A 71092-nucleotide genomic window follows, 5' to 3' on the forward strand; every position below is an offset into this window, starting at 1 on the left:
GGCTTTCTGCTAACACATTCTTGTGGAAAAAGCATTTACTGCATCCAAGATGTGTTGGGAACCAGAATAGGAGAATGTTAGAAAATCCACCTCCATAGGCTTAGGGGGAAAGTTGAGGAAATGACACTCAATGACAGAAAAGGACCAAAGGAGCTGCCCAGAATCCACTCAGCCTCTGGCAGGATGGAGAGAAAGCTTTACCCATGTAATGTAAAGCAGGCTTGGGGGACAAGTGCTACCCACCCCTTCTCAGAGCAGAATCTGAGGCTTAAGATTCAGCAAAGGTTTTTCTATGTGTAAGGAATCCTGTCTGCAACAGTCTTGGGGACAGCAGATCTCACCCTCTATCACACCCTTCCCAATCTTCCCTCTTGATTCATCTGCTACAAAGACGTTGCTTTGTCCATGAGTTCAGTGTGGTGATTGCATCGTCTGTTGTTAAGTTTATGAGTCCCTTTATCTTTTTTATTTTATATATATATATTTTTTCAGACAAGGTTTCTCTGTGTAGCCCTGGCTGTCCTGGAATTTGCTCAGTAGACTGGGAAGGACTTGAACGTGGAGATCCTGCTGCCTCTTTTCTGCAGTGCTGGGATTAAAGTTGTGTGTTTCCACTGCCAGAATCTCTCCTCTCTGCTTTGAGGTCTGTTTTTTCTTTAATGGTAAAGAAGCCACGCTGTGATTAAAAAGAATAATAGATATGAAACTATATTTGCTTTTATTATGAAAACTGACAAGAAAATAGGAAGCAATGCCTGAGTACTTCAGCATCTCAGCTGTTGATGCCATGCAAAGTTACAACTGATGGGAAAGCATGGTGTGTGTGTGTGTGTGTGTGTGTGTGTGTGTGTGTGTGTGTGTGTGCACGTGTGGTGTGTGTGAGGCATGGCTGAGGAGTGTGTGCTGTTAATGTTCAGAAAAGAGAGCATACTTGTTTTTCAAATACCATTAAATACCCATTACTGCAACTGTAGGTTAAAATATTGATATATTGATACTGATAATCTCTGCATTTTATTTTCAAAGTCACAAGGAGTACATACAAACTTTATGGTGCCAGGGAGTGTCTGCAGCAGGAAGGAAAAACCATGAGTACTCACACTGCCACCTAACGGAAGTCATGCATGTGCACCTATAGCATGGGAAAACTTATGTTCACTCTGCAAGACAGTAGAACAGGTTGTCATCTACAACCTTCATGAAATAGAGCCACACAGTAAAGTTACAAAAGGAACTCAAATACAAACACACACACATGTCTCATAATGTTTTCACTGACCTTATGATTTTAAGTTGGCTATATTTATAGCAAATCTGGGCCATAGGCAACCACAGGACACCTGAACTAATCTACAAATGTTGAGTGACTTCTGTCATTTGCTTCTTTTTTTGTGTGTGTGTTTCTTTTTTTTTTTATTAATTAATTCTTGTTACATCTCAATGTTTATCCCATCCCTTGTATCCTCCCATTTCTCCCCCCCCCCCCATTTTCCCATTATTCCCCTCCCCTATGACTGTTCCTGAGGGGGATTACGTCCCCCTATATATTCTCATAGGGTATCAAGTCTCTTCTTGGCTACTTGCTGTCCTTCCTCTGAGTGCCACCAGGTCTCCCCATCCAGGGGACATGGTCAAATGTGAGGCACCAGAGTACGTGAGAAAGTCGTATCACACTCTCCACTCAACTGTGGAGAATATTCTGACCATTGGCTAGATCAGGGAAGGGGTTTAAAGTTTACCTCCTGTATTGTCCTTGGCTGGTGCCTTAGTTTGAGCAGGACCCCTGGGCCCAAATCTGCCTATCATATTGTTCTACTTGTAGATTTCTAGGACCCTCTGGATCCTTTTATTTTGCTGTTCTCCCATGCGTCTCTCATTTAGAGTCCCCATAGGATGCCTTCCCCTCTGTCCCAGTTCTCTGGTAAGTGAAGGCTTTTGTGGGACATGCCCCTTGGGCTAGTATGCAGATATAAGTGAGTATATACCATTTGAGTCTTTCTGCTTCTGGGTTAACTCACTCATTATGATCATTTCTAGCTCAATCCATTTATCCACAAATTTCGGGAATTCCTTGTTTTTAATAGCTGAGTAGTATTCCATAGTGTATATGTACCACAGTTTCTTTATCCACTCTTCTACTGAGGGACACTTAGGCTGTTTCCATGTTCTGGCTATTATGAATAAGGCTGCTATGAACATGGTTGAGCAAATTTTCTTGTTGTGTGCTGGAGCATCTTCTGGGTATATTCCAAGGAGTGGGATAGCTGGGTCTTGAGGAAGCCCTATTCCCATTTTTCTGAGATAGCACCAGATAGATTTCCAAAGTGGCTGTACTAGTTTGCATTCCCACCAGCAATGAAGGAGTGTTCCTCTCTCCCCACATCCTCGCCAGCATGTGGTGTCGCTTGAATTTTTGATCTTAGCCATTCTGATGGGTGTAAGATGGAATCTCAGAGTTGTTTTGATTTGCATTTCCCTGATGACTAAGGAGATTGAGCATTTCTTTAAGTGTTTCTCAGCCATTTGATACTCCTCTGTTGAGAATTCTCTGTTTAGTTCCAAGCCCCATTTCTCTCTTTTTTTTTCCTTTTTTTTAATAATTAATTCTTGTTACATCTCAATGTTTATCCCATCCCTTGTATCCTCCCATTCCTCCCCCCCCCCATTTTCCCATTATTCCCCTCCCCTATGACTGTTCCTGAGGGGGATTACGTCCCCCTATATATTCTCATAGGGTATCAAGTCTCTTCTTGGCTACTTGCTGTCCTTCCTCTGAGTGCCACCAGGTCTCCCCCTCCAGGGGACATGGTCAAATGTGAGGCACCAGAGTACGTGAGAAAGTCGTATCACACTCTCCACTCAACTGTGGAGAATATTCTAACCATTGGCTAGATCTGGGAAGGGGTTTAAAGTTTACCTCCTGTATTGTCCTTGGCTGGTGCCTTAGTTTGAGCGGGACCTCTGGGCCCAAATCTGCCTATCATATTGTTCTACTTGTAGATTTCTAGGATCCTCTGGATCCTTTTATTTTGCTGTTCTCCCATGCGTCTCTCATTTAGAGTCCCAATAGGATGCCTTCCCCTCTGTCCCAGTTTCCTGGTAAGTGAAGGCTTTTGTGGGACATGCCCCTTGGGCTAGTATGCAGATATAAGTGAGTATATACCATTTGATTCTTTCTGCTTCTGGGTTAACTCACTCATTATGATCATTTCTAGCTCAATCCATTTATCCACAAATTTCGGGAATTCCTTGTTTTTAATAGCTGAGTAGTATTCCATAGTGTATATGTACCACAGTTTCTTTATCCACTCTTCTACTGAGGGACACTTAGGCTGTTTCCATGTTCTGGCTATTATGAATAAGGCTGCTATGAACATGGTTGAGCAAATTTTCTTGTTGTGTGCTGGAGCATCTTCTGGGTATATTCCAAGGAGTGGAATAGCTGGGTCTTGAGGAAGCCCTATTCCCATTTTTCTGAGATAGCACCAGATAGATTTCCAAAGTGGCTGTACTAGTTTGCATTCCCACCAGCAATGAAGGAGTGTTCCTCTCTCCCCACATCCTCGCCAGCATGTGGTGTCGCTTGAATTTTTGATCTTAGCCATTCTGATGGGTGTAAGATGGAATCTCAGAGTTGTTTTGATTTGCATTTCCCTGATGACTAAGGAGGTTGAGCATTTCTTTAAGTGTTTCTCAGCCATTTGATACTCCTCTGTTGAGAATTCTCTGTTTAGTTCCAAGCCCCATTTCTCAATTGGGTTATTCGGTTTGGTGGTGTTTAATTTCTTGAGTTCTTTATATATTTTGGATATTAGACCTTTGTCAGATGTAGGGTTGGTGAAGATTTTTTCCCAGTCTGTAGGCTGTTGCTTTGTTCTCTTGACAGTGTCTCCTGCCTTACAGAAGCTTCTCAGCCTCATGAGGTCCCATTTATTAATGGTTGACATTAAGGCCTGGGCCGTTGGTGTTCTGTTCAGGAAGTTGTCTCCTGTGCCAATATGTTCCAGGCTCTTTCCCACTTTTTCTTCTAAGTGGCTTAGTGTCTCTGGTTTTATGTTGAGGTCTTTAATCCACTTGGATTTGAGTTTTGTGCAAGGTGACAAATATGGGTCCAGTTGCATTTTTTTACACATAGACCTCCAGTTAGACCAGCACCATTTGTTGAAGATGCTATCCTTTTTCCATTGAATGGATTTGGCTCCTTTGTCAAAAATCAAGTGACCATATGTGTGTGGATTCATATCTGGGTCTTCGATTCGATTCCACTGATCAACCAGCCTGTTGCTGTGCCAGTACCATGCTGTTTTAATTACTATTGCTTTATAGTAAAGTTTGAGATCAGGCATGGAGATTCCTCCGGAGCACCTTTTATTGTACAAAATTGTTTTAGCTATTCTGGGTTTTTTTGTTTTTCCATATGAAGTTCAGAATTGAACTTTCAATGTCTTTAAAATATTGTGTAGGTATTTTGATAGGGATTGCATTGAATCTGTAGATTGCTTTTGGTAGGATGGCCATTTTTACTATGTTAATTCTCCCGATCCATGAGCAAGGAAGATCATGCCATCTTCTCAGGTCATCTTCAATCTCTTTCTTCAGAGTTTTGAAATTTTTTTCATACAAGTCCTTCACTTGCTTAGTTAGGGTAACTCCTAGATATTTTATATTGCTTGTGGCTAATGTGAAGGGTGTGGTTTTCCTAATTTCTTCCTCTGCAAGCTTGTCATTTGTGTATAGGAAGGCTACAGACTTTTTTGAGTTAATTTTGTATCCAGCCAATTTGCTGAAGGTGTTTATCAGCTTTAGGAGTTCTCTGGTGGAGTTTTGAGGGTCACTTATGTACACTATCCTATCATCTGCAAATAGGGATAATTTGACTTCCTCCTTTCCCATTTGGATACCCTTGATCTCCTTTTGTTGTCTTATTGCTCTGGCTAGAACTTCGAGTACTATATTGAAGAGATATGGAGAGAGTGGGCAGCCTTGCCTTGTTCCCGATTTTAGAGGAATTTCCTTGAGTATCTCACCATTTACTTTGATTTTGGCTATTGGCTTGCTGTATATAGCCTTTATTATGTTGAGGAAAGTGCCTTGTATCCCCGATCTCTCTAAAACTTTAAACATGAATGGGTGTTGAATTTTATCAAATGCTTTTTCTGCATCCAAGGAGATGATCATGTGGTTTTTTATTTTCAGTTTGTTTATATGGTGGATTACATTGATGGATTTCCGTATATTAAACCATCCCTGCATGCCTGGAATGAAGCCTACTTGGTCATGATGAATGATATCTTTGATGTGTTCCTGTATTCGTTTTGCAAGTATTTTATTTAGTATTTTTGCCTCTATGTTCATAAGAGAAATTGGTCTGAAATTCTCTTTCTTTGTTGAGTCTTTGTGAGGTTTAGGTATCAATGAGACTATGGCCTCATAGAATGAATTTGGTAATTTTCCATCCATTTCTATCTTTTGGAGTAGCTTGAAGAGTATCGGTATTAGCTCGCCTTTAAAGGTGTGGTAGAATTCTGCACTGAAACCATCTGGCCCTGGGCTTTTTTTGGTTGGGAGACCATCGATGATTGCTTCTCTTTCTGTAGGGGAAATGGGACTATTTAGCTTGTTTATCTGTTCTTCATTCAACTTTGGCAAGTGAAATTGATCAAGAAAATCGTCCATTTCCCTTAGATTTTCAAATTTTGTGGCGTATATGCCTTCAAAGTAGGATCTTATGATTCTTTGAATTTCTTCAGTGTCTGTTGTTATGTCTCCCTTTTCATTTCTGATTTTGTTGATTTCAATACTGTCTCTCTGCCTTTTAGTTAGTTTGGCTAATGGTCTGTCTATCTTGTTGATTTTCTCAAAGAACCAGCTTTTGGTTTTGTTGATTCTTTGGACTGTTTTCTTAGTTTCTAACTTGTTAATTTCCGCCCTGAGTTTGTTTATTTCCAGGCGTCTACTCCTCTTGGGTGTTTCTGATTCTTTTTTTTCTAGGGCTTCCAGTTGTGTTGTTAAGATGCTTATGTGCGATGTTTCCAATTTCTTTTTAAAGGCACTTAGTGCTATGAATTTTCCTCTTAGCACTGCTTTCAATGTATCCCACAAATTTGGGTATGTTGTTTCTTCATTTTCATTGAATTTCAGAAACTCCTTGATTTCTTTCTTTATTTCTTCCCTGACCCAGGTGTCATTTAGCAGAGCGTTGTTTAGTTTCCACGTACGTGTAGGCTTTTTTTTATTTCTGTTGTTGTTGAATTGCAGCCTAAGAGCATGGTGATCTGATAGGATACAAGGTATTATTTCAATCTTCTTGTATCTATTGAGGCTTGCTTTGTGACCTACGATGTGATCAATTTTGGAGAAGGTTTCATGGGGTGCAGAGAAGAAGGTGTATTTTTTCTTGTTTGGGTGAAAGGTTCTATAGATATCTGTTAGATCCATTTGACCCATGGCATTGGTTAATGATGTTATTTCTCGGCTTAGTTTCTGTTTCAAGGACTTATCCTTCAGTGAGAGTGGGGTCTCCCACTATTATTGAGTGGGGATCGATGTGTGGTTTAAGCTTTTTTAGGAGATCTTTTACAAATGTGGGTGCCCTTGTATTGGGAGCATAGATGTTCAGAATTGTGATGTCATCTTGGTTGACTTTACCTTTGATGAGTATGAAGTGTCCTTCCTCATCCCTTTTGATTAATTTTGGTTGAAAGTCTATTTTGTTCGATACTGAAATGGCTACACCTGCTTGCTTCTTGTGACCATTTGCTTGGAAAATTTTTTTCCAACCTTTTACCCTGAGGTAATGCCTTTCATTATGGGTGAGATGTGTTTCTTGGATGCAGAAGAATGTTGGATCTTGTTTATGTACCCATTCAGTTAGTCTGTGTCTTTTTATTGGAGAATTGAGGCCATTGATGTTGAGAGATATTAATGACCAGTGACTGTTAAGAGTCTTAATTTTGATGTTGTTTCCAGTCGAGCGTTTGTGTAGTTGTGTTTTTGCCATGGGATAGTTATCTATTTCCTGGGTAGTTTTGGTTGTAGCTTGACCCTTTGGGATGGAGTTTTCCTTCTAGTACCTTCTGTAAAGCTGGGTTTGTGGATAGGTACTGTTTGAATTTGTTTTTGTCATGGAATATTTTGTTTTCTCCAACAATGTTTATTGATAATTTTGCTGGGTAAAGTAGTCTGGCCTGGCATCTGTGGTCTCTTAGGGTTTGCAGGATCTCTGTCCAGGCCCTTCTGGCTTTTATGGTCTCTGCTGAGAAGTCGGGTGTAATTCTGATAGGTTTACCATTAAATGTTATTTGGCCTTTTTCCCTTGCAGCTTTTAATATTTTTTCTTTGTTCTGCAAGTTTTGTGTTTTGATTATTATGTGGCGGGCAGTTTTTCTTTTCTGGTCAATTCTATTTGGTGTTCTGTAAGCCTCTTGTATGTTTATAGGCATCTCTTTCTTTAGATTGGGGAAATTTTCTTCTATGATTTTGTTGAGAATAGTTTCTGGGCCCTGGAGTCTGATGTCTTCTCTTTCTTCAATGCCTATTATCCTCAGATTTCTTCTTTTCATTGTGTCCTTAAATTCTTGGATGTTTTGTGTCAGGAGTTTTCCAGATTTGGCATTTTCTTTAATGGTTGATTCAATATCTGTGATTGTATCTTCTAGCCCTGAGATTCGTTCTTCCATCTCTTGGATTCTGTTAGAAAAGCTCACCTCTGTGTTGCTCGCCTTCTTCTCTGAGGTCTCACGTTCTCGTTTTTCTTTTGTCTGTGTGTTTATCATTGAATCAATTTTCATTTTCAGATCTTGAACTGATTTTTTGATTTCTTTCATCTGATTTTTTGTATATTCCTGAGTTTCTTCCATTGCCTCTTTATAGGTCTTCAGAGCTTGAACCGTTTTATTTATTTCTTTCATCTGGTTGTTCGCATTTTCCTGCAATTTTTCCAGTTCCACTCTATGTGCTTCTTTTATGTCTCTCACCTGTTTGTCTGCGTCTTCCTGCATTTGATTACGAATTTTATTTGTTTCCTCCATTATCATCCTCATTACTAAGGATTTGAGGTCATTTTCTTGTATTTCCATTGTATTTGAGTTCTCTGGGTTGTTTTCTTTGGGATAGCTGGAAACTGGAGACGCCATGTTGTTTTGGGGTTTTTTGCGTATGCTTTTTCGTTGTCCTTCAGACATCTTGCCACCTTTGTTTTTGTTGGGTAGCTTCCAGAGTTGAATTGAGGGTGTCTGATGATAGATTCACTTGTTTTCTCATGATTTCCCTAGGCTGCGAGCTCAAAGCTTCACTGGTGTGGATGTTAGGAGGTTAGCCCTGTTGTTCTGGTCTCTCACAGCCAGTGATCCTCATCCCCCCTGTGCTGTGGATCCTACAATTGTTTTGGGTCTCTGAATGAGCGTTGGGTCAGGCCAAGGTATCCACAGCCTTCTGTGTTCCCTGCCAAGTCCAGCCAGGAGCACTGGGACTGAACCACGGGCAGAACTCAGCTAGAATCTCAGGGCCTGAACTGTCTGCCAAGCTCAGCTAGGGATTTTGGGCCCAAAATGCACACAGGGTCCAGCCAGAATTTTTGGGCTGGGACTACGCACCAAGCTCCGCTAGGGCCTTTTGGCCCAAAGTGCGTGCTGTGTTCAGTTATTGACTCAGGGCCCGAACTGACCACCAATCTCAGCCAGGAATTCTGGATTCAAACTGCACACTGTGTCCAACCAGAGTCTTAGAGCTGGTGGAACCGAGAGCTCTGTCCAGCCTGCGCCACAACAGGAGAACTGCGGCTGCTCTGAGTTAGCACCAGTGGTGGAATAAGTGCTCTGCCCAGAGTGTGTCACCGCCGGGGAGCTGCCACTTAGCTGAGGTGGTGCCTAGGATGGAACTGAGCATGTCACCAAGCCTGCGCCACAGCAGGAGAACTGCAGCTTCTCTGAGTTAACGCCTTTGGTGAAACCAAGTGCTCCGCCCAGACTGTGTCACCTCAGGGGAGCTGCCGCTGAGCTGAGGTGGTGCCTAGTGTGGAGCTGCGAGCTCAACTAAGCCTGCGCCACAGCAGGGGAGCTGTGTCCACGCTGAGTTAGTGCCTCAGGCAGAATTGCTTGCTGTGCCGGGCCAGTACCCGGGACTCTGGGGCCGAACTGTCCGCCGAGTCCAGTCTGGGTCCAAAGGCTTCACGTGACCCAAATCCTGCCCCGAGTCCCCTCTCCCGCAGCAATTCCCACCAGCCACCACAGCAATTGCCTCCACCGGAAGGCTATGAGCTGCAAACCTCAGCCACCGCCGCTGGTGCCGCTGGTGCTGCTGCCGCTGCCGCTCCGATCAGAGAAAATCCACGCTCCTTCCGTGTGCAGGGGCACGCAGGTCCTCCGCTCCCTGGTCCCTCCGAACTGTGCAGCACTCCCGCTGCCGTGATGTTCGGACCTCGGTGTTCCTGGCTCAGAAATCTGTGCAATTCCCTGAATTGTTCACTGGAGCCTCCAAACGCAGTCCACACTGCTCGCCGCCATCTTGGATCCTTTCATTAGCTTCTTTTTAAAACGTTTTTTAAATTGAAAATATTTTTTTCATACAATATATTGTGATCATAGCTGGGCATAGTGGTGTACATCTTTAATTCCAGCACTTGGGATACAGAGGCAGGTTGATCTCTGTGAGTTCGAGGCCAGCCTGGTTTACAAAGCAAGTCCAAGATAACCAAGGCTACACAGTGAAACCTTGTCTCAAAAAAAAACAAAATGCAAAAGAAAACAAATATGTATTTTGATCATGGATTTCTCTCTGAATCTCTTCCAAGATCCTTTACACTCCCCAATTCATAAACCCATTATTAAGAAAACTTAAAAAAAAAAATAAAAACACACACCAAATCAAACCAGACCTGAGTCCATAGTACTTAGTGAACATCTATTCAGCTAACTTAATCAGAATGGAAGCTATCGAGCACCACAATAAATTACACACTTTCAGAAAAGAATACATTTTATGTGCTTATTCACCACAAACCAACAAATTCCATGACAGAATCAGAACTTGAAAATAATTAGTTTAATATATTCTTTCAGAACTCATGTCCATCACCTGTGTTCACTTCTTCCTCATCCCCTATGTCCAGCCTTCCTTGTTCTCTGTCCTTACACTGTACTGTACTCACATGTACTCCTGTTTTCCTATATGCAGTTTTATTGGCTATATTTCACATGTGAGAGAGAACATGTGGTTTGTTTCCTTCTGAAGTTTGAAGATATTACATAAAAGATGATACATGATGGAAAACAGCAACGTCTTGAACAGAACACCAACAGCTCAGGTACTATCATCAGCAAGTAACAAATGGGACCACATGAGACTGAAAAGCTTCTGTGAGGTAATAAGTAAAGGACACTTCTAACAGGACAAAATGGCAGATCACAGAACAGGGAAAGATTTTCATCAGCTTCATGAATGGGTGTAACAAGCCTATGCATAGAAAACACAGGTCCCAGCATGGCTACATGGCACCAATAGGCTTTGACTTGTACCCATTCCCCAATTGCTAAAAACTGTTGGATTACATTCTTAAAGATGTCCCCCAAGGTCTATTCTCTTATTTGACCCATGACTCATTCATGAGACTAACCATCAAGGACTAGCAATCAAAATCCATTATTTGGCTGAGATGTCCAATAGGATTTCCCAACTGAGCCTAGCACAGACTCCCCTTTAATACACCACTCCTGCAAGAACACATATTCTCTCTTGCTACTCTTGGTCTTTTCTTCTCTTTTTTTGTTTGTACTTGCTGCTGCTGGTGCTTCTGCCTTTGCTGCCCCACCTCCCCCAACACTGCTTGACCCTCTGGGGGAATACATATCCTTTGTGCTGAGAATTTCATGTCTGAGTACGTACGTGTTGTACTAATTTTGGGGGGATTTAATCCTGACAAAAAGCTAATATCGAAATTGTACAAAAAAATTCAACAAACTAGACATCAACAAAGCAAAAAGTCATATTAACAATGGGAAACAGATCTAAACAGAATTCTCAATAGAGGAATCTCAAATACCTGAGAAATACTTAAATGCTCAACTTCCTTAGTCATCAGGAATGCAAACGAAAACTGCTTTGAGACTCCATCTTACATTTGTCAGAATGATTAAGATCAATAACACAAGTGACAGCTAATTTTGGTGAGGATGTGGAGCAAGAAAACACTCCTCTAATGCCAGTAGGAGTGCAAATGTGTCAAACCACTGTAGAAATCAATATGGCAGTTTCTCACAAAATTGGAAATAGATCTACCTCAAGGCTCAGCTGTAGCAAGCACTCCTGGGCATGAACCCAAAGTCAGCTGCATCCTACCACAAGGAGACTTGTTTAATAATGTTCATATTAGTTTTTTCATAATAGTTGTATACTCTATTTTTTATTTATTTTTATTTATTTATTAATTTATTCATATTACATCTCAATTGTTAGCCCTTCCCTTGTTTCCTCCTATTCCTTCCTCTCTCCCACTTCCTCCTTCTCCCCTCCCCTATGTCTGTGATTGAGGGAGACCTCCTCCCCCTGTATATGCTCTTAGAGTATCGAGTCTTTTCTTGGTAACTTGCTATTCTTCTTCTGAGTGCCGCCAGGCCTCCCCATCCAGGGGACATGGTCAGAAAAGGGGCACCAGAGTTCGTGTGAGAGTCAGATCATACTCTCCACCTAACGGTGGAGAATATCCTGTTCGTCGGCATGGTCTTGGTAGGGGTTTGAAGTTTACTGCCTATATTCTCCTTGGCTGCTGCCTTAGTTTGAGGAGGACCCCAGGACCCAGATCCGCCTGTCATAAAGTTCTTGTTGTAGGTTTCCAGGACCATGTAGATCCTACTATTTCCCCATTCTTCCATGTTACTCTCACCTAAAGTCTCAATAGGATTTCCTCTCTTCTGACCCACTTTCCTGGTAAGTAAAATTTTTCATCGGACGTATCCCTTGGACTAGTGTCTTGATATAAGTGAGTATATACCATTTTTTGCTTCTGGGTGAACTCACTCATTATGATAATTTCTAGTTCAATCCATTTGTCCACAAATTTTGGGAATTTCTTGTTTTTAATAGCTGACTAGTATTCCATAGTGTAAATGTACCACAGTTTCTTAGTCCATTCTTCTACTGAGGGACACTTAGGCTGTTTCCATGTTCTGGCTATTATGACATTGGTTAATGAAGTTATTTCCTGACTTAGTTTTTGCTTCAAAGACCTATCCTTGAGTGAAAGTGGGGTGTTGAAGTCTCCCACTATTAATGTGTGCGTATTGATGAGTGGTTTGAGCTTTGTTAATAACTGTTTTACAAATGTGGGAACCCTTGTATTAGGAGCATAGATGTTCAAAATCGTGATGTCTTCTTGGTTGACTTTACCTTTGACGAATACAAAGTGTGTTTCCTCATCCTTTTTGATTAATTTTGGTTGAAAGTCTATTTTATTAGATATTAGAATGGCCACCCCAGCTTGTTTCTTGTGAACATTTACTTGGAATATTTTCCCCCAACCTTTTACTCTGAGGCAATGTCTGTCCTTGTGGTTAAGATGTGTTTCTTGAATGCAGAAGAATGTTGGGTCATGTTTATGCATCCATTCTGTTAGTCTGTGTCTTTTTATTGGAGAACTGAGACCATTGACACTGAGAGATATTAATGAGCATTGATTGCTAAGTCCCTTCATTTTTGGTATTTGTAACAGTCTAGATTTTGTGAGGTTGTGATTTTGTGATGGTGTAGTTATCTATTTCCTATGTAGTTTTGGTTGTAGTTTGACCCTTTGGGGTGGCAGTTTTCCTTCTAGTAACTTTTGTAAAGCCGGGTTTGTGGTTAGGTACTGTTTGAACTTTTTTTTGTCATGGAATATCTTGTTTTCTCCGTCAATGGTTATTGATAATTTCGCTGGATATTGTAGTCTTGCCTGGTATCTGTGTTCTCTTAGGGTTTGCAGAACCTCTGTCCAGGCCCTTCTGGCTTTCATGGTCTCTGCTGAGAAGTCAGGAGTAATTCTGATAGGTTTGCCTTCATATGTTACTCGGCCTTTTTCTCCTGCAGCTTTTAATATTTTTCTTTGTTCTGTACAGTTTGTGTTGTTATTATTATGTGGTGGGAAGATTTTCTTTTCAGGTCTATTCTATTTGGTGTTCTGTAGGCCTCTTGTATGCTCGTATGCATCTCCTTCTTCAAATTGGGGAAATTTTCTTGTATTATTCTATTAAAGATCATTTCTGGCTGTGGAGTCAATTCTCTTCTCTTTCCTCAATCCCTATTATTCTCAAGTTTCATCTTTTCATGGTGTCTTTGAATTTTTGAATGTTCTGTGTCAGGGACTTTTCAGATTTAGCATTTTCCTTGATGATTGTTTCCAGTTCTGCGATTGTATCTTCAAGTCCCAATATTCGTTCTTCCATTTCTTGCAATCTGTTAGATAAGGCCACCTCTGAGATGCTTGCTTTCTTCTCTGATGCCTCTCAAACACATTTTTCTTCTGTGTGTTCTTTATGATAGCTTCCATTTTTATTTTCAGGTCTTGAACTGTTTTAATGATTTCCTTCATCTGGTTATTTATATTTTTTCTGAAATTCTTCAATTGCCTCTTTATATGACTCTTTTAAATCTTGTTTGCCTCCTTCTGCATTTGTTTGCAGATGTTATTTGTTTCTTCCATTATCATCTTCCTTACTAAGGACTTGAGGTCATTTTCTTGACTATCGATTGTTGTTAGGTTCTCCAGATTGTTTTCATTGGTATTACTGGGATCTGGAGATGCCAAACTGTTTTGGTTTTTCTTAGCATTCTTTTGCTGTCCTCTTGTCATTTTGGTGACTCTGATGTTGCAAGGTAGTTTGTAGTGACATTCGGTGGTTGAGGGTGTATAGTTGATGACTGATTATATGTCAGGAGCTCTTGCCTGTGGGGATCAGGGAATATTTTCCTGGAACAGGCAGGTGATGTGGTTTCTACTCCTGGAGATTTTTCTCTATACCTTAGGCTCCAGGCTGAGTTAGCCAAAGTAGGTTTCTGTTTGGACTCTTTCACCTTACTGCTGTAATTTTGATCAGCAGTTTTGAGACCTAGAATAAGGTCAGCACACAAGCACTCTGGTTGTGTAGGTTGATCCTAGCTGCCTATCCTTCCTGTCACTATGTAGCCAAGACCCCAGGTGGATCAGATCTTCTGTACTGTAGCTGTCTTTTAGCTCTGTCTCTATATCCTGTAGAAGTGTTCAGCCTCTCTCAGAACTATAAGCCTGGAGGGTCTGAGATCACTGTAGGTCAGCAATTAGACACTGCAGGCATGACCCACGTCTCGTCTCCCAATAACGTGAGAGTTCCTGCCTTGGATGGGCCAGTTGTCCCAGCTAGGATTGCTCCTTTGGGGAGAGCAGGGTCAGTGCCCTGCGGCTGGGCAGCCAGAGACAATAGGGTTTCAGAGGTCTGGCGGTCACCGGGGGTGCCTGCTCTTCCCACAGGTCTGGGAGACTCCAATAATGTTCTAGGTCAGCAATTAGACACTGCATACGTGATCCACGACCCACCTCTTGTCTCCTGATAACGTGAGAGTTCCTGTCCTGCCTGGGCCAGTGGACCCAGCTAGGATCTCTCCTTTGGGGAGTGCAGGGTCAGTGTCCTGCGGCTGGGTGGCCAGAGACAATAGGGCTTCAGAGTTCTGGCGGTCGCTGGAGGTGCCTGCTCTTCCCGCAGGTCTGGAAGACTCTGATAACACTCTAGATTAGCAATTAGGCACTGGAGGCATGACCCATGTCTCCCGATAGGCCTGTGGAAGCAGTCCAAGCTGGTTTCTAACTGCCCCTGTTTGCAGGCTCAATCCATTGTGTCCGGCATTAGGTTTGGCCCAGGATGGCCCGTGATCTGCAGGCCCACTTTAGCTGTCTTTGGTGGGTCCCACTGCCTGTGTTTTCACTTGGCCTGGGCAGGTGACCTCCACAGTTTGGGATGGTGTGGATGGAGGGATCCAAGGGCAGATTCACTGTATTCCCTGAAGCTCCTCTGGCTGGGAGCTCTGGATAGTCCCCTCCAGAAACAGCGAGTTTGTGTTTTATATGCCAGCTCCAGTTTGCAGGTGGATTCTGTTCCAGAGTTTGAGGAGTGTGTTTTGCACCTCCAGGATGTTGCTTGTCCTGGGGGTAGGCCCACTGGTGGTCTGCAGAGTTTGGGGCCCCACTCACCTACAGTTCTCAGTGTCCAGCAGTCTGTGGCTCCATTCATGTTCCTGGTCTCCTTGGAGTAGATCAGATATGGTGCATATTGGTCGATGCCGTCTTGGAATCCCCCTAGTTGTATACTCTAAACAACCTACACGTTCCTCAACACAAGATCAGATAACAAAATGTGTTACATTTTACACAAGAGAGTATTACTCAGCTATTCAAAAAATGATACCATGAAATTTACAGGCAAATGTATGGAAGTGAAAGAACAAGCATCTTGAGAGAGATAAGCCAGAACAGCAAACCTGGTGTGGCTAAATGAAGCTCATACCACCAGAGGAAGCCACACCTGGCACTGCCTGGATGATCACTGAGTAGAGACCAGATAGTCCAGAGACCATGGATTGAACCAAACACAACTGGCCATAAACAGAGAAGCCAGTACAGTGGCTCTTCATGGTAATCTGCTATACTCATTGATGGAGGCCTAACCCTGTCATCATCAGAGAAGTTCTTCCAGCAACTGATGGGAGCAGCTGCAGACACTCACATCCAGACACTAAGTGGAGCTTGAAGGAACCCATTCTGAAAAGGAGGAAAATGATTTTAGGCACCAAAGAGATCAAGGACACTATGAGAATATGGGCATCAGAATCAAATAAGCAGGGCTCATAGGCGCTTATATAGACTGAAATGACAATCACAGAGCCTGTATGAGTCTGAGCATATATGTTATGGTTGTGTGGCTTGTTGTTCCTATGGGGCTCCTAAGAGTGCGATGGGCATATCTCTGACTCATTTGCCTACTCTGGGACCCTTTACCTCCTACTGGTAGCCTGCTTCAGTCTCGATATGAAGGTTTGTCCCTAGTCTTATTGTAACTGGGCTTCCTATGGGAAGCCTGCACTTTTGGAAGATAAAAGGGGGATGAGTTGACCTGGGGGAGGTATGAGGTGGAGGAGGCACTGGGAGAAGTGGAGAGGGGCAGAAACTGTGGTGAGGACATAATGTATGAGAGAAGGAAAAAAAGTATAATTCACTAGTGGCGCTGTGTGAGGGACTTAAACCGGGTCACATGGGTCACCATGAACTGTCTTATACTTCAGCTGTGGTGGCAGGGTCATTGGTTGGAACATCAGGCAAGCCAAAACCTCTGTGCTTGCCTTTCACCTGCTATAGGACTGGAGGGTTTCCAACTTTCTCCCAATTCTACACACTGCATTCTGAACCAAAGAAGACTATACACATGGAACTGTTAGAATATACAGAATTTTTACTACATTATCTTTGTGAATTCCAAAATAGATTTATTTGTGCCACATTGACCTGTCTAGTGAAATGAGACTATGAGGGAGAGAGAAGAGTCTACTGAGTAACTGATTCAAAGACAGAGACATAAATGTGTTGGTTGATGATGTCTAATGATACTTATAGCCTAGCATCCACTGGATCCCCCAGGATCACAAACTGCCATACACCCATGTGGCCAGCAGGGGAGGCATAGTTGCCAGGCTGAGCCAGGCTTGCTGAGAGACTGAAGGGCATGGCAGAGCCTCTCTCTCCAGGGAAGAGTTGGGTTGGAATAAGGCTGTGCGAGCCATGGCGAGAGGTGTGAGCATCAGGTGACTGACATCCCAAATCTAGCTAGAATGTGAAGTAAAGGAGAGTCAACAGTGTTTGGAACTTAAGGTTGAGGAGTGAAAGACTGTATTAACCAGGCTTGGGGAAGTTAAGGCTGGAGGTAGTCTACTAGAAAACACTGGCAGGCCAGAAAGGGTACAGAAGTTGAGTGGTCTCTGTGATGGGCTGGGAAACAGGACTGAGGTGAGCCTGGGGCCATCGGAGGGTTGTCTCAGCCTTCCAGACTGCAGATAGTTCAGGTGCTGAGAGTAGCCTTCCCTGCTAGAGACCAGGCAGTCCTGGAATAGAATACTGAAAGGGTCACACACCCATAGGCTCTGAATTCCCAGGGACAAGTCTCCCTTGATCCAATGCCTTGTTTGACTCTCTGCCAAGTTTGGGGAGCTTGGTGAAGTTGGATTAGAGATGGTAGGATTGTCCTACATACAGGAAGATTCATTTCTTGAGAGCTAAGTATGAATATGAGTGTCTGAGTGTATGACACCTTGGCTGTGCTGTAGCCTCCTGTTGACTATGTTGTGAGAAAGACAACCTTGGAGAGTTGAGATTTAAAATATGATTATGATGGGATGTTGTGGCACACACCTTCAATTCCAGCACTGGGAAAGCAAAGAAAGGAAGGTCTCTCTGTGTTTAATGCCAGAGTGGTTTCCATGTCAAATTCTATGCTTAGAGCTCTGAGCTATAGCTCAGAGCTATACACTGAGAGTCTAAACCAAAAATAAGAACAAAGAAACAACCCCATAAATGGTATAAACTCACTTATATCTGGACACTAGCCCAAGGGGCATGTCCCATAAATGTCTTAACTTATCAGGAAAGTGGGACAGAGGGGAGGACATCCTATTGGGACTCTAGGTGAGAGAAGCATGGGAGAATGGGGAAATAAAAGGATCCAGAGGGTCCTAGAAACCTACAAGAAGAACATTATGACGGTGGATCTGGGTCCAGGAGCACCAGCCAAGGACAATACATGCAGTAAACTTTGAACCCCTACCCAGATCTACCCAATGGACAGAACATTCTTCACAGTTGACTGGAGAGTTGGGTCTGACTTTCACACGTACTCTGGTGCCTCATATTTGCCCACGTCCCCTGGATTGGGAGACCTGGTGGCACTTAGAGGAAGGATTGCAGGCTACCAAGAAGAGACTTGATACCCTATGAGCATACGCAGGGGGAAAAGGTCCCCCTCAGTCACAGTCATAGGGGAGGGGAGTAAGAGGAAATGGGAGGGAGGGATGAATTGGAGGATACAAGGGAGGGGAAATAATTGAGATGTAATATGAAGAAATTAATACAATATATTAAAAAAAGAAACAACCCCCTAGTGCCCACCATGTAGGGTGATAACTGTGGGAATGTGCAGCCTGAAGTGCCAGTAAGGGGAGGGGCTGGGAAAGGAGGAAGAAACAAAGTCCAGAACTGTCAGGACATGGCTGCCTGGACCAGTGAGGTGAACAAACAATAAAGAGGTTCAATCAATAAAGAACTTCAGTTATTTGCACTCAGGGGATTATTTATTGTGAACAATCCTTTGCTGCCCACTCTATGCGGTTCTTGTCTATGGCCAGATAAAAGTTGGTCATCACAGGTGCTTTAACACCTGCTAGGGAAGCTTCATGGTTTTTTTAAATCCAAGGCAGGAAGGGGGAGATTTTAGTAAAGATATTTGGAACGGTTTCTTCCTTCTTCTGACCAACATAAACTCCATGCGCTCTGTGGTCACAGACAAGGGGTCCCCCAGAGTCACCCTGTAGACAGAGAAAGGACAAACTGAGGCTGTTTCCCACTGGCTCTGTTCTTCCTCCCTCCTCCTGGAAAAGTTAACTGTCAAATCAGGACCAGGACAGGCTTTCCAAATACCCTCAGTGCCAGAGCTCCAGGGAGGACTGACTTTTCCTTGTACCTCAGTCCAAGGCTACTCTTGAAGTCCTCAGGGATGCTCTGGGATAATTAATGAGGCTTTGGGATGACTGAAGTTTCTCACCTCCCACTCTTGCTACCTCCACTCAGGGGACTAACAGGTGTGCTATTGGGATTACCATACTCTGATCTGAGGCTTAAGGGTCTGGCCTTTCTCACAGGCAGGCCACTTACAGGCTGATCTCAACCTACGTTTTGTCTGTTAAATGCTTGACTCTCACCTTGAAAGCAAGCTGTAATTTTTTGGGGTCTCCAGCACATATCTGTGTTTTCTTGGAATAGTGATGGAGGCGTTTCTGTCATTGATGGTCCACCTGAACAATCAATTCAGTCTCTTCTAGGATGTCAGATTCTTTAGTAGCATTGAAGGACATTTTCCTCCAGCCAGCCACATGGCATTTCTTTCCTGGCTTCACCTGGGCCTTGGCCCTGGTCAACTTGAGGAGCTTCACAGCTTTACTCCTCTTGGCCTTTCCCTCCAGCTGATAAGAAGAGGAATGAGAGACCAGATCAGCCAGGATCCTGCTGCCCTGGATCACACAAAAGCCAGGATGGAAGGGAGGGAAGAAGCAGGATGAGAGCATGAGGGGAGGGGAAGAACTGCACCAGGAAGAACACAGGCAGCAGGGGTGGGGTGGGGGTGAGGGGTGAGTTGAGGAATGTGGGTGGAATGTGCACAGGTCTCACCTTTAACAGCAGGATGTCATTAATCTTGTTCTCAGAATTATAGTCAGGGTGGGGAATGGTTTTTGACACATGGATGATCTGCTGGGTCTGCTCCCATGTCGTGATGTTGTGGGCCCCCAGGGTGACTTTCATTGATCTGTGCAGAGAGCAGAGTTGACATGAGAGATGTGCATTCAGAGAGGATGCAGCCCAGGCAGGGTAGGCAGGGTGGGGCTCTAGCTGACCGCACTTGAGGACACAGAGGTTCCTCAGTGTGGGACCTGCTGTTCCCTTCTTCTCAGTGTCATGCCTTCTAGGCAATATTCCAAAGTTTGCATTGATTTTTCATGAGAACTTTCAAACTCAACCACTGCTTTGGTTTGGCCAGTGCAGTTGATCAACCCAAGTGTGCTGCTGGCTCTGACATTTCACTCTGTGACTTCAAGTATTCCTACTATTAGACTTCCATTTTCTTAGACCTGCATTCTAGTGAGCTCTCAGGGAAGCATCCACAATAAAGGACAGAAGCACCTGTGTGGAGGTCTCAGAGAACGGGGATGAGGCAGGGTGCTTCTCCTCACCTTCCCCTGCAGTGAGCAACTGTCAGCACATAGTTGTAATGCACCAGGAAGCCTCCGCAGTGACTCCTATTTCCATCTTCTTTAAAAAACCTAACAAATGCCATGTAGGGGCGGGAATGGGGCTTGACCTCATGGCCCCCAATGATCTCCTCTGAAAGAAAAAGCAAGGATATGGGGTGTCTGGGAGCAGCAGATGAGTTCAGAAGGGAATATTGGGAAGGGGGTGTGATAGAGGGTGGGATCTGCTGTTCCCAAGACTGTTGCAGACAGGATTTCTTGCACAGAGAAAAACCTTTGCTAAATCTTAAACCTAAGATGTTGCTCTGGAATGCATGAGTAGCACTTGTCCCCAAATACTGCTTTACATTACATTGGGAAGTAAGCTATCTGTCATCCTGCCACAGGCTGAGTGGATCCTGGGCAACTCCTTTGGTCCATTATTGTCAGCGAGTGTCATTTTCTCAGCTTTTCCCCTAAGCCTATGGAGGAGGATTTTCTAGCATTCTCCTATTCTTGGTTCAGTAAATGCTTTCTGTGCATGAATGACTGATTTCTAGTTAGTCAGAGTGATGGTGATGCAGAGCTGATGGAATTCACAGCCTGGGATTCAGAGTAGTGTGAAAGCTATGATAAAATGAGCCTGGGGACCTGCAAAAAGATGTGGAGAGGCCAACTACAGCTAGGCAGCAGAGCTAGTGGTGTGTGAAATGCAGGCATCTTGTCACCCTGAGCTTCTATCTTCAGAAGGCTGAGGGTGGATGTTAATAATTGATGGTAATAGTCTTGAGCTGGTGCCTTACCCATTGCATACTGGTCATTAAAGCTGCTATTTACCTGGGCTCAAGTAAGTTAATGATGTGCATTTTCAGTCTTTGCATCTCTGCAACATCTCATTATAAGGATGATCCAGTCTCCACATGATGAAAAAAAGCTGGGAGAAGCCAGTGCTTATTAAGCTTTCTAAGAACACTTCACTTCCTCACATCTTGTTGAGGATCTAGCCAGTGCCAGATTTCGTGTCTGGATTTGGTAGAGACCTGAAGTTCAGAAAGCTCCTTTGTGCACTGCCAGGACCATTCCTGACTCCTGCTGGGCAGAAGGACAGCAGAGGTGTCATGGCATGGCATGCCTGCATAAGGGGTGCTCACTCACCTGCATGAGCTCCAAGTGGCAGAAGAAAGGCCAGGAGAATCAGCACTGGTGTCATCTTCCCAGAAGGGCTGCTCAGGTTTGAGGAGGGCAGAGTAGACACAGCCCTGGGAGGGGGATGAAGCAGGTGTGTGCTCAGTGGCCTCAAGTGTTTTTAAACCTATGCAGCTCTGCTTCTCATCTGTGTCACATTACCTAAGAATGTTTTCTGGGTTGGCTGAACATGACATTGTTACCATACTGACATCCTATGAGCTAACCATGAATAAAGACCAAGGAAATAGATGGTTAGGTGGCTGTGGTTGAGGAGGAGGTCTGAGACTGCAGGAAGTCCACAGTGACTGCACCGAGACAAAAGTATGTTCTTTTCTAACTCTAACACACTTTTGCATTCTGGTAAGGTGTCTTTTAGCTTCTTTGTTTTTTCTTCCTTCTTTATCCTAACAACAAGTATAGCACTTCAAATATACTCACACAATTTGACAGTGCTCAGTGAGACTGGATAGTGCTCTACATCTGACTAGGCAGTCCTACCACACATCATCTCACTAACCTTCAAGATGACTGATCATACTGGGGAAGAATCTGTCTGAATAGTCTGATGAGTGAATCCTGTCTCACTCTGACTCTCCTGAAACTGCTAGGAAGTCACAGAGAAATATCGGAGCAACTGTTTTCCATGTGTCCAATGATCACATGTTACTGGCATATATAGTTAAGTAATATAATTAGTCAGAAATGACAGTTGTAGCTAGATGTTTATTAAGTATTGCCATGTATATCATTGGCTTCCCTCTGAGGATGCAATGCTATTGTCTACAGCTCTGCCTAGCATTTTCTATGGACAAACAAGACCTTGTTAAGATCTTTTTAAAATTTATTTATTTTATTTTATTTTAGTTTTCCCTGTTAAGATCTTGAATGGTGGTTTAATGATCTAGATCACGAGTTAGAGAGACAGGGATGGAGAAACTGAGACGGTTGAACTGGAATGGAGGGAACTGAGAATCTGAGCTGGGATGTTGAGAGCTGTGTGATTAGCTCTGGGTGAGACAGGCTGGCCTTGCTGTTGGCTCTCTCTCTCTCTCTCTCTCTCTCTCTCTCTCTCTCTCTCTCTCTCTCTCTCTCCATCCCCCTGCCTCTCCCCCTCTCTCTCTGTGTTTGTGTGAGTGTGTGCACACATGCACAAATCTAGGTGATGTACATAACTATTTGGATCCTGTTTTCACATCAGTGCTTCATGTATTTCAGATAGTTTTGAACGTCCTCTTTTCATATTTTTGGACCAATGAAAGCTCCTTTTAAAATCATAGTTGTGATCTAAAGTCCTGATATTCAAATGGCCGAGAAACACTTAAAGAAATGCTCGTCCTTGTTAGTCATCAGAGAAATGCAAATCAAAACGACACTGAGATTCCACCTTACACCCATCAGAATGGCTAAGATCAAAAACTCAAATGACACCACATGTTGGCGAGGATGTGGAGAGAGAGGAACACTCCTTCATTGCTGGTGGGAATGCAAACTAGTACAACAACTTTGGAAAGCTATCTGGCGCTTTCTCAGAAAAATGGGAATAGGGCTTCCTCAAGACCCAGCTATCCCACTCCTTGGAATATACCCAGAAAATGCCCTACCACACAACAGGGACATATGCTCAACCATGTTCATAGCTGCTCTATACATAATAGCCAGAACATGGAAACAGCCTAAGTGTCCCTCAGTAGAAGAATGGACTAAGAAACTGTGGTATATTTACACGATGGAATACTATTCAGCTATTAAAAACGAGGAATTTCCGAAGTTTGTGGACAAATGGATTGATCTAGAAATTATCATGAGTGAGTTCACCCAGAAGCAAAAAGAGACAAACGGTATATACTCATTTATGTCAAAACACTAGTCCAAGGGATAAGTACCATGAAAAACTTTACTTACCAAGAAAGTAGGTCAGAGGAGAGGACATCCGATTGAGACTTTAGGCAAGAGTAGCATGGAAGAAAGAGGAAATAGTAGGACCCACAGGGTCCTGGAAACCTACAAGAAGAACTTTATGACAGGCAGATCTGGATCCTGGGGTCCTCCTCAAACTAAGGCACCAGGCAAGGAGAATATAGGCAGTAAGCTTCGAACCCCTACCAAGACCCAGCCGACGAACATGATACTCTCCACCGTTGAGTGGAGAGTGAGATCTGACTCTCACATGAACTCTGGTGCCCCTTTTCTGACCATGTCCCTCAGATGGGGAGACCTGGTGGCACTCAAAGGAAGGATAGCTAGTTACCAAGAAGAGACTTGATATTCTGAGAGCATATATAGGGGGAGGAGGTCTCCCTCAGTCACAGACATAGGGGAGGGGAGAAGGGGAGAAATGGGAGGGAGGGAAGAATGGGAGGAAACAGGGGAAGGGCTAACAATCTAGATGTAATATGAATAAATTAATTTTAAAAACTTAAAAAAATAAAGTCCTGATATTAGTTGAATCAAAATAATCTATCTAGTCCATGGGTTTAAAATAATTTTTATGTATAGGAAGGCTACAGACTTTTTTGAGTTAATTTTGTATCCAGCCAATTTTCTGAAGGTGTTTATCAGCTTTAGGAGTTCTCTGGTGGAATTTTGAGGGTCACTTATGTACACTATCCTATCATCTGCAAATAGGGATAATTTGACTTCCTCCTTTCCCATTTGGATGTCCTTGATCTCCTTTTGTTGTCTTATTGCTCTGGCTAGAACTTCGAGTACTATATTGAAGAGATATGGAGAGAGTGGGCAGCCTTGCCTTGTTCCCGCTTTTAGAGGAATTTCCTTGAGTATCTCACCATTAACTTTGATTTTGGCTATTGGCTTGCTGTATATAGCCTTTATTATGTTGAGGAAAGTGCCTTGTATCCCCGATCTCTCTAAAACTTTAAACATGAATGGGTGTTGGATTTTATCAAATGCTTTCTGTGCATCCAAGGAGATGATCATGTGGTTTTTTTATTTTCAGTTTGTTTATATGGTGGAATACATTGATGGATTTCCGTATATTAAACCATCCCTGCATGCCTGGAATGAAGCCTACTTGGTCATGATGAATGATATCTTTGATGTGTTCTTGTATTCATTTTGCAAGTATTTTATTTAGTATTTTTGCCTCTATGTTCATAAGAGAAATTGGTCTGAAATTCTCTTTCTTTGTTGAGTCTTTGTGAGGTTTAGGTATCAATGAGACTATGGCCTCATAGAACGAATTTGGTAATGTTCCATCTATTTCTATCTTTTGGAGTAGCTTGAAGAGTATTGGTATTAGCTCCCCCTTGAAGGTCTGGTAGAATTCTGCACTGAAACCATCTGGCCCTGGGCTTTTTTTGGTTGGGAAACTATTGATGATTGCTTCTATTTCTGTAGGGGAAATGGGAGTATTTAGCTTGTTTATCTGTTCTTCATTCAACTTTGGCAAGTGAAATTGATCAAAAAAATCGTCCATTTCCCTTAGATTTTCAAATTTTGTGGCGTATATGCCTTCAAAGTAGGATCTTATGATTCTTTGAATTTCTTCAGTGTCTGTGGTTATGTCTCCCTTTTAATTTCTGATTTTGTTGATTTCAATACTGTCTCTCTGCCTTTTAGTTAGTTTGGCTAATGGTCTACCTATCTTGTTGATTTTCTCAAAGAACCAGCTTTTGGTTTTGTTGATTCTTTGGACTGTTTTCTTAGTTTCTAATTTGTTAATTTCAGCCCTGAGTTTGATTATTTCCAGAGTCTACTCCTCTTGGGTGTTTCTGCTTCTTTTTTTTCTAGGGCTTCCAGTTGTGTTGTTAAGATGCTTATGTGCAATGTTTCCAATTTCTTTTTAAAGGCACTTAGTGTTAGGAATTTTCCTCTTAGCACTGCTTTCAATGTATCCCACAAATTTGGGTATGTTGATTCTTCATTTTCATTGAATTTCAGAAACTCCTTGATTTCTTTCTTTATTTCTTCCCTGACCCAGGTGTCATTTAGCAGAGAGTTGTTTAGTTTCCATGTATGTGTAAGTTTTTTTTATTTCTGTTGTTGTTGAATTGCAGCCTAAGAGCATGGTGATCTGATAGGATACAAGGTATTATTTCAATCCTCTTGTATCTATTGAGGCTTGCTTTTGACCTATGATGTGATCAATTTTGGAGAAGGTTCCATGGGGTGCAGAGAAGAAGGTATATTCTTTCTTGTTTGGGTGAAAGGTTCTATAGATATCTGTTAGATCCATTTGACCCATGGCATTGGTTAATGATGTTATTTCTCGGCTTAGTTTCTGTTTCAATGACTTATCCTTCAGTGAGAGTGGGATGTTGAAGTCTCCCACTATTATTGAGTGGGGATCGATGTGTGGTTTAAGCTTTTTTAGGAGATCTTTTACAAATGTGGGTGCCCTTGTATTGGGAGCATAGATGTTCAGAATTGTGATGTCGTCTTGGTTGACTTTACCTTTGATGAGTATGAAGTGTCCTTCCTCATCCCTTTTGATTAATTTTGGTTGAAAGTCTATTTTGTTCGATACTAAAATGGCTATGCCTGCTTGCTTCTTGTGACCGTTTGCTTGGAATATTTTTTCCAACCTTTTACCCTGAGGTAATGCCTATCATTATGGGTGAGATGTGTTTCTTGAATGCAGAAGAATGTTGGATCTTGGTTATGCACCCATTCAGTTAGTCTGTGTCTTTTTATTGGAGAATTGAGACCATTGGTATTGAGAGATATTAATGACCAGTGACTGTGAAGAGTCTTAATTTTGATGTTGTTTCCAGTCGAGCGTTTGTGTAGTTGTGTTTTTCCCATGGTATAATTATCTATTTCCTAGGTAGTTTTGTTTGTAGCTTGACCCTTTGGGATGGAGTTTTCCTTCTAGTACCATCTGTAAATCTGGATTTGTGGGTAGGTACTGTTTGAATTTGTTTTTGTCATGGAATATTTTCTTTTCTCCATCAATGGTTATTGATAGTTTTGCTGGGTAAAGTAGTCTGGCCTGGCATCGGTGGTCTCTTAGGGTTTGCAGGATCTCTGTCCAGGCCCTTCTGGCTTTTATGGTCTCTGCTGAGAAGTTGGGTGTAAGTCTGATAGGTTTGCCATTAAATGCTTTTTGTCCCTTTTCTCTTGCAGCTTTTAATATTTTTCTTTGTTCTGTATGTTTTGTGTTTTGATTATTATGTGGCAGGCAGTTTTTCTTTTCTGGTCAATTCTATATGGTGTTCTGTAGGCCTCTTGTATGTTTATAGGCATTTCTTTCTTTAGATTGGGGAAATTTTCTTCTATGATTTTGTTGAGAATAGTTTCTGGGCCCTGGAGTCTGATGTCTTCTCTTTCTTCAATGCCTATTATCCTCAGATTTCTTCTTTTCATGGTGTCCTTAATTTCTTGTATGTTTTGTGTCAGGAGTTTTCCAGATTTGGCATTTTCTTTAATGGTTGATTCAATATCTGTGATTGTATTTTCTAGCCCTGAGATTTGTCCTTCCATCTCTTGGATTCTGTTAGAAAAGCTCACCTCTATGTTGCTCGCCTTCTTCTCTGAGGTCTCACGTTCTTGTTTTTCTTCTGTCTGTGTGTTTATCATTGAATCCATTTTCATTTTCAGATCTTGAACTGATTTTTTGATTTCTTTCATCTGATTTTTTGTATATTCCTGAGTTTCTTCCATTGCCTCTTTATAGGTCTTCAGAACTTGAACCATTTTATTCATTTCTTTCATCTGGTTGTTTGCATTTTCCTGCAATTTTTCCAGTTCCACTCTATGTGCTTCTTTTATGTCTCTCACCTGTTTGTCTGCGTCTTCCTGCATTTGATTACGAATTTTATTTGTTTCCTCCATTATCATCCTCATTACTAAGGATTTGAGGCCATTTTTTTGTATTTCCATTGTATTTGAGTTCTCTGGGTTGTTTTCTTTGGGATAGCTGGAAACTGGAGACGCCACGTTGTTTTGGGTTTTTTTGCATATGCTTTTTCATTGTCCTTTAGACATCTTGCCGTCTTTGTTTTTATTAGGTAGCTTCCAGTGTTGGATGGAGGGTGTCTGATGGTAGATTCACTTGTTTTCTCATGATTTCCCTAGGCTGTGAGCTCAAAGCTTCACTGGTGTGGATGTCAGGAGGTTAGCCCTGTTTTTCTGGTCTCTCACAGCCAGTGATCCTCATCCCCCCTGTGCTGTGGATCCTGCAATTGTTTTGGGTCTCTGAATGAGCGTTGGGTCAGGCCAAGGTATCCACAGCCTTCTGTGTTCCCTGCCAAGTCCAGCTAAGAACACTGGGCCCAAACCACGGGCCGAACTCAGCCAGACTCCCAGGGCCTGAACCGCCTGCCAAGCCCAGCTAGGGACCCCGGGCCTAAAATGCACACAGGGTCCAGCCAGAATTTTTAGGCTGGGACTATGCACCAAGCTCCGCTAGGGCCCCTTGGCCCAAAGTGCGTGCTGTGGTCAGTTATTGACTCAGGTCCCGAACTGACCACCAATTTCAGCCAGGAATTCTGGATCCAAACTGCACACTGTGTCCAACCAGAGTCTTAGAGCTGGTGGAACCGAGAGCTCTGTCCAGCCTGCGCCTCAGCAGGAGAACTGTGGCTGCTCTGAGTTCTTGCCAGTGGTGGAACCAAGTGCTCCCCCCAGACTGTGTCACTGCACGAGAGCTGCCGCTGAGCTGAGGTGGTGCCTAGGTTGGAACTGAGCACGCCACCAAGCCTGTGCCACAGCAGGAGAACTGCGGCTGCTCTGAGCCAGCGCCAATGGTGGAACCAAGTGCTCCGCCCAGAGTGTGTCCCTGCAGGGGAGCTGCCGCTGAGCTGAGGTGGCGCCTAGGGTGGAACTGAGTGCTCGGCCAAGCCTGTCCCACAGCAGGAGAACTGCAGCTGGTCTGAGTTAGCGCCTGTGGTGGAACCAAGTGCTCTGCCCAGACTGTGTCACCGCAGGGGAGCTGCCGCTGAGCTGAGGTGCTGCCTAGTGTGGAGCTGCGTGCTCAACCAAGCCTGTGCCACAGCAGGGGAGCTGTGGCCATGCTGAGTTAGTGCCTCGGGCAGAATTGCTTGCTGGGCTGGGCCAGCACCCGGGTCTCTGGGGCCGAACTGTCCGCTGAGTCCAGTCTGGGTCCGAAGGCTCCACGCGACCCAAATACTGCCCCTAATTTCCTCTTCCGCAGCAACTCCCACCAGCCACCACACCAATCGCCTCCACCGGAAGGCTATGAGCTGCAAACCTCAGCCACCGCTGCTGTTGCTGCTGGTGCTGCTGCCTCTGCCGCTGCCACTCCGATCAGAGAAAATCCATGCTCCTCCGGTGTGCAGGGGCACGCAGGTCCTCCACACCCTGGTCCCTCCGAACCGTGGAGCACTCCCGCTGCCGTGATGTTCGGACCTCGGTGTTCCTGGCTCAGAAATCTGTGCAATTCCCTGAATTGTTCACTGGAGCCTCCAAACGCGGTCCACACTGCTCGCCGCCATCTTGGATCCCTCCCCAATTTCTTTATGAAGGCACTTAATGTCTTTTCTCTTAGAACTGCTTTCATTGTGTCCCATATTTGGGTATATTGTACATTCCTTTTCATTGAATTTGAGGAAGTCCCTAAGTTCTTTCTTTATTTCTTCTCTGACTCAGTTATCCTAGAATAGAGAGCTGGCTGTTTTCCATGTGTGGGTAGGCTTTTTGTCATTTCTGTTGTTAAGGTCCTGCTATAGTCCATGGTGGTCTGATAGGATAGACGATATTACTTCAATCTTCTTGTATTTGTTATGGCTTGCTTTGTGACCTACTATATGTTCAATTTGGGGGAAGGTTTTTTACGTACTAAGAATAAGGTATACTCTTTTGTGTTTGGGTGAAAAGTTCTTTAGATATCTGTTAGGTCCATTTGATTCATGGCATTGGTTATTGTCATTAATTCTTTCTTTGGTTTTTGTCTGTATGACCTATTCTTTGGTGAAGATGGGGTGTTGAAGTCTCTCACTATTAATGTGTGGGGATCAGTGTGAGGTTAAAATTTTATTCATGTTTCTTTTACAAATGTGGGAGTCCTCATATGTGGGGCATAGATTCTCAGAATTATGACGTCATCTTGGTTGAGTTTTCCTTTGATGAGTATAAATTGTCCTTCCTCATCTTTTTTTGATTAATTTTGGTTGAAAGCCTATTTTATTAGATAATAGAATGGCTACTCTAGCTTACTTCTTGTGCCCATCTGTTTGTAAGGCCTTCTTTCAGCCCCTTTTTCTCAGGTAATGTCTATCTTTGTGTCTGTGATGTGTTTCTTGTATGCAGCACAATGTAGGGACCTGTTTACACCTTCATTCTGATAGTCTATGTCTCTTTGTTGGAGAGTTGAGACTAGTGATGTTGAGAGAAATTAATGACCAATGACTGTTAGATCGTTTTATTTTGATGTGGGTTATGGTAGTATGTTTGTGTGCTTGTCTAATTTTTGTTTTGCTAAAGTAAAGTTATCTATTTCTTGTCTTTTCTGGGTGTAGTTAGCCTTCTTGGGTTGGAGTTTTCCTTCTAGTATCTTCTGTTGGTCTGGATTTTTTGATATGTACTGTTTAAATTTTTTATTGTGAAATATCTTGTTTTGTTAACTTATGGTTATTGAATGTTTGGCGGGGTATAGTAGTCTGAACTGGCATCTGTGATCTTGTAGGACTTGCAGGACATCTGCCCAGGCCCTTCAGGATTTTATGGTATCTGCTAAAAAATTGGGTGTGATTTTGATTGGTTTGCCTTTGAATGTTAGTTGGCCTTTTTCTCTTAATGCATTTAATGTTTTTTCTTTATCTGTACATATAATTTTAGATTATTATGTGGCAGGTTGATTTTCTTTTCTGGTCTACTCTGTTTGGTGTTCTGTAGGCCTCTAGTATATTAATAGGCATCTCTTCATTCAAATTGGGGAATTTTTCTTTTATGATTTTATTGAAAATATTTTCTGGGCCCTGGAGCCAGACATATTCTCTGACCTCAATTCCTATTGACCTTAGGTTTTGTCTTTTCATTGTGTCCTTGATATGTTTGTTGTGTTGTGTGAGGAATTTTTTAGATTTAGCATTTTCTTTCATTGTTCCTTAAATTCTCCCATTGAATCTTATATACCTGAGATTCTTTCCTCCATCTCTTATATTCTATGGCAATCCTTTCCTCTGCCCTTCCTGTTTTCTTCTCTAAGTTCTCTCTTTATTGGCTTTTCTCAGATTTTGCTTTTATTATTGTTTCGATTTTCATCTTCAGATCTTGAGCCATTTTATTTATTTCTTTCACCTGATTGTTTGTATTTTCATGAATTTCTTCCAATGATTTCTTCAGTTCCTCTCTATAGGCCTCTGTGATGGCCTTTCTATGGGCCTCAATCTGTTTGGCTGTATTTGTTTATGGATTTTATTCATTACCCCCATTATCATCTTCATAAGGAAAGTTTTGAGGTAATTTTCTTCTGTTTCAGTTATGTTAGCCTTTCCATGGCTGATTGCTTTGGAATAACTGGGTTCTGAAGATGCCATATCATTTTAGCTTTTACTGTTCTATTTTCCACTTTCATTTAGCCATCTTTCTATCTCTGGCATTGCTTGGTAGTTTCCAGTGTCCTTCACTGGCCATTGAGAGCAGCTCTTAGGTGATTGGCTTTAGGTTGAGACCCCACACTATCAGGGGCCAGTGGACTCTTCAGATGTGTGAGGCAAGTGACCTGAGATCAGACTTGGGACTATTTTGTGGTCCACCCAGGTGACCTATGGTCAGATCTACCTCTGTTTCATACTGTGATGTCTCTTCTCAGCAGGGACATAGGTATTTTTTAGTCCACAGAGACACAGAAGACATGTGCTGTGGGTTCTTCCAGGTATTCCACTACACCTTCAAGCCCACACCCATGCTGTATGGATCCAAGAACTTTCTTGTGGTCTGAGGTCAGATCCACTTGGGTTCCATACTGTTGAGTCTCCTCTGGGCTAGAAAACCCAGACACTGGTGTTTTGTAGTCTCCATTTCAGTCTGATACCCAGAGTGTAGGTATCTGTAACATACAGGCAAGTGGCTAATCTTTGCAGACTGTACACATTCCAGCAGGGACCCAGGGACTTTTCTGTGGGTTAGCCGGATGGCTCAACATCAGTTCCACCCATGCATCTCACAGTGTGTACCCCTCTCACCTGAGAATCACCAGCACTGGTGTTTTGTAGTTTATCGTTCTGTCCTTAGGTTTCTGTGCAGTCACTGCCAACCTACTAACCAGACACCTGAGTTTGGCGCCACCATCATGGATCTACTTTATCTTTTTTCACATTACACTGTACTCAAACATGCAGTTGTTTACATATGTGCTATAATGTTGCCTATATTCAACAGGTGAGACAGAACATGTTTATTCCTTTCTGAAGTTTCAAGATATTACCAAAGAAAATCACAGATTTGATACATGATGTGAAACTATTTCTTGTTCCTGCACATGCTGAACCATTATTGTGAAAATATACTACCAAAATTAATATACAGAATGAATGCAGTACATATCAAAACTCCTATGTCATATTTCACAGGCCTGGAAAAAAGAAAAAAAAAGCATATGGAAACATAAAACTGATGAAAACGTGACAGTACTTCATCTTAAATTGTACTACAAAGCCATAGTGATAAGGCAGCTTGATACTGTTGTAAAAGTAGACAGAAAGTCGTATGGAATATAACAGATGTCCTGGACACAAAGAAGCAAAGTCATGCCCACTTAATTGTTGACATGGAGGAAAAAAACTCTGAAAATACAGATGCAACAAATCGTGCTAGCAATATTGGATATCTACCTACAGAGAAACAAAATCAGATTCTTATCCTTTACCTTGTACAAAAAATATTTTCGAAATGGATCAAAGGCCTAATTTGAAAGTAGGAAAAAAAACACTTTTAGAAGAAAACACTGGGGAAATCCTTCAAGATAGTGGGAAAAGCAAGACTATTTTTAAACAAAGCCCCAAAGTCAGAGGAGTTGACCCAAATATGAATAGGTGGGACCTCATGAAGATAAAGATTCTGGACATCAAAGAAAACAATAATGGCTGTCTCCTGACAGGAAGTCAATGGTCCAGTGTTTTAGTGCACAGGACCAGATGTCTCAGCTGTCAAAATCTGCTGCTGGTGTTCCTACAGATTCCTACAGAGCTGCTTGTCTCATCTGCAATGGAATCCTGAAGAAATGGATTCTCATACCAAGGAAGAAATGACTCAGCGAAAGTATAGATGTGCCCAGAAACATGAGTGTAAGCAGGCCAAAAGCAAAACCCTCCTTTTTCCATGTCTTTTCATGTGGACTTCCACTAGAGGGTGTGACACAAGTTTCAGATCAAGCAACAGACACAAATAACCTAATTAAATAAAATTCTTTTCAGGTGTGACCAGCCACTTGGGTCAAGTTGATAATTAGGATTAGCCATCACAAACAATTGTCCAAAATTTACAAAGAATTTCAGAAACTAATTACCCAGGAAATAAAACTGCCAATCCACAAATGGGCATGTGAAAGGAACAAACATTTTCAAAAGAAAGGAAGATACAGAGAAAGAAAGAAAGAAATGGTCAATGTGTTTTTCTTAAAAGTATCCAATATCTCTAACCATTAGTTAAATGCAAATTAGCACTACTTTGAGATACCACTTCCCACCACTGAGAATGAATATCATCAAGCATGAGAACAAATGTTGGAGAGGATGTAGAGAGAGAAGAGGACTTATTCACTGGTTTTGGGAGTACAGGTCAATATAGTCATTGTGGAAATCATGTGGAGACTTGTCAAAATATTAAAAATTGAACTGCCTTAGGACCTAGCTATTTTATCCCTGGGAACCTACCACAGAAGTATTTCCACCACCATATATAGTGGTGCTTTATTCACTATAACAAATAATTATAATCAACCTAGTTGTCCCTCAACATATTAACACATAATGAAAATCAGGTGAGAATATTACTCAGCTCTAAAGAAAACTTTCAGGTTGATGAATGGACTTGGGATGTATGATATTAGGATTTATTCATTGTATGTACATAGGTGGTTTGTTTGCCTGCATCTCTGCACAGCAGCAGAAGACAGTAGATCCCATAGGTTTACATTATAGATGGTAGTGAGTTGCCATGTGAATATTCCAAATTGATCCCAGGACATCTGGTAGCTAAGGAGAGCCCAAGGGAGGATACTTGACTCTCATTCAGAAGGGGAAATAAAATAGGCATCTGACATAGATTGAGGAAGGGAACTGTGTGAGCTAGGGGGTGGGGAAGGAAACAAAGTGGGTATAAGGTGTAGGAAAAGCCAGGGAGGGCTAAGAGAGAGAATTGAAATCAATGAGTGGGGACATCTGTGGAATGGGGGAGGCTCAGAAGAGTCTATGGGAGTGATTCTATCTCAGACTCATTGAAGAGGGGAATGAAGCCTGAAGTGGCCAGCTCCTGTAGCCAAGGGGACTACCAGTGCAAGGAGCAGATACCAACTTCCCCACACAACCTTTGACCCAGTTTATTAATGACTGCTCATCTTGAGTCCCATGACATGAGAGAGGACACACAACTGACATCACTAATAATATTCTGCTCTTTTTAAGTCACAGGCTAGCATAACAATCATCTGAGTGGCAACTGATGGAACAAATGCAGAGACCCACAGCCGGCCTCTGAGAATATTTTTCATTTCTTTATTTAATCACTTTACAACCAGATACCCCTTTCTCCTCTCTTTCCTGTCCCTCCTCAAATTCTCTCCCTTATCCCCTTTTCCTTCTTCTCAGAGAAGGGAAGAGAAAAAAGGCCCCAGGGTGTCTCAATCCACCCTAGCACTTCAAGTCTCTGCAAGATCCACATGATGACCAAACTTCACATCTCCTATATATGTGGGTCTAAGTTCAATTTGTACATGTTGTCTTGTTTCTGCTTCAGTCTTTGCCAGCCCTGTAGACCCCTGGCTGTCCTAGGACATGCTCTGTGGACCACTCAGTTAGCTGGTATTAAAATGTATGCCTCTAAAAAAAATGTATGCCTCTGATGCAAGCTTCTTCTCTCTGTTTTGAGTTCTGCTTTTATCTATGATGGCAAAGAAGCCATGCTGTGATTTAAAAAAGAATAATAGATAAGGAACTATATTTGCTTTTATTATGGAAACTGACAAGAAAATAGGAAGCATGTCTTGAGTACTTCAGTACCTCAGCTGCTGATGCCATGTAAAGTGACAGCTGATGGGAAAGCATGATGTGTGTGTGTGTGTGTGTGTGTGTGTGTGTGTGTGTGTGTGAAGTGTGTGTGAGGCATGTCTGAGGGGTGTGTGCTTTTAATGATCAGAAAAGAATGCTTACTTGTGTCCAAATCCAATTAAATGCCCATTATTGAAAGTGTAGGTTAAATTGTTGCTATATTGATACTGATAACTACTGCATTTTATTTTCAAAGACACAAGGAGCACATGCAAGCTTTATGGTGCCAGAGAGTGTCAGCAGTAAGAAGGAAAAAACCTGGAAGCCTCACACTACCACCAAACTGAAGGCATGTGCACCAGTAGCAAGAGAAAACTTATGTTCACTGAGCATGGCAGTAGAACATGTTGTTGTCTACTATGTTGAAAATTGAGCCACACAATAAAGTGACTAAAGGTACTTATACCCACAAATCTCATAATGTTTTCCCTGAGCTTATGATTTTCAGTTGCCTGTATTTATAGCAATTCTGGGACATATGCAGCCTACAAGACACTTGAACTAATCTATGAATAATAAATGGCTTCCATCATTTGCTTCTTTTAAAAACACTTTTAAATAGAAAATTAATTTTTTTCATACAGTATATTTTGATCATAGCATTCTCTCATAATCTCTTCCAAGATCCTTTCCCCTACCCAACCCATAAAGCTCATTATTAAGAAAACCTTGCAAAAAATTAAAAACACACACCAAAACTTACCAGACCTGAGTCCATAGTACTTAATGAATGTCTACTCAGCCAAAATTAGCAGTCAGAATGGAAGCTATGAAGCATCACATTAAATTTCACACTTTCAGTACAGAGTATATTTTATGTATTTATTAACCAACAAACCAATAAATTCCACTACAGAATTAGAACTTTAAAAATAATAGTTTAATATATTCTTGAAGAACTCAACTTGAAAAATAATAGTTTAATATATTCTTTCAGGGCCGGGCGGTGGTGGCGCACGTCTTTAATCCCAGCACTCGGGAGGCAGAGGCAGGCGGATCCCTGTGAATTCGAGGCCAGCCTGGTCTACAAAGTGAGTCCAGGACAGCCAAGGCTATGCAGAGAAACACTGTCTCAAAAAACAAAAAAACAAAAAAAGGAAAAAATATTCTTTCAGAACTCATATCAATCACCTGTGTTCACTTCTTCCTCATTCCTTCATGTTCAGCCTTACTTGATCTCTTTCTTTACACTGTACTGTACTCACATGTACTCCTGTTTTACTACATGATATATTATTGGCTATATTTCATTTGTGAGAGAGAACATGTGATTTATTTCTTTATGACATTTGAAGGTATTACAAATGGAAATCACAGAAGATGATACACGGTAGAAAACAACAATGTGCTGAACAGAACACCAACAGCTCATGTACCATGATCAGCAAGTAACAAATGGGACCTCATGAGACTGAAAAGCTTCTGTGAGGCAATAAGTAAAGGACACCTCCAATAGGACAAAATGGCAGACCACAGAATAGGGAAAGATTTTCATCAACTTTATGAATGGGTGTAACAAGACTAAGCATAGAAAACACAGGCCCCAGCATGGTTACATGGCACCAATAGGTTTTGATTTTTTTACCTTTCCCTCATTGCTAAAAACTGTTAGATTACATTCTTAAAAATAGCCTCCAAGGTCCATTCTCCTATTTGTGCCCTGATTCATTCCTGAGACTAAACATCAAGGACCCTCAATCAAAATTCATTATTTGACTATGGTGTCCAATAAGGATTTACCAACTGACCCTAGCACAGACTCCCCTTTTCCCCCTTTAAAAGCCTACTCCTGTAAAAACACCTGTTCTCTCTTGCTTCTCTTGCCATCTTGTCTTTTTTTGTTTGTACCTGCTACTGCTGCTGCTGCTGCTGCCTTTGCTAAAGCCTCTCTGCTTGCCTTTCTCCTGATCACCCCATTCAATGAATAATCCACATGGTTGGAGGTTTTCCAGCTGTTTCCTAATTCCACATACTGTATTCTGAACCAAAGAAGGGCATGCACATGGTGCTGTTACAATCTACAGAATTTAATCATTTTTTTTACAACATGTCTTTTGTGAATTCCAAATATAAATTTATTTGTGCCACGTTGACCTGTCTAGTGAAAGGAGACTATGAAGGGGAAGAAAGAGTCTACTGAGTACCTGATACAAAGACAGAGACCTACAAGTTTGATTGAGATGTCAAAAGAGCCAGCATCCCTTGGCTCTCTCAGGTTCACAAACTGCCACACCCCAATGTGGCCAGGAGGGGGAGCCAGAGGTTTCAGGCTGAGCCAGGAGTATTGAAAGACTGGAGGGTGTGGATGAACCTCCTTCTCCATAGAAGGCTTGGGTTGGCACAGGGCTCAGCCAACCTAGGTGGAAAGTGTGAGCATCAGGTGACTGGCAGCCCAAGTCTAGCTGAATTATGAGGAAAAGGAGAGTCCACAGTGTTCAGAACTTATAGGTAGAGGAGTGAAAGGGTGGCTTAAATCAGGCCTGGAAGAAGTGGGGCTGATGGAAGTCAGAAGTCATACACTAGAAGTCCAGGAGAGGCACAGAAGTTGACTGAGCTCTGTGCTGGGCTAAAAAAACAGGACAGAGTGGAATCTGGGGCCATCAGAGAGAAGTGTCAGCCTTCAAGACTGCAAACAGTTGAGGTGGTGAGAGCAGGCTGCCCTGCTAGAGACTGGGAGTTTCTGGAACAGGACCCAGACAGATTGGCACAGCCATAGGCTCAGAATTCTCAGATACAAATATCCCTTCACCAAAACGCCTCGTTCGATTCTCTGGCAAGTGTTGTTGGCTTTACGAAGAGCTCAGAGATGTTAAGAATGTTCTACGTCTAGGAACATTCATTTCTGGAGGACTAAGTATGAATGGGAATGACTGAGGCAGTGCTGTAGCTTCCTGATGACTGTGTTGTGAGAAATAATTAAAATATGATTATTATGGGATGTTGTGTCACACACTTTTAATTTCAAAACATTTAAAACATAGAGGGGTAGATCTCTGTGAACTTATGGCAAGGCAGGTTTACCTAGTAAATTCCAGGCAATCAGTTCTATGCAGTGAGACCTGAAATCAAAATAAAGACAAAGAAACAACCCCCTACTCCCACAATGAAGGGTGATAACTGTGTGTGAACTGTGCACTCTGAAGTTCCAGTAAGGGGAGGGGCTGGGGAAGGAGGAGGAAGCAAAGCTGAGAACTGACAGGAGATGGCTGCCTGGACCAGTGACGTGAACAAACCAGAAAATAGCTCAAACAACAACAAACTTCAGTTATATGCACTCAGGGGTTTATTTATTATCAGTTTACAGCCTTTGCTGCCCACTCCATGTGGTTCTTGTCTGTGGCCAAAAAAGCTGGTCATCACAGGTGATTTAACACCTGCTAGGGGAGCTTCATGTTTCTGTTTATCCAAGGCAAGAAGGGGGAGATTTTAGTGAAGATGGTTAGAGCAGAGTCATTCTTACTACGAGCACAAACTCCATAAGCTCTGTTATCACACACGAGGGGTCCTCCAGAGTCACCCTGTGGGCAGGGAAAAGAAGAACTGAGCATGATTCCCTCTAGCTCTGCTCTCCCTTCCTCCTCCTTGCCAAGTTAACTGTCAGATCAGGGTCAGGACAGGCTTTCCAACTTCCCTCAGTGCCAAAGCTCCATGGAGGCCTGATTTTTCCTTGGAGCTCAGTCCAAGTCTTTTCCTGAATGCCCAAGGGATGCTCTGGAATAATTAATGCAACTTTGGCATTACAGATGTTTCCCACCCCCTACTCTTGCTACCTGCACAAAAGGGACTAACAAGTGTGCTATTGGGTTGTGCCTTCTCTGAGCTGAGGCTAGAGGGTCTGGGCACTCTCACAGGAAGGCATCATGCAGCTCTTCTCTCATTGGTTTTGTCTGTTTAATGCTTGAACCTCACCTTGGAAGCAAACTGTAGTTTCTTAGGGTCTCCGGCACATATCTCTGTTGTCTCTGAGTAGTGACGGAAGAATTTCTGGCATTGCTGGTCCACCTGAATGCTCAGTTCAGCCTCTTGTAAGAGGTCAGATGCTTTAGTAGAATTGAAGGATGTTATCCCCCAGCCAGCCACATGGCACACATTCCCTGGCTTCACTTGGGCATTGGCCCCGGGCAATTTGAGGAACCTGACAGCTTTACTCCTCTTGGCCTTTCTCTCCAGCTGTTGGAAAGAGGCAGGAGAGGCCAGCTTAGCCAGGAGCCTGCTGAGCTGGGCCACACAAAAGGCAGGATGAAAGGGAGAGAAGAACCAGGGTGAGAGCAGGAGGGGAGGGGGAGAACTGCACCAGGAAGAACACAGACAGCAGGGGTGGGGTGGGGTTGAGGGGTGAGTTGAGGAATGTGGGTGAACTGGACACAGAGCTCACCTTTAACAGCATGATGTCATTGATGAGGTCTTCAGGACTATAGTCAGGGTGAGGAATGGCTTTTTTCACACGAATTATCTGCTGGGTCTGCTCCTGTGTCATGATGTTGTGGGCCCCCAGTTTGACTGTCATTGATCTGTGCATAGAGCAGGGAGGGCATGGGAGATGTGCAGTCAGAGAGGATGCATCCCAGGCAGAGTAGGCAGGGTGGAACTTTTGAAGACATAGGGAGGACACAGGGTAGGCAGGGAGGGGGCCTGGGTACATAGGAGTGCCTCAATGTGAGACCTACTGCTCCATTTTCAGTGCCTTGAGATTACAGAAGGCTCCTTCTTGCTTCTAGGCCATATTTCAAAGTTTGCATAGACTTTTAATGTGTACTGTCACCTCAACCACTGTTTTAGTGTGGCCAGTGTATTTGTTCAAACCAAGTGTGCTGATGCCGCTGACATTTCACCCTGTGACCTCAAATATTCCTGTTATCAGACTTCCATTTTTATAGCCCTGCTTTCTAGTGAACTCCCAGGAGAGCATCCACAGTAAAGGACAGAAGCACCTGTGTGGAGGTCTCAGAAACTGTACATGAGCTGCTTCTCCTCACCTTCCCCTGCAGTGAGCAGCTGTCAGTACAAAGTTGCCTTGTATCAGGAAGCCTCCGCAGCGACTCCTTTTCCCATTATCTTTCAGAGACCTAACAAATGCCATGTATGCACGGGAGTGGGGCTTGACCTCATGGCCCCCGATGATCTCCTCTGAAAGAAAAAGCAAGGATATGGGGTGTCTGGGAGGAGAAGATGAGGTCAGGAGGGAAGATTAGTAGGGGTGTGATGGAGTGTGGAATCTGCTGCCCCAAGACTGTTGCAGACAGGATTCCTTGCACATAAAAAAGCTTTGATGAATCTTAAGCCTCAGATCCTGCTCTAAGAAGGAGTGGGTAGCACTTGTACCCTATGCCTGCTTTACATTATGTGGGGAATAAGCTTTTTTTTCATCATGACAGAGGCTGAGTGGATCCTGGGCAGCTCCGTTGGAGCTTTTTGTGTCAGTGAGTGTCATTTTCTCAGCTTTTCCTGTAAGACTATGGGGGTGTATTTTCTAAAATTCTCCTCTTTGTGCTTCAGTAATTGATTTCTGTGCATGAATGAATGACTTATAGTTAGCTAGGGCACTGGTGATGCAGTGCAGGTGGGATTCAGAGCCTGGGATTTGGAGTAATGTGCAGGCAACGATTTAATGAGCAGGAGACCTGCAAAAAGATGTGGAGAGGCCAACTATAACTAGACAGCAGAGCTAGTGGAGTGTGCAGTGCAGGCATCTTGTCACCCTCGACCTCTATCGTCAGCAGTCTGAAGGCTTATATTAATAAATAGTGGTTCTATGCTTGAGCTGGTAGCCTTAACCATTGCCTGCAGGTCATTAAAGCTGCTCTTTCCCTGGGATCATGTAAGTTAATGATGTACATTTTCTTCCTTTGCATCACTGCAACATCTTTGTTAAGATGATCCAGTCTGCACATGATGAAGAAAACCTGGGAGAAGCCCGTGGTTACTAAAATTTCTCTGAACACCTCCCTTCCTCAGACCTTGGTGAGGATCTAGCCAGGTCAGGGTTTGGTAGCAAGCTGAGGTTCAGAAAGCTCCTATATGCACTGCCAGGAAAATTCCTGACTTCTGCTGGGCAGAAGGGCAGCAGAGGTGTCATAGCATGGCACATCTCCAACAGGACTGTTCACTCACCTGCCTGAGCTCCAAGAGGCACGAGAAAGGCCAGGAGAATCAGCAGTGGTGCCATATTCCCAGGAAGGCAACTCAGGTTGAAGGACTGCAGAGTAGACACAGCCTGGGTAGGGGATGAAGCAACTGTGTGCTCAATGGCCTCATGGGCTTTTAAACCTATGCAGCTCTGCTTCTGATCTGTGTCACATGATTTAAGGAATTTTTCTGGTTTGGGTAAAAATGACCCTGTCACCACATTCACATCCTATGAGCTAAGCTGGGATGAAGACCAAGAAGGTTGATGGTGTGGAGGCTATGGTTGAGGAGGCCTTAGACCGCAGGAAGTCCTCAGTGACTGCACTGAGACCAAAGTGTGTCGTTTCCTAACTCTTACACCATTTTGCATTCTGGTGAGATGTCATTTGTTTCAATTTCTCCTTATTCCTGGGCCCTCTCTTTGTCTCTCTGTCTTTCTCTCTGTCACTCTCTATATATCTGTCTCTGTCTCTCTGTCTCTTGTTCTTTGTTTCTTCCTTTCTTCTAAAGTAATACCAACAGCCAGTTAATCCTAATGACAGTTATAGCTCTACAAATGCACTCATCTGCTTTGATAATACTTAGTTAGATTTCATACCACACCACATCCTGCTAGGCATTCCTTCTGCACATCATCTCACTAGCCTTCAAGATAACCGATCATACTGGGGAATAATCTGTTTGAATAGTCTGATGAGTGAATTTTGACCCACTTTGACTCTCCTGAAACTGCTAGGAAGTCACAGAGAAAAGTCAAAGTATCTGTTTTCCGTGTGTCCTATGATCACATGTTACTGTCATGCATAACTCTGTATTATAATGAATCAGAAATGACATGTGAAACTACATGTTTATTAGGTATTGCCATGTATCTCATTGGTTTCCCTCTGAGGATGCAATACTATTGTCTACAGCTCTGCCTACCATTTTCTATGGACAAACAGTACTGTCATGACCCCTCCAGTGGAGTCTGTGTAACAAACATTACTACAGAGCCTGAGGTGACAGCCCCCACTCAAGGGAGAGCCTCCAGGACTGGGTCTGATGTTTCTGCCAGGAGTAACTGATTACAGTGCTCATTCTTTTGGGAGCATTCTGTTTTCTTTTTCTGCCTTTGTTTTTACTTTTCTTATCAAAGAACTTTTCAGGTGTAACTGTGTTGCTAGGTGACCCTTTACTTGAAACTGCAGTCACGGGTCATTCACTCAAGTTTACCACTAAGTTCCATTCCACTTGTTAATAAAAACATGGCTAAGAATTAGTCTCCATTGAATAGTTCATATTATGACTTACAGATAAAATGTTTGAGTAAAACTCCATATAGTGGCAGATGAGCTAAGAAAACAAAACTGTCTTGACTCACAGATGTTTGGCATAATGAGAGAGAAAATTAACCTTTGATAAAGAGGGTTCATGCACTGATACCAATCTAATGACTTATGAATGATTGTTCAAGATTTATGACAACATAATTACACTGCATCCTGTATTTTTGAAATGTATGGAAAAAATATAACCACGAGAGAACACCCCCATTTCAGGAGATGTGTATAAAAACCTTGCTTGTTTGTCTCCAAAATACACTGGTTCAAACAGCAACTCTGGGTTTGTTTCTGCTTGTCACTTGGCTATCTTCTCCCCACTGACGCTTTGAGACAGCCCCCCCCATCACCAAGGACCTATACTCAACTGAGATGGTCCGCAGCACAGGACCTTCTTAAGATCTTGAATGATGGTTTAATGATCTAGATTAAGAGTGATAGAGATAGGGATGCAGCCCCTGAGAAGGATGAACTTGACTGGAGGGAGTTGAGAATCTGAGATTAGAGCACAAGATGCTGAGAGCTGTGTGAGGTCAGCTGTGGATGAGACAGCATGGCCTTGCCCTGAGAACAGCTCTGTGTGTGTGTGTGTGTGTGTGTGTGTGTGTGTGTGTGTGTGTGTGTGTGTATCCAGGTAACCCATGGAGCTATCCAGATTCTGTTTTCTCATCAGTATGTTATTTTTCTGGATATTTTAATCTACTTTCATATTTTGGGACCAATGAGGACTTGCTTTGTTTGATATGAAGTAAAATCCATCCTGATATTAATTGGATCAGAATGGTCATATAGTGTACCGATATGTGACCTTTTTGCATTTCTGATCCTCTTTAAAGAGATAAGTGTCTTTGGTTTCACACTATTTACACAAGGTATAATGAAGGTTGGTAATTTCCTGATAAAAGGAACTGTTTATAAATGACATGATATCTGCACAGGAAGATATACAATAAAGCCCTTACAGAATATAATAATTTCAAGTATATTGATACACAATTGAAGAGCATATTTAAAACCATGGAGGAAGCTCCAAGTTTTGATTTCTCATAAATAAATTATACACTTGTATTAACAAAATTTATTTTGGTATGTTTTTATAGAAAATAAATGAGGACATGTATCTGGGTGGATGTTCTACATTGCATTTGAGACACAAATGTTTCACTCTATGATTTGATGGACATAGTTTGATGTCTTTGAATTCACAAGGTGCTGTGAGATGTTTTACTTCTAACTTTTTGTTAGTGGGCATAACATTTTAAATTGGAAAAAAGTAACATATTATGTTGTCCTCCATTATCCCTCTTGTTCCTTCCTTGTCTCTGCATCCCCTTCAGCTTTATGGCCTCTTTCCCTTCCCCCATATGACACAGTTTCTCAGTGTAGCCTTGGCTGCCCCGTACCCACTATATAGACCAGGCTGCTCTCAAACTCACAGAGACTCTCCTAAATCTGCCTCCCATGAAAAAGGCATGTGTCACCATGCTCAGTTGGCCTCTTATTCTTAACTAAGTATTCTCTCATACACATATAAGGGAATAAAATATAAACCTAACCAACAGAGTCATTTTAATATGCTTGAACACATATTTTTCTAGGTCTGGCTACTTGGGATTGGATGACTGTTATGGTGGCTCGTCCTTGGAAAAAGTTGATTTTCCTGCTCTCAACAGTTTATAATTTCAGTTGATCTTCTTCTACTGGTGGGGCCACTTCCTATTTCCCCATCCACTTTGGAAGATCTGGTTGTCATTGCTCAGGCCTTGTTTCAGCAGTCATGTTGTGGAGTTCTCCTGGGACTGGTTTTCTTGTCCTATCTAGAAGACATATAGATACAAGACTTTTAACTTTTCATTATGTGTCTGTGTCTGTATTTGGTATGTGCCCATGAGTATATGTGCTCTTGCAGGTAAAAAAGGCTAACATTACAAGTGGTGATGAGGTACTCAAGATGGCTGCTCAAAAATAAACCTGTATCCCCTGTAACAGCAGCATGCATTGTTCAGTTTTCTAAGCCATCTATGCAGTCCTGTGTGCTGAATTCTCAAGACTAGCTGCTCACAAGTGTATCTGCTGCTAAATAGTGGTGGTGTGAATGCAGTGTGACTGTAAAGTGTGAGCAGCCATGTCTGAGAAGAACTTATAAAAGCCCAAAAAGTTCATGAAAGGCCATGATCAAAATATATATTTAATTTTATTGAAAGATTGCAGTTCTATGCATTCCATTTGAAAACGTGGCAGGTACCATATTTATGGTGACTAAAAATGGACTTCTGAATATTACAATACAGTGACAATATTTCTGGAAATATTGAAATCTCTTTCCAAATTCTGTCTTACTTAATTTTCTATTTTCTGTGTGGGAGGTTCTCAAGGACTGAGGTCAGATAGGAAGAAAATGGGATGCATGGGATTTGGGTGCATTTAAGAAATTGAAGAAAAAAGAGTTTGAAAAAGAAATAGAAAGAAAAAACTAGTTAGTTTAATAAGCTTTTCATAGAGCATGCCCATCACCTGTGCTTCTTCCTCATTTTCCTATTTTGGCTGTGTTGCAGCATTTCCTCTCATCATAATTATTCATATGTGCAGTTTTCATTATGCTATACATTGGCTATATTCAAAATGTGAGGCAGATAATCGGGTCTACTTCTCTCTGAAGTTCCAAGATATTACAAGAGGAAGTCAGAAGAGATGATACATGACAGAAAAATATGCCCTGTTCCTGCATAGGCAGAACCATCCTTGTGAATCAAATTTATACTACCAAAATTAATATATAAAATAAATGGAGTGAATATCCAAATTCCCATGTCATATTTCACAGGAATAGAGAAATACAAAAAGAGTTCATATGGAACAACAAAAGTCCACATATACCAGAGAAGTCCTAAGGAATCAAAACACTGCTGGAAATGTGACAATATCTCATCCTAAATGATACTGAGCAACCATAGTAATAAGGCAGCTTGGTACCGTTGTACAAATAGATAGAATGGTCAATGAATAGAACAGAGATTTGGGGCATCAAAATGTGAAGCAATGACCACTTAGTTGTTGACAAGGAACACCTCCCAAAAAAGTCTTTGGGAATAAAATGTAAACAAATGTGCTGGCAAAACTGGACATCCACCTGGAGAGATACAGAATTAGGTTATTTTACTTAACGTTCTACAAAAACCATTCCAAAATGGATGAAAAGCTTTAGTTTAAAGCTGGAAACATAAGCTTGAGAAGAAAACACTGGGGAAATCCTTCAAGATTTTTTTTATTAGATCACTAAAAGCAAAGTTCAGTAGGTGGGACCTCATGAAAATAAAGCTTCTGTACATTAAGGGAAATAGTAGTGCTGTCTCCTGACAGGAAGCCAAGGGTCCAGTGGTTCAGTCCCCAGCACTGGATGTCTCAGCTGTCCCAATCTGCTGCTGGAGTTCCTGAGGATTCTTAGAGAGATGCTTGTCTCATATGATATGGAATCCGGAAGAAACAGGTTCTCATACCAAGGGAGGAACAACAACAGAAAATATAGATCCAGAAAGTGTCATGGCAAGTGGAAAAAGTAAACCCTTCTTTCTTCCATGTCTCTTTTATAGGCTGATCCTAGAATGTGTGCCCCAAATTTATTGTTCATCTTCAAACTTAAAAAACCAAATGAAGTAAATCACTCAGATACTTAGGTTTTAGTTATTTAGTTATTTCTAAATGCTTTCAAGTAGACAAGCAAAATTAGTCACCACAGACTATTATCCAAAATAGACAAAGAATTTCAGAAATTAAATACCAAGGAAGCAAAACTGCCACTCCACTAATGGGAATTGGAAGGGAAGAGTCAGTTCTTTAAAAAAAGGAAAAATGGAAGACCCAGAAAAAAAAACCCAACATAGTATGGAAATTTGATTTTTGACAAAGAAGACAAAACCATATAATGGGGAAAAGATAGCATCTTCAACAAATGGTGCTGGTCAAAGTGGATGCCAACATGTACAAAATGCAAATAGATCCATATTGATCACCCAGCATAAACCTAAAGTCCATGTGGATAAAAGATCTCAATATACAACGAGATATACTAAGTCACTTAGAAGAAAAAGTGGAAAGAGCCTAGAACTCATTGGCACAAGACACAACTTTCTGCACAGAATAGTAACAGCTCAGGTGCTAAAATGGGCAATTAGTAAATGGGACCTCATGAAACTGAAAAGCCTCTGTAAAGCAAAGGATACTGTCAACAGAACAAAAATGACACCTTGTAGATTGGGAAAACTCCTCCACTAAACCTACATCCAACTAAGGGTTAATATCAAAAATATGTAAAGAACTCAAGAAATTAAATACCACCAAACCAAATAACACAATTAAAAATGGAGTACAGAGTTAAACAGAAATTTCTCAACAAAGGAATATAGAATGGCTGAAAAGCAATTAAAGAAATGCTCAATGAGGGAATTGTAAATCAAAACGACTCTGAGATTCCATCATACACCAGTAAAAATATCTTAGATCAAAAACTCAAGTGACAGCACATGCTGGCAAGGATGTGGGGAAAGGGGTACACTCCTCCATTGCTGGTGGGGGCTCAATCTTGTACAACCACTTTGGAACTCAGTCTGCCACTTTCTCAGAAAATTGGGAATAGTACTACCTAAAGATTCAGCTATACCACTCCTGGGCATATACTCAAAAGATGCTCTACCATACTACATTTGCTCAACGACTTTCATAGCAGCTTTATTCATAATTGCCAGTATCTGGAAACAACCTAGTTGTCCCTCAACCGAAGAATGGAAAAAATACTGAGGTACTCTTACATAATAGAGTATTACTCAGCTATTAAAAGCAAGGAAATCTTGAAATTTGCAGGCTAGTGGACATAACTAGAAATGATCACCCTGAGTGAGGTAATGCTGACCCAGAAAAACACGCATCTTATATACTCACTTGTAAGTAAGTATCAGCCCAACATAGATGTCCTCTGAAAGATTCCACCCAGAGCAGGTCAGGATAGATGCTGGAACTCACTGCTGGACTCCTGGGAATACTCTGTGAGTGTATGGAAGAATGGGAGGATGGAAGGACACAGAGAGTACAGGAGCCACACAAAAAAACTATCAAGGCTGGATAATCTGCACACAGGGGGCCTGCATAAACTATTGCACCAACCAAGAACAATGCATGCAGTAAACTCAGAATTCCTGCTCAGAGCTAGCCAATTGACAGCTCATTCTCCGCAGTTGTGGGGAAGCAGTGACTGCATCTGATATGAACTCTGGTGCTTCTGATTTGATCACTTCCCCCTTGGGGTGGAGTACTGGCAGCATAAAGAGGAAAGGGAAACAGGCTATCTGGATGAGAGATGATATGCTATATCCATATGGGGGAGGCCATCCTCTTCTGTCTGAGGTAGGAGAAGGAATAGCACAGAAAAGGAAAAATGGAAAAAATTAAAATTAAAATTAAAAAAAAGAGGGAGAGAAGATGGTAATGGGAAGATAAAAGCAAGGCAATAACATTCAGGAAGTAATCCCAATAATTATAATAAATTAAAAAAGAGAGGTTCAACATCCTCAGCTATTTGCAAAGTGCAAATTGATACTTTGAGATTCAATCTTACACCAGTCAGAACGGCTTAGATCAAAAATTCAAGTGACAGCACATGCTGGCAAAGATGTGAAGAAAAGGGATCACTCCTTCATTGCTGGTGGAAGTGAAAATTTATACTACCAATATGAAAATTAATATATTGCTTTCTTGGAAAATTAGCAATCAGTCTAACTCAAAGCCCAGCTAAACTACTCCTGGGCATAAACACAAACGGTGCTCCATCCTTCCAAAAGAAAACTTGCTCAACTATGTTCATAGTAGCTTTGTTTGCATTAGCTAGAAACTGGTTTTTAAAAAACCTTAGATTTCTCACCACAGAAAAAGACTGTAAAAAAAGATGTGGTAGTGCTGTTCAGCTGCTAGTAAATGACATCATGAAATTTGCAGGAAAATGGATGGAAGTAGGAAAAACTCATCCCAAGAAAACCCAGACCTAGAAAGACAAACATGTGCTACTCACTTATAGGTGGATATTAGCTGTTAAGTAAAGGATTATCCTGCTACAATTCACAACCCAGAGAAACTAAGTGACAAGGGGGCTCAAGGAAGGAATCATGGATCTCCATGAGAAGAGGAGATAGAACAGATTTTCCACATGGTCTGGAGGTGTTTGGGGATGTTAAGAGGAAGAATCAGGTGAGGGAGGGAGCAATGAAGGGAGACTGCCCTAAGAAGTCGACTGTTGGAGCACTTGAAGGATGATGTGGAAACCTAGTGCACTAGAAGCTCTCTGGAATCTATGAGGGTGACATTTGCAAAGACTCCAAGCACTGGAGGATACAGAGCTTTTACTGGCTATCTGTCACCAGACAAGACTTCCAGGGGTGGGACTGGGACACCAAATCAGCCACAAAACCTTTGACCTACAATTTCCTATGTGATGTGCTGGGGTAATGCTGGAGGAGAAACTGTGGAGAAGCCACCAAAGAGTGATTTAATTTTAAGATCACACTACAGAGAGATCCAAGATGGTGGCGAGCCGTGGACCATGTTTGGAGGCACCAGTGAACAATTCAGGGAATTGCACAGATTTCTGAGCCAGGAACACTGAGGTCCCCACACCACAGCAGCGGGAATGCTCCACGGTTTGGAGGGACCAGGGTGTGGAGGACCTGTCTGCCCCTGCACATGGGAGGAGCGCGAAGTTTCTTGGATCGGAGCAGCAGCGGCAGAGGCAGCAGCAGCAGCAGCAGCAGCGGCGGCACCAGTGGCACCAGCGTCAGCAGCGGTGGTGGCTGAGGTTTGCAGCTCAGAGCCTTCCGGTGGAGGCAATTGGTGTGGTGGCCGGTGGGAGTTGCTGCGGGAGAGGGGACTCTGGACAGGATTTGGGTCAAGTTGTGCCTTGGGACCCAGACTAGACTCAGTGGACAGTTCAGCCCCAGAGTCCCGGGTTCAGCTCAGTGCGCAGTGCCGTGGAGATGCTGGCTCAGCTCAGCAAGCAATTCTGCCCGAGGCACCAGCTCAGAGCAGCCGCAGCTCCCCTGCTGTGACTCAGGCTGGGCCCTGTGCTCAGTTCTACCCTAGGCACCAGCTCAGCTCAGTGGCAGCTCCCCTGCTGTGATGCAGTCTGAGCGAAGCACTCGGTCCACCAGTGGCACTAGCTCAGTGCAGCCACAGTTCTCCTGATGTGACACAGGCTGGGAAGAGCGCTCAGCTCCACCGGAGGCGCTGGCTCTGCTCAGGAAACAGTTCTGCCCTAGACACTAGCTCAGCTTGGCAGGCAGTTCTAGGGCACTGACGCAGGCTGAGGTCAGCACGCAGATTCAGCCCAGAGGCCCTAGCTGGACTTGCCAGGCACTTTGGGTCCAGAGACTCTAGCTGAGCTGTGCGCACAGGCTCAGTGGCCCTAAGACTCTGGATGGACTATCCACGCAGTTTAGGCCCAGAGTCCCGGGCTGAACTCAGCACGCAGCATGAGTCCAGAGTCCCTGGCTAAGTTCAGTGCACAATTTTGCCCCGGAGACTCGGGTGGAGCTTGGCATGCAGTTTAGGGCCAGAGTCCCTAACTGTGCTTGGCAGACAGATTGGGCCCAGAGACTCTGCTGAGCTTTTGGCACAGTCCTGGCTCTAATACTCTGGTGGGACCCAGTGTGCAGTTTGAACCAGAATTCCTGGCTGAGCTTGGTGGACAGTTCGGGCCCTGAGTCAACAACTGACCACAGCATGCACTTTGGGCCAAAAGCCCCTAGCTGAGCTTGGTGCGCAGTCCCAGCCCAAAAATTCTGGCTGGACCCTGTGTGCATTTTGGGCCCAGAATCCCTAGCTGTGCTCAGAAGATGGTTCAGGCCCCGAGAATCTAGCTGAGCTTGGTGTGTGGTTCAGGCCCCTGGCTGGGCTTGGCAGGAAACACAGAAGGCTGTGGATACCTTGGCCTGACCCAATGCGCATTCAGAGACCCAGAACGATTGCAGGACCCACAGCACAGGGGAGCTGAGGATCACTGGCTGTGAGAGTCCAAAACGACAGGGCTAACCTCCACCATCCACACCAGTGAAGCATCAAAGCTTCCAGCGTAGGAAAATTGTGAGAAAACAAGTGAATCTATCATCAGACTCCCTCCATCCAACTCTGGAAGCTACCCAACAAAAACAAAGATGGCAAGATGTCTAAAGGCCAGCGTAGAAGCACACACAAAAACCCCAAAACAATGGCATCTCCAGTTTCCAGCTATCCCAAAGAAAACAACCCAGAGAACTCAAATACAATGGAAATGCAAGAAAATGACCTCAAATCCTTAGTAATGAGGATGGCAATGGAGGAAACAAATAAAATTCATAACCAAATGCAGGAAGACACAGCCAAACAGGCGAGAGACATAAAAGAAGCACATAGAGTGGAACTGGAAAAATTTCTGGAACATACAAACAACCAGATGAAAGAAATAAATAAAATGGTTCAAGTTCTGAAGACCTATAAAGAAGCAATGGAAGAAACTCAGGAATATACAAACAATCAGATGAAAGAAATCAAAAAATCAGTTCAAGATCTGAAAATGAAAATGGATTCAATGATAAACACACAGACAGAAGAAAAATGAGAACGTGAGACCTCAGAGAAGAAGGCGAGCCACACAGAGGTGAGCTTTTCTAACAGAATCCAAGAGATGGAAGAATGAATCTCAGGTATAGAAGATACAATCACAGATCTTGAAGCAACCATTAAAGAAAATGCCAAATCTGGAAAACTCCTGACACAAAACATACAAGAAATTAAAGAAACGATGAAAAGAGGAAATTTGAGGATAATAGGCATTGAAGAAAGAGAAGATATCAGTCTCCAAGGCACAGAAACTATTCTCAATAAAATCATAGAAGAAAACTTCCCCAATCTAAAGAAAGAGATGCCTATAAACATACAAGAGGCCTACAGAACACCAAATAGAATTGACCAGAAAAGAAAAACTGCCTGCCACATAATAATCAAAACACAAAACATACAGAACAAAGAAAAAATATTAAAAGGTGCAAGAGAAAAGGGACAAATAACATTTAATGGCAAACCTATCAGACTTACACCCAACTTCTCAGCAGAGACCATAAAAGCCAGAAGGGCCTGGACAGAGATCCTACAAACCCTAAGAGACCACCGATGCCAGGCCAGACTACTTTACCCAGCAAAATTATCAATAACCATTGATGGAGAAAAGAAAATATTCCATGACAAAAACAAATTCAAACAGTACCTATCCACAAATCCAGATTTACAGATGGTACTAGAAGGAAAACTCCATCCCAAAGGGTCAAGCTACAAACAAAACTACCTAGGAAATAGATAATTATACCATGGCAAAAACACAACTACACAAACGCTCGACTGGAAACAACATCAAAATTAAGACTCTTAACAGTCACTGGTCATTAATATCTCTCAACATCAATGGTCTCAATTCTCCAATAAAAAGACACAGACTAACTGAATGGGTGCATAACCAAGATCCAACATTCTTCTGCATTCAAGAAACACATCTCACCCATAATGATAGGCATTACCTCAGGGTAAAAGGTTGGAAAAAATATTCCAAGCAAACGGTCACAAGAAGCAAGCAGGCATAGCCATTTTAGTATCGAACAAAATAGACTTTCAACCAAAATTAATCAAAAGGGATGAGGAAGGACACTTCATACTCATCAAAGGTAAAGTCAACCAAGACGACATCACAATTCTGAACATCTATGCTCCCAATACAAGGGCACCCACATTTGTAAAATATCTGCTAAAAAAGCTTAAACCACACATCGATCCCCACACAATAATAGTGGGAGTCTTCAACATCCCACTCTCACTGAAGGATAAGTCATGGAAACAGAAACTAAACTGAGAAATAACATCATTAACCAATGTCATGGGTCAAATGGATCTAACAGATATCTATAGAACTTTCACCCAAACAAGAAAGAATATACCTTCTTCTCTGCAACCCATGGAACCTTCTCCAAAATTGATCACATCATAGGTCAAAAGCAAACCTCAATAGATATAAGAGGACTGAAATAATACCTTGTATCCTATCAGATCACCATGCTCTTAGGCTGCAATTCAACAACAACAGAAATAAAAAAAAAACCTACACATACATGGAAACTAAACAACTCTCTGCTAAATGACACCTGGGTCAGGGAAGAAATAAAGAAAGAAATCAAGGAGTTTCTGAAATTCAATGAAAATGAAGAAACAACATACCCAAATTTGTGGGATACATTGAAAGCAGTGCTAAGAGGAAAATTCCTAACACTAAGTGCCTTTAAAAAGAAATTGGAAACATCACACATAAGCATCTTAGCGACACAACTGGAAGCCCTAGAAAAAAAAGAAGCAGAAACACCCAAGAGGAGTAGACTCTGGAAATAATCAAACTCAGGGCTGAAATTAACAAATTAGAAACTAAGAAAACAGTCCAAAGAATCAACAAAACCAAGATAGACAGACAGTTAGCCAAACTAACTAAAAGGCAGAGAGACAATATTGAAACCAACAAAATCAGAAATGAAAAGGGAGACATAACCACAGACACTGAAGAAATTCAAAGAATAATAAGATCCTACTTTGAAGGCATATATGCCACAAAAATTGAAAATCTAAGGGAAATGGACGATTTTCTTGATCAACATCATTTGCCAAAGTTGAGTAAAGAACAGATAAAGAAGCCAAATAGTCCCATTTCCCCTACAGACATAGAAGCAATCGTTGATAGTCTCCCAACCAAAAAAAGCCCAGAGCCAGATGGTTTCAGTGCAGAATTCTACCAGACCTTCAAGGGCGAGCTAATACCGATACTCTTCAAGCTACTCCAAAAGATAGAAATGGATGGAAAATTACCAAATTCATTCTATGAGGCCATAGTCACATTGATACCTAAACCTCACTAAGACTCAACAAAGAAAGAGAATTTCAGACCAATTTCTCTTATGAACAAAGATGCAAAAATACTAAATAAAATACTTGCAAAATGAATACAAGATCATATCAAAGATATCATTCATCATGAACAAGTAGGCTTCATTCCAGGCATGCAGGGATGGTTTAATATACGGAAATCCATCAATGTAATCCACCATATAAACAAACTGAAAATAAAAATCCACATAATCATCTCTTTAGATGCAGAGAAAGCATTTGATAAAATCCAACACCCATTCATGTTTAAAGTTTTAGAGAGATCGGGGATACAAGGCACTTTCCTCAACATAATAAAGGCTATATACAGCAAGCCAATAGCCAAACTGAAAGGAAATGGTGAGATACTCAAGGAAATTCCTCTAAAATCGGGAACAAGGCAAGGCTGCCCACTCTCTCCATATCTCTTCAATATAGTACTCGAAGTTCTAGCCAGAGCAATAAGACAACAAATGGAGATCAAGGGTATACAACTGGGAAAGGAGGAAGTCAAATTATCCCTATTTGCAGATGATATGATAGTGTACATAAGTGACCCTCAAAATTCCACCAGAGAACTCCTATAGCTGATAAACACCTTCAGCAAATTAGCTGGATACAAAAATTAACTCAAAAAAGTCTGTAGCCTTCCTATACACAAATGACAAGCGTGAAGAGGAAAAATTTAGGAAAGCCACATCCTTCACATTAGCCCCAAGCAATATAAAATATCTAGGAATCACTCTAACTAAGCAAGTGAAGGACTTGTTTGAAATGAATTTCAAAACTCTTAAGAAAGAGATTGAAGATGACCTGAGAAGATGGCATGATCTTCCTTGCTCATGGATAGGGAGAATTAACATAGTAAAAATGGCCTTCCTACCTAAAGCAATCTACAGATTCAATGCAATCCCTATCAAAATACCTACACAATTTTTAAAGACATTGAAAGTTCAATTCTGAACTTCATATGGAAAAACAACAAACCCAGAATACCTAAAACAATCTTGTACAATAAAAGGTGCTCCAGAGGAATCTCCATACCTGATCTCAAACTGTAGTATAAAGCATAGTAATTAAAACACCTTGGTACTGGCACAGCAACAGGCTGGTTGATCAGTGGAATCGAATCAAAGACCCAGATATAAATCCACACACATATGTTCACTTGATTTTCAACAAAGAAGCCAAATCCATTTAATGGAAAAAGGATAGCATCTTCAACAAATGGTGCTGGTCTAACTGGATGTCTATGTGTAAAAAAATGCAACTGGACCCATATTTGTCACCTTGCACAAAACTCAAATCCAAGTGGATCAAAGACCTTAACATAAAACCAGAGACACTAAGTCACTTAGAGGAAAAAGTGGGAAAGAGCCTGGAACATATTGGCACAGGAGACAACTTCCTGAACAGAACACCAACAGCCCAGGCCTTAATGTCAACCATTAATAAATTGGACCTCATGAGGCTGAGAAGCCTCTGTAAGGCAGGAGACACTGTCAAGAGAACAAAGCAACAGCCTACAGACTGGGAAAAGATCTTCACCAACCCTACATCTGACAAAGGTCTAATATCCAAAATATATAAAGAACTCAAGAAATTAAACACCACCAAACCAAATACCTCAATTGAGAAATGGGGCTTGGAACGAAACAGAGAATTCTCAACAGAGCAGTATCAAATGGCTGAGAACCACTTAAAGAAATGCTCAACCTCCTTAGTCATCAGGGAAATGCAAATCAAAACAACTCTGGGATTCCATCTTACACCCATCAGAATGGCTAATATAAAAAATTCAAGCGACACCACATGCTGGCGAGGATGTGGGGAGAGAGGAACACTCCTTCATTGCTGGTGGGAATGCAAACTAGTACAGCCACTTTGGAAATCTATCTGGTGCTATTTCAGAAAAATGGGAATAAGGCTTTCTCAAGACCCAGCTATTCCACTCCTTGGAATATACCCAGAAGATGCTCCAGCACACAACAAGAAAATTTGCTCAACCATGTTCATAGCAGCCTTATTCATAATAGCCAGAACATGGAAACAGCCTAAGTGTCCATCAGTAGAAGAATGGATAAAGAAACTGTGGTACATATACACTATGGAATACTACTCAGCTATTAAAAACAAGGAATTCCCGAAATTTGTGGATAAATGGATTGAGCTGAAAATGATCATAATGAGTGAGTTAACCCAGAAGCAGAAAGAATCAAATGGTATATACTCACTCTTATCTGCATATTAGCTGAAGGGGCATTTCCCACAAAAGCCTTCACTTACCAGCAAACTGGGAGAGAGTGGAGGACATCCTATTGGGACTCTAAATGAGAGAAGCATGGTAGAATAGTAAAGTAGAAGGATCCAGAGGGTCCTAGAAACGTACATGTAAAACATTATGATAGGCAGATTTGGGTCCAGGGGTCCCACTCAAACTAAGGCACCAGCCAAGGACAATACAGGCGGTAAACTTTAAACCCTTATCCAAATCTAGGCAATGGTCAGAACATTCTATACAGTTGAGTGGAGAGTGTGATATTGTGAGAGGCCGCACTCACATTCGCCATTACAAGATGGCGCTGACATCCTGTGTCCCAAACTGGTAAACAAGTAATCTGCGCATGTGCGAAGGAACTTTCCACTTGTTGTGCTCTGCCTCTCCCGTGGCGTCATATCGCCTGATGAGTAACACCCAATCAGGGACTGACACATCCTAAGCGGAGAACAGTTTCCTATATAAGGGATGGGTTTCTGCTGTTTGGGGTCTCCATTTTACTTGTCGTAAGCTTATGCTCTCCCTCTTAAGACGCATTAAAGCTTTACTGCAGAAGGATCCTGTGTGTGCAGCGTCGTTCTTGCTGGCAAGACGGTAACGCGAGTCACATCTGGTGCCGAAACCCGGGAAATTGACCACACCATCGTCAGCACCTTCGGAGACCCCTTGACTTCAAGGAGGATTCAGAACTGCAGGGATAGGTAAGTTCGGAGAGGTATGCATATTTCTGAATTTCTTGGGCCGATTCTAGGAGTGATATTTTTTATTTTTTTACTTGTAAAAAATTGCCTAGAGGATGACAATTGCAAGAGGGCAGTAGAGGAAGGACAGGTCGCCCTAGAGGAAGTTCAGGATAGCATGTCAGAAACCGAACGTAGTGAGAGGTTGGGTGCGTGCAAGAAAAGGGATACCCATAAAAGGAAAGAAGCTAAGAACCCTCCTGTAAAAGGAGTGCAGTCCCCTGATTCCCCAGAAGGGACATCACAAGGACTTTACCCATTAAGGGAACTTGAGGCATTAAATATTGATAGCTCTGCAAGCTCTAGCCCCAATGCCTCTGACAATGAGGCTCTTGATTCAGAGGAAGAAGCAGAGTTAGAGTAGGAGGCAGCCAAATATGAGGAGGAGAGATACTACCCAGACGAACGAGGAAATAATAAAAAACCCTCCCATAACTCCTCTCATAGGGTAACACCCACCACTTCTCCACCCTACGAACTGCAGTCTGGATTTTCCTTTTGGCCGGAAAAGATTCATAAAAAATTACACAATTTTTTTCCTGTTTTTGACCCTGGCGGCTACTTCCAATGATTGGGCTGTTTTGACTACCTCCTTTTCAGGACGAATTGACAATCATTACCCAAAACATCCTATCTTACAATTTGCATTAAATCAAGCTGTGGTGTTTCCACAAATGACCGTTAAGTCCCCACTTAAAGATGGAATAATAGTATATACAGATGGTTCAAAAACTGGAATTGGTGCCTATGTGGTTAATGATAAGATAATGACTAAAGATTACCAAGAAGCCTCACCTCAAATAGTAGAATGTTTGGTAGTTTTAGAGGTTTTAAGGATCTTTCCCGAGCCTTTAAATATTGTATCAGATTCCTATTATGTGGTTAATGCTGTTAATTTATTGGAGGCCGCGGGAATCATTAAGTCCTCTAGTAAAGTCGCCTGTATTTTTTAGCAAATACAATTGGCCTTACAAAATAGAAAAACACCCATATATATTACCCATGTCAGGGCACATTCGGGCCTACCAGGTCCAATGTCCCGGGGCAATGGCTTGGCTGATAAGGCCACTCGGCTTATAGCCACTGCACTGTCCTCCCAGGCAGATGCAACAAAAAATTTTCATCAGCACTTTCATGTGATGGCTGAAACTCTCCGCCGCCGCTTTGCTATAACTAGAAAAGAAGCCAGAGACATTGTGACTCAATGTAAAAATTGTTGTGAATTTTTGCCTACACCCCATGTAGGGATAAACCCACAGGGTGTAAGACCTTTACAAATCTGGCAAATGGATGTCACGCACGTCTCTTCCTTTGGTAAACTTCAGTATCTACATGTTTCCATTGATACATGCTCAGGCATTATATTTGCCACACCACTTATGGGTGAAAAGGCCTCACATGTGATACAGCATTGCCTTGAAGCGTGGAGTGCTTGGGGAATGCCTAAAATTCTCAAAACTGATAATGGACCTGCATATACCTCACAAAAATTTCAACAGTTCTGTCATCAGATGAATGTGACTCATCTGACTGGCCTTCCCTACAACCCTCAAGGACAAGGGATTGTAGAACGTGCACACCGCACACTCAAATCTTATTTAATAAAGCAAAAAAGGGGAATAGAGAGCGTTCTTCCCTCAGTACCAAGAGTGGCCATTTCCATGGCACTCTTTACCGTAAATTTTTTAAATCTAGATGATAAAGGCCATACTGCGGCAGAAAGACACTATTTAGAGCCCAACAGGCCAAAAGAAATGGTCAAATGGAAGGATGTTCTGAGTAACAAATGGAAAGGACCGGATCCTATTCTTATAAGATCCAGGGGAGCTGTGTGCGTTTTTCCACAGGATGAAGACAATCCGTTTTGGGTACCAGAAAGACTTACCAGAAAAATCCAGACGGTTCCAGAAGATGCTGATACTCAGCCTGGTGATGACCCAAGTGATAATAACAAAGGGGGAACAACGCTGGGGGATCATGTCAACATTCCCACTCCCGATGCCGAATTGGACAACAGAATTCGAGCAAACATTAAGAGAATTAAGAACTGCCATCATTCAAGTTAATTCCACACGCCTGGATCTGTCGCTTACAGAGGGACTTTCGTCATGGATATCTTCGGCTTTATCCTTTAAGGAATGGGTTGGGGTTGGATTATTTGGAGCTGCGATCTGCTGTGGGTTAGTGTTGACCCTATGGTTGGTCTGTAAACTCAGGGCTCAAACAAAAAGAGACAAGGTGATTATTGCCCAAGCACTTGCAGCAGTAGAAAGTGGGACCTCCCCTGATATATGGCTATCCATGCTTAAGCAATAAGTCGCTGGCTGCTCAGCTCCTGCACCCTCAGAGTCTCAGCTCATTGCACGAGGTGGAGTGAGTAAGTTTCAGCAGCCCTGGAGAGTTGCATAGTGAGGCATTGCAGTAAAATGGCTCTGCGGCAATATGAGCTATTTACCTCTGTCTCCACTCTCTTTAATGGGTGTCTTATTGCTTCCTAAATAAAGGAATAGGGGGAGACGGTGGCTTGGCGGGCAGCCTTTAAGTCCTAAATAAGGGCAATGAGTTTTCGCTCTCTCTCTTTCTTCTCTCTGCGTGGCCTTTGCACTCGACTGGGCCTAGTTGCCATTGCATGTCGAAAGGCACCCTATATCTACGTGCACCCAGTGGCCGTTGCACCCCGCGGGGAAAATTGCCCATTGCACGCGGGACAGCACTGAGTGGTACCTCTAAAATGGTCCTCGATCGGTTGGTCCAGAGTCATGCTCCAGCCTTGATCGGACCATTTTCTTTTCCTAAGCTCATTGCCCATACAACAAACTGTAGCGAGCTGCGAACCTGATGTGGCGCCAGTTTTCACCTATTCTTTTAGTTAGGCCTTTAATTAAAAGAGAAGGGGGAGATGTGAGAGGCCGCGCTCACATTTGCCATTACAAGATGGCGCTGACATCCTGTGTCCCAAACTGGTAAACAAGTAATCTGCGCATGTGCGAAGGAACTTTCCACTTGTTGTGCTCTGCCTCTCCCGTGGCGTCATATCGCCTGATGAGTAACAGCCAATCAGGGACTGACACATCCTAAGCGGAGAACAGTTTCCTATATAAGGGATGGGTTTCTGCTGTTTGGGGTCTCCATTTTACTTGTCGTAAGCTTATGCTCTCCCTCTTAAGACACATTAAAGCTTTACTGCAGAAGGATCCTGTGTGTGCAGCGTCGTTCTTGCTGGCGAGACGGTAACGCGAGTCACATGATATGACTTTTTCACGTACTCTGGTGTGTCACATTTGACCATGTCCCCTGGAGTGGGAGTCCTGGTGGCACTCAGAGGAAGGACAGCAGGTTACCGAGAAGAGACTTGATACCCTTATAAGCATATACAGGGGGAGGTAATCCCCCTAAGGAACAGTCATAGGGGAGGGGAATAAGGGGAAAATGGGGGGGAGGGAAGAATGGGAGGACACAAGGGATGGGATAGCCATTGAGATGTAACAGTAATAAATTCATAAAAAATTAAAAAATAAGGAAAAAATTAGACTACAAGCAGAAGCTTGGTAAACTGATTTTCATAAAATGGAAGGCTATGACTGACACTGCCTGGATGGTCAGGAAACATGATGGGTATCCCTGAGACCAAAGATAGAACCAAGCACCAAACTGGCCATAAAAGAGAAATCAATGAGATGATTCCTAACGACAGTCTGCTAAACTCATATATGGGTGCTTTTCCCAGTCGCCTTCTGAGAGCATCATTCAGGAACAGATGGTGCACAGCGATTCACAGAGATGATTCAGAGAGATTCACAGTGAAATGTAGGCTGAGTTCTGGGGGCACCTCTCTGAAATGATGCAAGGACGCTAGAAGATCAAGGCCCACTAAACCAACTAAAAGGTTCATATGGGCTCAGGGAGACTGAAGTGACAAAGAGGGAGCATGTATGTGTCCCAGTTAGGTCCTCTGCATAATGTTATGGCTGTTATTTTGGTGTTCTTGTGGGTATCCTAACAGTGGGAGCTGGGGTGGTCTCTGGCTCTTTTGCCTAATCTGGGACCCCTTTTCTCTTAATAGTATTCTCCTCCAGTCTTGATATGAAGGTTTGTGCCTATTCTCATTTTAACTGGTTGTTCTGTGTTCAGTTGATAATCCTAGGAAGCCTGTATTATTCTGAAAGAAAATGATGAGGAGTGGCTCTGAGGGAGGTATGTGGAGCATGGTGAGATGTGGAGAGAGGAAGAGGCTTTGTAGGGTGAAAGGTATGAGAGAAGGAAGGAAAGTATAATGCACCAGTTTTGCTATGTCAGGGGCTCAAACAGGGTCACATGGGTCACCATGAACTGTCTTGTAGCTCAGCTGGAGTGGCACGGTCATTGGTTTGAACTTCAAGCAAGTTAAGCCTCTCTGCTTGCCTTTTTCCTGCCCACCTTTTTCTATGCATGCTCCACATGGGGCACAATTGAAACCACAGGGCTGGAGGGTTTAAAACTTTAGTCCAACTTCACACAGTGCATTCTGAAGACCATGCATGTGGAACAGTTAGAACATACAGAATTTAATCTTGTTTTATAACATGCTTTTGTTTGAAATCCAAACATAAATCCATTTGTGGCACAATGACCTGTCTAGTGAAACTAGAGGAGGAAGATGAAGAAGGAGTCTGCTGAATAGCTGATACAAAGTCAGAGACCTACATGTGATGGTTGATGATTTCAAAAGATACTTGTAGCCTAGCGTCCATTGGATCCTTCAGGATCACAAACTGCTATGTCACCATGTGGCCAGCAGGGGGAGGCCGAGTTTCCAGGCTGAGCCAGGGATTTTCAGAGGCAGAAGCCTCTTTCTCCAGGGAAGACTTGGCTTGGTACAGGTCTCAGCCTGGCTGGCCTAGGTGAAAGTGGTGAGCATCAGGTGACTGACATCCCAATTCTAGCTGGAACATGAAGTAGAGGAGAGCCAACAGTGCTTGGCACTTATAGGTAGGTGGGTAAAAGACTAACTTAACCAGGCCTGGGGATGTGGGGCTGGAAGTAGTCTATTGGAAAATACGGACAGGCCAGAAGGGGCACAGAAGTTGAGTGATCTCTCTTCTGGGCTGGGAAACAGGACAGAGGTGAGCCTGGTGCCATTAGAGAGATGTATCAGGCTTTTATACTACAGAGAGTTCAGGTGGCAAGAGTAGCCTGCTTTGCTAGAGACCAGGAGGTCTTGGAATAGGAGACTGAAAGGGTAGCATGGCCCACACATTCTGAATTCCCAGAACAAATCTCCCTTCACAAGAATACCGTGTTCGACACTGACATATGTTGTTGCTTTGATGAAGGTGGTTTAGAGATGGTAGGAATTTCCTGCATCCAGAGAGTCATTTCTGGAGGGCTAAGTATAAATATGAGTGACTGAGTGCAAAACACCTCAGTGGTGCTGTAGCCTCTTGATGACTGTGTTGTGAGAAAGCCAACATTTGAGAGTTGAGAATTAGAATATGATTATGATGGGATGCTGTGGCAACCACCTTTAACTCCAGCACTGGGAAAGCAAAGAAGGGAAGGTTTCTGTGGGTTTAAGTCCAGGGTGGTTTCCATAGCAAAGTCCAAGCAACTCAGAGCTATACACTGAGAGCCTATATAAAAAATGAGAACAAAGAAACAACCTTCTACTCCCACTATGTAGGGTGATAACTGTGTGTGAACTATGCAGCCTGAAGTTCCAGTGAGGGGATGGGCTGGGGAAGGGGAGGAAGCAGAGCCCAGAACTGACAGGGACATGGCTGCCTGGACCAGTGAGGTGGACAAACGATAAAGTGGCTCGATCAATAAAGAACCTCAGTCACATGTGCTCAGGGGATTATTTATTATGAACAATCGATTGCTGCCCAAACTTCTTGCCTGTGGTCAGAAAAGGTGGTCATCACAGGTGCTTTAATACCTGCTAGGGGAGCTTCATGTTTCTCTTTATCCAAGGCAGGAAGGGGGGGATTTTAGTAAAGATATTTGGACCTGCTTTATTCCTCCGACGAACATAAACTCCATGGGCTCTGTTGTCACACACGAGGGGTCCCCCAGAGTCACCCTGTGGGAAGAGAAAGGAAGACCTAAGCCTGCTCCCCCCCATCTCCTGGTAAGGATAACTATCAGATCAGTGCCAGGATAGGCTTTCCAACTTCCTTCAATGCCAGAGCTCGAGGTAGGCCCACACTGTCCTTCTAACTCAGTCCAAGGCTTTCCCTGAAGTGCTCTAGGATGCTCTGGCTTAATTAATGCAGCTTGGGGATGACTGATGTTTATCAACCTTCACTCTTGGTAGCCCCACACAAGGGACTAACAGGTGCACTATTGGGCTGTCCCTCTCTGAGCTGAGGCTTGAGGCTCTGACCATTCTCACAGGCAGGCCTCTTACAGGATCCCCTCTCCCTGTGTTTTGTCTGTTAAATTCTTGAACCTCACCTTGGCAGCAAGCTGTAGTTCTTTTGGGTCTCCAGCACAAATCTCTGTTGCTGTGGAATAGTAACGGAAGCCTTCCTGGCATTGCTGGTCCACCTGAATGCTCAGTTCAGCCTCTTGTAGGAGGTCAGATGCTTTAGTAGCATTGAAGGATGTTATCCCCCAGCCAGCCACATGGCACTTCTTCCCTGGCTTCACCCGGGCCTTGGCCCTGGTCAACTTGAGGAAATCAACAGCTTTAGTCCTCTTGGCCTTTCTCTGCAGCTGATGGGAAGAGACAGGAGAGTTCAGATCAGCCAGGAGCCTACTGAGCTGGGCCACACAAAAGCCAGGATGAAAGGGAGGGAATAAGCAGGATGAGAGCAGGAGGGGAGGGGAAGAACTGCACCAGGAAGAACACAGGCAACAGGGGTGAGGTGGGAGATGAGGGGTGAGTTGAGGAAAGTGGGTAGACTAGGCACAGATCTCACCTTTAACAGCATGATGTCATTGATCTTGTCCTCAGAATTATAATCAGGGTGGGGAATGGCATTTGCCACAGGGATGATCTGCTGGGTCTGCTCCTGTGCCATGATGTTGTGGGCCCCCAGTGTGACTGTCATTGAGCTGTGTAGAGAGCAGAGTGGACATGAGAGAAGTGAAGTCAGACAGGATGCCGCCCAGGCAGGGTAGGCAGTGTGGGGCTCTAGCTGAGGGCACTTGAGGACACAGAGGTTCCTCAGTGTGGGACCTGCTGTTCCCATCTTCTCAGTGTCATGAGACTCCTGAAGGCTCCCTCTTTCTTCTAGGCAATGTTCTAAAATTTGCACTGATTCCTATTGTGTACTGTCACCTCAACCACTGCTGTTTTAGGCTAGTGCAGTTGACCAAACCAAGTGTGCTGTTGGTTCTGATATTTCACCCTGTGACTCAAATATTCCCATTATTAGACTTCCATTTTCTTAGCCCTGCCATCTAGTGAGCTCTCAGGGGAGCATCCGTAGTAAAGGACAGAAGCACCTGTGTGGGGGTCTCAGAGAACGGGGACAAGGCAGGGTGCTTCTCCTCACCTTCCCCTGCAGTGAGCAGCTGTCAGCACGAAGTTGTCTTGCACCAGGAAGCCTCCACAGCGACTCCTCTTCCCATCTTCTTTTACAGACTTAACAAATGCCATGTAGGGGCGGGAGTGGGGCTTGACCTCATGGCCCCTGATGATCACCTCTGAAAGAAAAGGCAAGTATATGGGGTGTCTGGGAGCAGCAGATGAGGTCAGGAGGGAAGATTGGGAAGGGCGTGATAGAGGGTGGGATCTGCTGTTTCCAAGACTGTTGAAGACAGGATTCCTTGCACATAGAAAAATCTTTGCTGAATCTGAAGCCTCAGATATTGCTCTGAGAAGGTGTGGGTAACGATTGTCCCCCGAGCCTGCTTTACCTCAGATGGGGGAGGGTTATACTTTCTCTCCATCGTACCCAAGGATGAGTGGATCCTGGGCAGCTCCTTTGGAATGTTTTTGTCAGTGAGCGTCATTTTTTCAGCTTTCTCCTAAGCCTATGGAGGTGGATTTTCTAACATCCTCCTATTCGTGGTTCAGTAACTGCTTTCTGTGCATGAATGAGTGACTTCTAGTTAGCCAGAGGGCTGGTGATGCCATGCTGGTGGGATGCAGAGCCTGGGATTTCAAATAGTGTACAGGTAATTACAGAAAGAGCAGGGGATCTGCAAAAAGATGTGGAAAGACCACCTACAACTAAACAGAAGAGCTAGTGTAGTGTGCCTTGCAGAGATCTTGTCACCATGGGCCTCTTTCTTCAGCAGACTGAGGATGGATGATATAATAATTAATGGTATAATAACGATATAGTAAAAAGGATAATATATTTGACCTGGTGGCTTTACTGGTTGTGTGTTGGTCATTAATGCTGTTCTTCCCCTGGGATCAAGTAGGTTAGTAATGTACATTTTCTGTCTTTGCATCTCTGCAACATCTCTTTCTAAGGATGATCCAGTCTCCATGTGATGAAGAAAAGCTGGGAGAAACCAGTGCCTTCTAAGTTTTCTGAGAACCATTCCTTTCCTCATACCTTGTTGAGGATCTAGCCAATGTTAGATTTCCAAGTTGGGTGAGGTAGAGACCTGAAGCTCAGAAATTTCCTGTATGCAGTGCTAGGACAATTCCTGACTACTGCTGAGCAGAGGGACAGCGGTGGTGTCATGGGATGGCACCTCTACAACAGTTGTGTTCACTCACCTGCATGAACTCCAAGGGGCAGAAGAAAGGTCAGGAGAATCAGCACCGTTGCCATTTTCCTAGGAGGGCTGCTCAGGTTGGAGGAGGGCAGAGAAGACAAAGCCCTGGCCAGGGGATGAAGTCGTTGTGTGCTCAGTGGCTGCATTTAAATCTATGCAGCTCTGTTTCTGATCTGCGTCACATTACCTAAGGAAGTTTTCTGGTTTGGATTAAAATGACACTGTCACCACATTTACATCCTATGAGCTAAGCTGGAATAAAGATCAAGAAGGTTGATGGTGTGGAGGCTGTGGTTGAGGAGGCCTGAGATGCCAGGAAGTCCTCATTGACTGCCTTGACACCAAAGTGTACTGTTTCCTAACTCCTACACCCCTTCAAAGTCTGGTGAGATGTCTTTTGTATCAGTGTTTTTCTTCTCTCTCTGTCTCTGTCTCTCTGTCTCTCTGTATGTCTCCCTGTCTCTCTGTCTCTGTCTCTCTCTGTGTCACTCTCTTTTCTTTCATTCTTTTAAATAAATGGTGGCAATCTGCTTATCCCCAAAACACTTATAATGCTACTTGTACACCCACAGTTTGACAGTGCTCAGTGAGACTGGATACTGCTCCACATACAGCTAAGAAGTCCTACCACACATCATCTCACTAACTTTCAAGATGACTGATCATACTGGGGAAGAATCTGTTTAATAGTCTGATGAGTGAATCCTGTCTCACTCTGACTTTCCAGAAACTGCTAGGAAGGCACAGAGAAATCCCAAAGCAACTGTTTTCCATGTGTCCAATGATCACATTACTGTCATACATAGTTAAGTATTATAATGAATCAGAAATGACAGTTGTAGCTAGATGTTTATTAGGTATTGCCATGTATCTCATTGGCTTCCTTCTGAATATGCAATGCTATTGTCTACAGCTCTGCCTAGCATTTTTTTATGGACAAACAGGATCTTGTTAAGATCTTGAATGATGGTTTAATGATCTAGGTCAGGAGTGAGAGAGACAGGAATGCAACCCCTGGAAGGATGAACTGGACTAAAGAGAGCTGAGAACCTGAGCTTAGAGCACAAGATGCTGAGAGCTGTGTGAGGTCAGCTGTGAGTGAGACAGGGTGACCTTGCCCTGAGAACAGGTGTGTGTGTGTGTGTGTGTGTGTGTGTGTGTGTGTGTGTGTAAGTACAGCCACTTACCCATGGAGCTATCCAGATCCAGTTTTCTCTTCAGTGCTTTATGTTTCTGGATATGTTAATCTTCTCCTTTCACAATTTGTGACCAATGGAGGCTGTTTTTCTTTCCTATGAACTAAGGTTCTGATAGTAATTGGATCAGAATGGTTGTATAGTGTACTGGTATGTGACCTTTTTGCATTTCTGATCCTCTTTAATGAAATAAATGTCTTTTGCTTCACATTACTTATATTAGGCATAATGAACATTGATAATCCTCGTGAAAAGAAACTGTTTATAAATGACACGATATCTGCAGAGGAAGATACACATGTAACCCTTACAGAGTGCAATAATCTCAATTGTATGGGTTCACAGTTGGAGAGTATCTTTACAACTATGAAGCAAGCTCCAAGGTTTGATATCACATAAGTAAATTGTACACATGTATGTAATAAAATGTATTTTGCTATGTTTTTATGAAAAATAAATGAAGACAACATGAATCTGGGATGATGTTCAAAAATGCATTTGAGAAATGAATCTTTCACTCTCTGGCTTGATGGAAATAGCTCTGATCTCTTTGAATTTACAAGATGCCATGAGATAGGTAGCTTCTAATTTTACTGTTAGTGTGCATAACAGTTTAAATTGAAAAAAGTAACATATTGTTATCCTCCAATTATCAGTCGTGCTCCTCCCATGTCACATAGTGGAGATTCCTGGGTATGGTTTCCTTGTCCTATATGGAAGACATATAGATACAAGACTTTTAACTTTTGATCATGTTTCTGTGTCTGTGTTTGGTATGTGCCCATGAGTAAAGGTGCCCTTGCAGGCCAGAGAAGCTGAAGTTACATGTGGTGATGAGATACTCAACATGGCTCCTCAGAATTAAGCTTGTATCCCCTGCAAGAGCAGCCTGTATTATTCAGTCTTCTGAACCATCTCTGCAGTCTTGTGTTCTCAGTTCTCATGCGTAGTTGCTCACAAATGTAGCTGCTGTGAAATAGTTGTGTCAATACAGTGTGACTGTGAAGTGTGAGCATCCACCTCTGAGAAGGACCTATAAAAGCCTATAAAAGTCATGAAGAGACATGATCAAAATATATATTTAATTTTATTGTAATATTGCAGTTCTACGTATTCCATTTGAAAACTTGGCAGGTACCATATATACAGTGGCTAAAAATGGGCTTCTAGTCATTACAGAATACTTAAAATATTTCTGGGAATATTGAAACCTCTTTCCAAATTCTGTCTTATTTTACTTTCTCTTTTTAGTGTGGGTGGTTTTCAAGGACTAAAGTCAGATAAGAATGGAAGGAGAGGCATGGGATTGGGATGTAGTACAAAAAATCAGGAAGAAACAATAAATAGTAAAAAAAAAGAAATACAAAGAAAAAACCAATTAGTTTAATATGCTCTTTCATAGCACATGCCCATCACCTGTGGTTCTTCGTCATTTTATCATTTTCAAGTTTCTTGTTGTCTTTCCTAACCCTGTACTCATATGTCTGCATTATGCTTCATATTGGCTATCTTCAAAATGTGGCACAGAAGATGAAGCCAACTTCTCTATAGTTTCAAGACATCACAAAAGTAAATCACAGAAGATGACCAATGATAGAAAGATACTTCCCTGTTCTTGAACAGGCAGAAACAACCTTGGGAATACAATTTATACTACTAAAATTAATATACAAAATTAATGGAATGCAAACCAAAATTCCCATGTCATATTTCCACAGTCTTAAAAATAGCAAAAGAATTAATATGGGACCACACAAGCCCACAAATACCAAAGCAATCCTAAGGAATCAGAACACTGCTGGAACTGTGACAACATCTCACCCTAATTTATCCTGTGCAACCACAGGGATAAGGCAGCTTAGTGCTGTTGTAAAAATAGACAGAAAGATCAATGAATAGATCAGAGATTTGGGGCATCAAGTGGTGAAGCAATGCCCATTAGTTGTTGACAAGGACCCCCCATAAAATCTTTGAGAATAAAATTTCAACAAATGTGCTGGCGAAACTGGACATCCACCTGGAGAGGAACAAAATTTAGGTTCTTGTCCTTAACTTTCAACAACAACCATTCCCAAATGGATCAAAAGCCTTAGTTTAAAGCTCGAGACATAAATTTGAGAAAAAAACACAGGGGAAATCTTTCAAGATATTTTTTAACAGAACACTAAAATCAAAAGAACTGACCCAAGTATCGATAGGTGGGACCTCATGAAAATAAAGCTTCTGTACAGTAAAGGAAATAGTAGTGCTGTTTCCTGACAGGAAGCCAAGGGTCCATTGTATCAGTCCCCAGCACTGGATGTCTCAGCTGTTCCAATCTGCTGCTGGAGTTCCTGAGGATTCCTAGAGAGATACTGGTCTCATATATTATGGAATCCAGAAGAAACTGGTTCTCATACCAAGGAAGGAACAACAACAGAAAATATAGATCCAGAAAGTGTCATGGCAAGTGGAAAAAGTAAACCCTTCTTTCTTCCATGTCTCTTTTATAGGCTGATACTAGAATGTGTGCCCCAAATTTATTGTTCATCTTCAAACTTAAAAACCAAATGAAGTAAATCACTCAGATACTTAGGTTTTAGTTATTTAGTTATTTCTAAATGCTTTCAAGTAGACAAGCAAAATTAGTCACCACAGACTATTATCCAAGATAGACAAAGAATTTCAGAAATTAAATACCAAGGAAGCAAAGCAGCTACTCCACTAGTGGGAATTGGAAGGGAAGAGTCAGTTTTTCAAAAAAAGGAAAAGTCAAAGACCCAGAAAAAACCCCAACATACTATGGAAACTTTATTTTTGACAAAGAAGACAAAACCACACAATGGGGAAAAGATAGCATCTTCAACAAATGGTACTGGTCAAAGTGGATGCCAACATGTACAAAAATGCAAATAGATCCATATTGATCATCCAGCATAAACCTAAAGTCCATGTGGATAAAAGATCTCAATATACAACCAGACACACTAAATCACTTAGAAGAAAAAGTGGAAAGAGCCTAGAACTCATCGACATAGGACACAACTTTCTGCACAGAATAGTAACAGCTCAGGTGCTAAAATGAGCAATTAGTAAATGAGACCTCATGAAACTGAAAAGCTTCTGTAAAGCAAAGGATACTGTCAACAGAACAAAAATGACACCTTGTAGATTGGGAAAACTCCTCCACTAAACCTACATCTGACTAAGGGCTAGTATCAAAAATATATTAAGAACTCAAGAAATTAAATACCACCAAACCAAATATCACAATTAAAAATGGGGTACAGAGCTAAACAGATAATTCTCAACAGAGGAATATAGAATGGCTGAAAAGCAATTAAAGAAATGCTCAATGAGGGAAATGTAAATCAAGATGATTCTGAGATTCCATTGTACACCAGTCAGAATGGCTTAGACTAAAAACTCAAGTGACAACACATGCTGGCAAGGATGTGGAGAAAGGGGAACACTCCTCTGTTCTTGGTGGGAGTGCAATCTTGTACAACCACTTTGAAACTCAGTCTGCCACTTTCTCAGAAAATTGGGAATAGTGCCACTAAAAGTCCCAGCTATACCACTCCTGGGCATATACTCAAAAGATGCTCTACCATACTACCTTTGCTCAACTACTTTAATAGCAGCCTTATTCATATTAGCCAGTATATGGAAACAATCCAGATGTTCATCAACTGAAGAATAGAATAAGAAACTATGGCACTTTTACACAATGGAGTGTTACTCAGCTACTAAATACAAGGAAATCTTGAAATTTGCAGGCTAGTGGACATAACTAGAAATGATCACCCTGAGTGAGGTAATGCTGACCCAGAGAAACACGCATCTTATATACTCACTTGTAAGTAAGTATCAGCCCAACATAGATGTCCTCTGAAAGACTCCATCCAGAGGGGTCAGGATAGATGTTGGAACTCACTGCTGGACTCTTGGGGAAACCCTGTGAGTGTATGGAAGAATGGGGGGATGGAAGGACACAGAGGGTTCAGGAGCCCCACAAGGAGACCATCAAGGCTGAAAGATCTGGACACAATGGGGCCTGCATAAAATATTGCACCAACCAAGGACAATACATGCAGTAAAACCCGACTCCATATTCAGAGCCATCCAATGGGTAGATCATTCTCCACCGTTGTGGGAAAGCAGTGACTACCTCTGACACGAACTCTGGTGCTCCTGATTTGATCACTTCCCCTTAGTGGGGAGGACTGGTGGCACAAATAGGAAGGGGAAACAGGCTATCTGGATGAGGCCTGATATAGTATAGCCAGACAGTGGGTGGGGGAGGAAGTCCACTTCTGTCTGAGGTATAGGAGAGGGAATAGGGCAGAAGACAGAGAGAGGGTGGGAATGGTAAAATAAAAGCAAGAGGATAACATTCACGATATAATATGCATAAATTATAATGAATTTTAAAAGAAAGATAGGTTCAACATCCTCAGCTATTTGCAAAATGCAAATGAATATTTTGAAATTCCATCTTACTCCAGTCAGAATGGCTTAGAGCAAAAACTCAAGTGAGAGCACATTCTGGCAAGGATGTGGTGAAAAGGGAAGACTCCTCCTTTGCTGGTGGAAATGTAAATTTGTGTAACAAATATGAAAATTAATATATTACTTTCTTGGAAAATTAGAAATCAATCTGACTCAAGGCTTAGCTAAATGACTCCTGGGCATAAACTCAAAGGATGCTCCATGCTTTCAAAAGGAAAATTGTTCAATTATGTTCACAGTAGCTTTGTTTATAATAGTTAGAAACTGGTAAAAAAAAAAACAACCCTAGATTTCCCACCACATACAAAGACTGTTAAAAAGATGTGTTAGTGTTACTCAGTTATTAATAAATGACATCATGAAATTTGCAGACAAATGGATGGAAGTGAAAAAAAAACTCATCCCAAGAAAACCCAGACCTAGAAAGACAAATATGTGCTACTCACTTATAGGTGGAGATTAGCTGTCAAGTAAAGGATCATCCTGCTACAATCCACACCCCAGAGAGCCTATGTGACAAGGAGGCTCAAAGAGGGAACCATGGATGTCCATGGGAAGAAGAAATGAAACAGATTTTGTACATGACCTGGAGGTGGGTGGGATGTGAAGAGGAAGAATCAGGTGAGGGAGGGAGCAATGAAGGAGAGTGCCCTGGGAAGTCGACAGGTTGGAGCACTTGAAGTGTGATGTGGAAACTTAGTGCACTAGAAACTCTCTGGAATCTAGGAAGACAACCTTTGCAAAGACTCCAAGGACTGCAGCATATGGAGCCTTTACTGGCCATCTGTAACCAGACAAGACTTCCAGGGGTGCGACTGGGACATCAAGCCAGCCACAAAACCTTTGACCTACAATTTTTTATGCTATGTGCTGGGGTAATGCTGGAGCAGAAACTGTGGAGAGGCCACCAATGAATGATTTAAAATTAAGATCATACCACAAGAAGAAGCCT

At 42.6% G+C, this 71092-nt stretch overlaps 3 protein-coding genes and 1 non-coding gene across 5 annotated transcripts; 1 reads left to right on the forward strand and 3 right to left on the reverse strand.

Moving 5' to 3' along the window:
• Positions 1-17283: 17283 nt before the first annotated feature.
• Positions 17284-17365, forward strand: LOC127187253 (small nucleolar RNA SNORD55/SNORD39). The gene has a single exon (XR_007830416.1). It is a non-coding gene; the product is annotated as a small nucleolar RNA SNORD55/SNORD39 (small nucleolar RNA).
• A 1673-nt stretch (positions 17366-19038) lies between these two features.
• LOC127186867 (granzyme E-like) lies at positions 19039-21193 on the reverse strand. The gene is made up of 4 exons (XM_051143175.1): positions 21139-21193; positions 19987-20137; positions 19427-19562; positions 19039-19221 (listed from the first exon to the last, which is right to left on the reverse strand). The coding sequence occupies exons 1-4, from the start codon at positions 21191-21193 to the stop codon at positions 19039-19041; spliced, it is 525 nt and encodes a 174-aa protein (XP_050999132.1).
• Positions 21194-37735: 16542 nt separating this feature from the next.
• Positions 37736-40524, reverse strand: LOC127187186 (granzyme E-like). Its single transcript, XM_051143374.1, has 5 exons — positions 40470-40524; positions 39335-39485; positions 38734-38869; positions 38268-38528; positions 37736-37876 (listed from the first exon to the last, which is right to left on the reverse strand). Exons 1-5 carry the CDS (start codon positions 40522-40524, stop codon positions 37736-37738), a joined length of 744 nt encoding a protein of 247 aa, XP_050999331.1.
• Positions 40525-61621: 21097 nt separating this feature from the next.
• LOC127186864 (granzyme E-like) lies at positions 61622-64509 on the reverse strand. 2 transcript variants are annotated; one of them, XM_051143171.1, is made up of 5 exons: positions 64455-64509; positions 63275-63424; positions 62695-62843; positions 62228-62488; positions 61622-61853 (listed from the first exon to the last, which is right to left on the reverse strand). In XM_051143171.1, exons 1-5 carry the CDS (start codon positions 64507-64509, stop codon positions 61713-61715), a joined length of 756 nt encoding a protein of 251 aa, XP_050999128.1. In that variant the 3' UTR covers positions 61622-61712. The 2 variants fall into 2 exon arrangements, with proteins under 2 accessions (XP_050999128.1, XP_050999127.1); XM_051143170.1 differs by having other exon boundaries at positions 62695-62830; positions 63274-63424.
• Between the last annotated feature and the right edge of the window lie 6583 nt (positions 64510-71092).

Source organism: Acomys russatus, chromosome 3 (genome assembly GCF_903995435.1).
Source record: "Acomys russatus chromosome 3, mAcoRus1.1, whole genome shotgun sequence".
Lineage (NCBI taxonomy): Eukaryota > Metazoa > Chordata > Mammalia > Rodentia > Muridae > Acomys > Acomys russatus.

Excerpts from the sequence above, each read along its gene's own strand:
- LOC127186867 (XM_051143175.1), bottom strand. The coding sequence starts at position 21,193 with ATGACACCAGTGCTGATTCTCCTGGCCTTTCTTCTGCCACTTGGAGCT. Across the intron at positions 20,138-21,138 it reads GCCACTTGGAGCTCATGCAG|AGGAGATCATTGGGGGCCAT; the intron begins GTGAGTGAGCAC and ends TTTTTCTTTCAG. Across the intron at positions 19,222-19,426 it reads ATGACATCCTGCTGTTAAAG|CTGGAGGGAAAGGCCAAGAG; the intron begins GTGAGACCTGTG and ends TCTTCTTATCAG.
- LOC127187186 (XM_051143374.1), bottom strand. The coding sequence starts at position 40,524 with ATGGCACCACTGCTGATTCTCCTGGCCTTTCTCGTGCCTCTTGGAGCT. Across the intron at positions 39,486-40,469 it reads GCCTCTTGGAGCTCAGGCAG|AGGAGATCATCGGGGGCCAT; the intron begins GTGAGTGAACAG and ends TTTTTCTTTCAG. Across the intron at positions 38,870-39,334 it reads GCTGCTCACTGCAGGGGAAG|ATCAATGACAGTCAAACTGG; the intron begins GTGAGGAGAAGC and ends CTCTATGCACAG.
- LOC127186864 (XM_051143171.1), bottom strand. The coding sequence starts at position 64,509 with ATGGCAACGGTGCTGATTCTCCTGACCTTTCTTCTGCCCCTTGGAGTT. Across the intron at positions 62,844-63,274 it reads AGCTGCTCACTGCAGGGGAA|GCTCTCTACACAGCTCAATG; the intron begins GGTGAGGAGAAG and ends CATGTCCACTCT. Across the intron at positions 62,489-62,694 it reads ATGACATCATGCTGTTAAAG|CTGCAGAGAAAGGCCAAGAG; the intron begins GTGAGATCTGTG and ends TCTTCCCATCAG.